This window comes from Triticum urartu, chromosome 5A (genome assembly GCF_056163025.1).
Source record: "Triticum urartu cultivar PI428250 chromosome 5A, HENAU_Tu73, whole genome shotgun sequence".
NCBI lineage: Eukaryota > Viridiplantae > Streptophyta > Magnoliopsida > Poales > Poaceae > Triticum > Triticum urartu.
This window is the reverse complement of record NC_141877.1, coordinates 216,313,313-216,385,401: the sequence shown is the minus strand read 5'-3', so window position 1 is coordinate 216,385,401 and position 72,089 is coordinate 216,313,313.

Here is a 72,089-nt window from a genome sequence, read left to right as displayed (position 1 = left end):
TAACCATGCAATGTTTGAGGGTTGAAACTAATGCATAAAAACTGGGTGATAAAGGGATATGATCAAAGTGTTACTTGCCTTGGTGATGATCCGCAAAACCTAGAGACTCGTAGTAGCATGCTTCGCACTACGGGTGTTCTATCGCAAACAAAAAATAGCATGCATAAGCAATCAAGGAAATATGCATGGGCAAAGAATGAATAGGAAGATCTAACCAGAAAGTTGAACTTAAGAACTCCGGTTTGCAAAAAGAATCAAATCGAACAGAGCAACGAAACTCAAACTGCGAAAGAAACAAGATCCGATTACTAATCTAGACTAAAGTCAAATTTTACTGTATCAAAGTATTTTTCAAGTTGGTTAAACGGAAATAAGGCTTCGAGGCGAAGATCTAGGCGCTTGAATCGCTTGATTCTGATAAACGAGCGAAAAGATAAACTAAAACGAAAATCAGATCAGAAATCGCGATCGAAAATAATCGCGGAAAATCCGAAAAAAGAGAAAAACTGACAAACAGGCTAACGAATGAACGTTCGTTGTCTGTAGCTAACAAGTGAACACCGTTCGTTAAAACGAACATACGGATGAACGTCCGCTAGGTAACTAAACCGATAAAATCGACGAACCGATCTAAAAAAACTGAAACTAGGGTTTTAAAAAAACAACGGTTTTACCTAAATCGAAAAAAAAACCAAGCGGCTCCGGATTGGATCGGATCGGCGGTGGCGACTCTGGCGGCGCGAGGTGGGGCTGCGGGGTGGCGGCAATGGCGGTGCGGTGCGGCATGGCGGCGGCGCAAGGCGAGGCGAGGCGCAGCAGGCGGTGGCGGCTCCTGCGGCTGCTGCTTGGCGGCGGCGGTGGTGGCGGTTTGGGGCGGCAGTGGCGGCGGGGTATTTAAGAGGGGGACGGGCGGGGTCGACTTGGGGAAGGGGCGGGAAGAGTCCCTGGCGGCGACGGCGGCGGCTGCCGTGTCCTGGCCGGACTCGGGCACGGGGAGGCGGTGGCGCGGGGGTTGGGCCGGCCTGGCTCGACTGCGCTTCGGCCCAGTCGGGCGCTGAAGTTTTTTAAACAGATTCCACCAAAAATAAATCCTAGAGAAAAAATAAAAAATCTAAAAATGCCAAAACAAGTTTTCACCTTCTAAATAAAATATTTAGAACAAGATGAACATTTTCTTGGCCATAAAATGCAATTTTGAAAACGTGCAATTTTTCTAATGCAAATAAAATTGCAATATTATCCAAATAAAAGCAATTATTTGATTTTAATATTTTTCCTCCAATATTTCATTTCTTTTGGAGAAGTCATATTATCTCCTCTCATATATTTTAACATTAAATATTTTCAGAGAGAAAAATAATTAAAACCAAAAATCCTCGTTTCAATATTTGATCAAATTCAAATATGAAAACAGTGAAATCCCCAACTCTCTCTCCGAGGGTCCTTGAGTTGCTTAGGATTTCGATGATCAAGCCAAAATGCAATAAAATATGATATGCAATGATGACCTAATGTATAACATTCCAAATTGAAAATTTGGGATGTTACAAACCTACCCCCCTTAAGATGAATCTCGCCCTCGAGATTTGGGTTGGCCAGAAAATAGGTGTGGGTGGTCTTTGCGAAGATCATCCTCTCGTTCCCAGGTGGATTCGTCCTCAGTATGGTGGCTCCACTGAACTTTGCAAAACTTAATAACCTTGCTGCGGGTAACCTGACTGGAAAACTCAAGAATCTTGACTGGTTTCTCCTCATAAGTCAAATCATTGTCCAACTGAATCACTTCCTACGGTACTGTATCTCTCAGAAGAATGTGAGCCATCTTTGCGTGGCACTTCTTCAACTGAGAAACATGGAACACATCGTGAACTCCTGACAATCCTTCGGGTAATTCCAACTTATAAGCAACTTCTCCCATACGTTCCAAAACTCTGTATGGTCCCACAAAGCGTGGTGCTAACTTTCCCTTAACTCCAAAGCGCTTAACTCCTGGGAGTGGTGATACTCGAAGATACACTCTGTCTCCATTTTCATAGACTACCTCCTTGCATTTTGAATCTGCATAACTCTTCTGTCGGGACTGACCTACCTTCAGTCTATCTCTAATCAATTTAACCTACTCTTCTGATTCCTTAATCAAATCTGGTCCAAACAACTGATGGTCTCCAACTTCATCCCACAACAACAGTGTCCTGCACCTCCTTCCGTACAAGGCTTCAAAAGGTGCCATCTTCAAACTGTCCTGGTAACTATTGTTGTATGAGAACTCTGCTTAGGGCAAGTTGTCATCCCAACTAGATCCATAATCTAGTGCACAAGCTCTCAACATATCCTCCTGAATCTGGTTGACTCTCTCGGTCTGTCCATCTGTTTGCGGGTGAAAACCTGTACTGAACTCTAGTAGGGTTCCAAAAGTTTCATGCAACTGATTCCAAAACTTTGAGGTAAACTGGGTTCCTCTATCTGATTCAATGGTCCTCGGAACTCCATGCAAACATACGATCCTGGTCATGTATATTGGCCAACTTCACACTTGTATAGGTGGTTTTCACTGGGATAAAGCGAGCTACTTTGGTCAAGCGATCAACTACTACCCATATAGAATCATATCCTGATTTGGTCCTAGGCAATCCGGTGATGAAATCCATGCCAAGCATATCCCACTTCCATTCGGGTATCTGCATAGGCTGTAACAATCCTGCTGTCTTTTGATGTTCTGACTTCACTCTCTCACATACATCACATACGGCTACATACTCGGCAATATCCTTCTTCATACCAGTCCACCAGAAACTCTCCTTTAAATCCAAATATATCTTGGAGTTTCTGGGTTGCATAGAGTATGGTGAGTCATGAGCCTCCTGAAGTATTAACTTCCTGATCTCTGTGTTATTGGGCACATAAACACGGTCCTCAAACCACAAGGTGTCGTGTTCATCCTCACAAAAACCTTTGGCCTTTCCTTTGCTCATTCTCTCTTTTATCTCGGCAATCTCTTTGTCATCCTTCTGAGCTTCTCAAATCTTTCCTAACAATGTAGACTGAACTTCCATTGTTGCAACAAAACCTCTAGGGACAGTCTCCAATCGAAGTTCCCTGAGATCCTCTGCTAACTCCTTTGGCAATCCTGTGCTTACGAGGGTGTTAGCATAACTCTTCCGGCTCAAAGCGTCTACTACGACATTAGCCTTGCCTGGATGATAGTGAAGCTTCATGTCATAATCCTTTATAAGCTCCAACCATCTCCTCTGCCTAAGGTTCAGCTCCTTCTGTGTGAAAATGTACTTCAAACTCTTATAGTCAGTGTACACATCACAATGGTTTCCAATAAGGTAATGTCTCCAAGTCTTCAATGCATGCACTACGTCAGCCAACTCCAAATCATGTGTGGCATAATTTAACTCATGCGGTTTCAGTTGTCGTGAGGCATACGAAACAACTCTTCCGTCCTGCATCAGTACTCCTCCAAGTCCTAAGCGAGAGGTGTCGCAATACACTTGGATCCTTGCGTATATTCGGCAGAATCAGCACTGGGGCTGTAGTCAGACGCTTCTTTAATTCCTGAAAACTCGCCTCACACTCTTCCGTCCATTTAAATTTGGTATCCTTCTTCAATAACTCCATTATTGGCTTCGCAATCTTGGAAAAATTCTCAATGAATCTCCGGTAGTATTCCGTGAGTCCAAGAAAACTGCGGATCTCGCTAATTGAAGTGGGTGCCAACCATTCAGTGACTGACTGAACCTTGGTGGGGTCTACTGCTAGAGCTTCTCATGATATAACATGTCCAAGGAATCCAACTTCCTTCAACCAAAACTCACATTTGCAGAACTTGGCATACAACTGATGTTCCCTGAGTTTCTCGAGAACTAAACGCAAATGCTCCTTGTGCTCCTCTTCATTCTTTGAGTATACCATTATATCATCAATGAACACCACAACAAACTTATCCAAATATTCCATGAACACCTTGTTCATCATGCTCATGAAATAGGCAGGGGCGTTAGTCAGTCCAAATGACATGACTGTATAGTCATATAACCCGTACCTTGTGGTAAATGCGGTTTTAGGTATATCCTTCTCCCGAATCTTCAGCTGGTGATATCCTGATCGCAGATCGATCTTTGAAAACACCTTAGCTCCTTGCAACAGGTCAAACAAATCATTGATCATCGGCAGTGGGTATTTGTTCTTGATCATCACCTCATTCAATGCACGATAATCAACAACCATCCTTAGAGACTTATCCTTCTTATCAACCAAAAGCACTGGGGCTCCCCATGTTGATGAACTCCGTTGGATGTAAATCTCCAATAAATCCTTGATCCACTTCTTAATCTCCTCCAGATCATTTGCGGGTATCTGGTAGGGTCTCTTTGATATTGGCCCTGTACCTGGCAATAGCTCTATCAACAACTCGATGTCTCGATCCAGTGGCATTCCTAGTAACTCCTCTGGAAAAACATCTGTGTAATCCTTCACTAAAGGCACTTCCTCCTGAACAACTCCCGTGAGGGTATTTACTTGGCTCCTCCTAGGCGCATGCCTAGATACATATTTGATCCTTTTTTCCTCCTAGGTGGTGAGATAAATCGACTTACTAGCACAGTCAATGCTTGCTCCATACTTTGACATCCAGTCCATGCCTAATATCACATCCAATCCTTGTGACTCCAAAATTATCAGGTCTGACGGGAAAACATGGCTACCAATGGTTAAGGGTATCCGGTCGCACCATCGGCTAGCCATATACTCCGCTCTAGGTGAACTTACTAACAGAGGGGTCCTAAGGGCTTGGGTTGGTAGTTTAAACTTATCCACAAATCCCCTTGATATGTATGAATGTGATGCACCAGTATCAAAAAGAACAAGGGCGGTAAAAGACTTAACCAAAAACATACCGATAACTGCGTCTGGCTGCCCTTCAACCTCCTCCACTTTAACGTGGTTCACTTGTCCTTTGTTGAATGGATTGGGCTTCTTTCCAGCGCTCACATTACCATTTCCATTCTTCGCTTCAGGGCACTCCATGGCATAGTGTCTAGTCTTCCCGCACTTGAAGCAAGTAATGTGACTTAGGTCTCTCTTGGCGGGTGTGGTTGGATTGGAGCGGTTCTGATTGTTGCTTACTCCGTTCCCAGTCCCATTCTTGGAACCATTGTGGTTATGCGAACTTCCTCCGTTTTAGTTATGGCTTCCATGGTTATGAACATGTCCTCCCGAGTTCGGGGTTAGACGAGGCTTCTGCTGGGCTCCTGAGTTGTACCTTCCTTGTCCATACTTCCTTTTGTGGCTCTCAATTTGCTGCTTCTTCCCTTCAATCATAAGAGCCTTGTCTACCAACTCCTGGTAGTTGTTAAATGTTGCCACCATCAATTGCATGCTCATCTCATTGTTCAACCCTTCCATAAACTTCTCCTGCTTCGCGGCATCTGTGGCCACATCATCAGGGGCATAACTAGACAGCTTACTAAATTCATCCACGTACTGCCCCATGGTACGGTTCCCTTGGCGCAAGTTGCGAAACTCACGCTTCTTCATGCTCATAGATCCCGTTGACACATGGGCGGTGCGGAATGCTTGCTAAAATTGATCCCATGTAACAGTGGCTATAGGATAGGTGACAGTGTAATTCTCCCACCATGAGGCTGCTGGTCCATCCAACTGATGTGCGTCAAAATGCACTTTCTCAGCATTTGTACATCCTGTAGTGGTTAACTCCCTTCCAATCCTGCGGAGCCAATCATCTGCTACTATTGGCTCGGTGCTACTGGAAAACACCGGCGGTTGCAACCTCAGAAAACGGGCTAAGTTGTCAACTGGTGGTGGTGGTGGGTTGTTGTTGTTGCCTTGGTTCTGAACTAACAACTGCATCAGTGTATTCTACTGTTGGATCAACTGAGTGAGCTCCGGTGGGAAGGTAAATCCGGGATCACGTCTCGGAGGCATCTGAGGGTTTAGAGGGAAGGGAATAGAATAGAATAAGGTCTAGTGAGAGAAACACTACCCATATGCACGTGAGACAAACACAATCATATCACTCAATCAATCAAGCAAGGGCATACAATCGATCTATCTATCATTGCGAAAGTGCTCGGACTATACTATATACATGGTGGAATACTACTACTGATGTGGTGGTCTACTAGAAATATTGATCGGTCGAAGACTCCATGATGTCCGCTCCAGCTTCATCAACGTAGTCATCATCGCTATTGTCGGGGTTCGAGTCGGTGTCGTCGATGATGATGTAGTCCTCAGAACGAATCTCTTTGGGTTCATCGTCTTCTCCTCCTGGCGCGGGGTCCCGCATGAATACTCCTAGCTTCCTTTCCAGATCGTCATTCTTCTCCACTAGTACGACGATTTCCTCCTCATAATCTTCGCGAGTAGCCTTGAGTTCTTCCTCCAGTTCTGTGATCCTTGTCATCGCCTTCTTCAGATCTATCATGCCTGGATGCTGATCATCCTGGATGAAAGTTGTGATTGATCTATTCTTCCTGGTGCTGATCATCTCCCATTTCTCATCTCGGCGCCCACATATCTGGTAGATAGTGTCCTTAAGCTCCTTATGGTAAACTTCTCCAATGCGTCCCATGGTGATGTGAGCCGCCATACTCTTTCCTAGACTCCAGGTTGGTGCATAAAAGGAAAACTCTATGGGTTTAGTGACTGGCGCGAATGTCCTTCCTGGAACTTGAACTTGAATCATCCATCGCTCCTCTTCTGGTAAAGTTTTGTTGTAAGTCATGGTGAAGGTTGGTATTCCAATGTTCAGGTACTTAGTGACTTCCTTCAAGTGTCGTCCAAAAGGTGCTTCCTCATCCGGTTGTGCAAACTTGTTCCTTGCGTCCGCCATCCTAAAGAGTAGAAAATGGAGAGGAGTCAGAAATAAGAAGAGAGTAGTGATCTAGGGCTTTAGCTTAGTGGTTGTGTCCTACACTGAGTGTTTGCTCTGATACCATCTTTTAGCGACCCGACCTCAAACGGTCAAGTCTCTGTGCTTTAGTGTCATCCCTGGATCGGTAATGCTGACACAGACAGTACTCGAAGGATTTATAACAGAGTAGCAATCACACACTTACTACATGGAATGTCTCAAAAGAGAACTTATTACAATAAATATGGCTTAAGGCCATCTAATACGATAACAGCGGAAGGCTTGGAAGATAAAGTGAGTCCATCAACTCCAACAGCATAGCTGAGCTGCACGGCAACGACCTAACGAACCTTACTCCTCGTCTGAAAACTCTGCAACATAATACGTTGCAGCCCGAAAACGGGTCAGCACATGGAATATGCTGGCTAAATGTAGGGGGTTGTGTGCGACATATGCCAAAGGATGGCTTATCATGGTGGGAGCGAGTAGAACGTCGCCGGTGCCTGGAAACAGGATAAGGCGAAGGCATGCACGCCGGCGAATCTTACCCAGCTTCGGGGCTCTCCGTGGAGATAATACCCATACTGCTGCTCTGCGGGGTCTCCGCATGATCACTATGGCAAAGTGTGTACACGGTTGCTCCCTGAGCTGTTTCCTGGAGGTAGGAGAAGGCAAGGCTAGCTCTCTCCTTCCTATATGATCTGGTCTAGTGCTAATGGATTCCAACCCTTTGCATGGGTGCCCTGGGGGGTTTATATAGGCCTACCCCCAGGGGTACAATGGTAATCCGGCTGGACGTGGGCCCAGCCGTCAGTCTCTCTGGCTGCCGTCTTATCCGCCGACTGGCTCGGTACAGAGCCGACAGGCCGCGTCCGCCGTGGGCGGGTCTTGCCGGCTGTAGATTACTATAGTCGTGCCTCTAATGACCCGGGCTCGGTCATGGGGTCGTGGCGGCAGCTCCGCCGTCTGGCGGGCGATCACTGTGGCCCCTCCCTGTCGTGTCTGGTTAATGGCGCATGTGGCCCGTGGGAGGGGCCGGCCGACTCCTGGGGGCCGACTCCCAACTGGGCCGACTGGTGGCGCTCTCGCCGTCTTCTGTAGGCCCGCCAATTGGTGGGACCCGTCGTCCCTAGGTCGTACCGGCAGGCCGTCGTGGGCACAGGACTCCGCCCACTAGGGCTAACGTCAGGGCCGGCATAGCAATAGTGTCGCGTCGGGCGGAGATCTCCGCGGGTACGACATACTGTGGCCACGCCTGCCCTTGGAAAAGGGTGGGAGTGGACCTTACTGTGGCCACTCCCCGTCCCGTCCCTCTTTATGAGGGCATGGGGGTTGTTGCCGTCGCGGGCCAACTCCCCATGGCCGGCTTCTCTCGAAGTTTCCAGTCAGGAGTCGGCTCATCCTGAAGTCGTCCTCGGGACTCGGCTGCGAGTGGGCAGTCGGCTGCCTTGCAGCCGACTCTCAGAAGGCGGCTTTTCGTCCTGGGGTCTTGAGGGGTGCAGCCTGCTCCAATGTCTTGAAAGGTTCTGGGCCTGGGTTAGCCTACCCGTGGCCCATTACTCCGACAGTAGTCCCCGAAGCTGGTGAGGCACCGAGGGCGATATGTCGAGGAGCCTCAATAGTTTCTTCTTTCCTGCGGTTGGATCTGGGCCTCGCTAGCCGTCTTATGTCAAGCCGACTAGTTGGAGCCGGACTTGCTTAAGGCCGACTTGCCCCTAAAAAAGTTTGAACGTCGCGGCGGAGTCCAGGCGGCGTGCCTGATAAGCCTCTGGGTTGCCGTCCGTTGTGGACCCATCGCGAGGCGCCACGTGGCTGAGCTAGTCTGCCCACCCACGCGCGCGACGGGACAGGCCTACAGGCGGGGCCCGCCACTACCGCACCACGGCATGTGAATGGATCCGTTGTGGTCGTGCAGACGATTGAGGTTCCCACGCAGTTATTGCACGCAGTAACTTCGTGTGGTAAATCGTGGGGGTCATGGGGTCCTGGGCGCAGTTAATCCCACGACTGCCCCCTCGGCTTCTCAGCCCACGAGCCTACAAGTAGGCGGGGGGAGGGGGGCGGCGAAGCACGCGCGCCCATCCTCCCTACTCCCTTTCGCTCTTTCTTGCTTCTTCTTCCTCTCGCCGCTGCTTCTCCGAACCACGCCGCGCCCGCAGCGTTGAGCTCTTCCTCCGCCGCCGCGCCTCCTACTGTGCGCTCCGGAGTGTGGGACAGCTCCGAGGTCGATGACAACGACGTCGAGATCCTCCACAAGACATGGCGGCTGCCCGGTCAGGGCTTAGTGCGGGTCCGCCTCGCGCCGGAGGGGGAAATGTCGCCGGCGCCGGAGTAGGGCGAGCGGGTCATATTCCGCTCACACCTTATGCGCGGCCTGGGGCTGCCAGCGAGCGGCTTCTTCCACTCCTTCTTGGAGTTCCACGGGCTGTAGCCGCACCACCTTACTCCGAACACAGTGGTGCTGCTGGCTGCCTTTGCCACCTTGTGCGAAGGTTTCCTCGGCGTTCTTCCCACCATCGAGCTCTGGGGTGAGTTCTTCTAGTCCAAGCTCGGCACGCACGTTGCCGGCGTGCCGGCCCAATGCGGTGCATTTATCGCGATGCGGAGATCAGTGGCCGACAATCTGTTTCCCACCATCGTGCTGATTAAGTCGGTGAAGATGTGGCAGCGGTCCTACTTTTATGTGAAGAATGTCGCCCCAGAAGGCGACTGGGTCAACCTACCGGCTTATGAAGCCGGCGCACCGGCTGGAAGGCTCCCCAGCTGGTCACACCGAGCCAGGTCGTTGTCTCCTGCTGGCGCTGCCGCCGTCGCGCGACTCCAAGTGCTGACGCAGTCGGAGGGCTTGACCGGGGCCGACTTGCTGGCCGCCTTTGTGGTGCGCCGAGTCCTCCCACACCAAGGCTGACCTCACCTGGTCTGCCAGATGAGCGGTCATGGGGACCCAAGTCGGATGTGCTCCAAGGACATGCCTCACGCGGAGGTGGCAGACACGGTGAACTACATCGCGAACTGCGGTCTCTCGGTGGATTGGCGGTTCGGCAAGGAGCCATACTCACGCGCCAACCCCCCGCCTATTGTAAGTCGTCTTCCTTCTTCTTCTGTTTCTTTTGTTACCGAGTCCGACTTGTCCAGTCTGACCGTTTTTGTTTTGAATCAGAACACTCTCGTCCCTCCTTTAGCTGGCACCACGGGGCCGGCTCGTCAGTTTGTCCCCGATCGGGCGGAGAGCGACGTCGACGATCCTGACATGGGGGCGGCTGCCATGGAGGCCGACGCCGAGGGAGGAGGAGGAGAAGCAGGCGGCTCCAGGCCTACGGCCACTTTCGCCGACCGGCCTGATGACAATGCTGAGGGGAAGTCGCCCCGCGTCACCAGCCAAAGGCTGGCCAGCCAAGCGCTAGTTCCTCCGCCGTCTTGGACGGTCAAGGCGGCGCGAAGAAGCGCCGAGCCGGGCCGAGTACACTTGGTGGCCGGTCGAAGAAGTTTAAGGGAGTGGCCGCCGCGACCAAGCGGGAAGAGGCGGCCGCGAAAGCCAACCGCTTCCGCAAAGAAGTGAAGAAGCCTCCGCTAGTCTCTGCGTAAGCGCCTCCGTCCCTTATCTTTATTTTCTCTTTGTTGATCTTGTCTGAGTCTTTCGTATGCTTCCCTCGCTTCAGGGCTCCCCTCACTCTTGAGAGGGTTGCCGCCGCCTACGTTATGGGGTCGGCGGAGACGTCTGCCACTACTCGGCGGATTGACCCCGCCGCCGACCTCCGGGAGGCGACGGAGCGGAACGCGCAGGAGAAGCGCGAGGAGGAAGAGGCCGCCCGCCTAAAGAAAGCGGAGGCCAAGAAGGCGGAGGCCTCCGCCCTGAAAAAGCTGGAGGAGGCCATGGCCGCCGTCGCGGCAAGGCGGCAGGCTAAGGAAGTTGTGCACCGGCGGTCGGCGGTGTTCGTCACCCCTCTGAACTCTGCACCGCCGGCCCCGGAGTTCACGGGGCAGTCAGGGGAAGACGACGGTGAGTTCCCGATCGTGGAGAGGGGCGGCGGCGACGCTTCCATGCCGGATGCGGTCGTGCCGCCACCGCCACCGTCTAGGAGTGCGCAAGGCAAACAGCCGGCAGACCCGCCCTTGCCGCCGACTCAAGACGAGGCCGTGGCAAGGCTACTCCTTCAAGTCGGCTCGCCAATGCGCCGCCGTCTTGAGAAGGCGACTTCGGCACCACGCCCCTTGGAGACCGGCGTCGCTAGCCCGACGATCCCAGACGCCGAAGCGACGAGCGCCGCACCCATTGGGTGGGTGCAAGGAGGCGGCACGGGCCTGCTGAACCAGGCGCTTCTGGATGTCCATACAAAGCTGCGAGCTGAGAGCGACGCTATCCAAAACTGCGCCAAGGCACACCTGGCGTCGCGGGCAGCCATCCGGGTATGCTTTCTCCTTTGTCTTTGTTTTCTTGTTCCTCTCTGTGGGGGCGCGCCAGCGCACCCACTGGGTGTAGTCCCCGAGTTTCGGGCCGGCTGCTGAGCAAGCGGCCCGGAACTCCAATTGGTGAGTTCCGGGTACTAACTTTTGTCTGAAATACTTGTCGCAGGACTATCACAACCTCCGTGTCACCGCCTTCAACCGCAACGTTAAAGAGCTGGGGAAGCGGCCGCCGACTTGTCGGAGAACCGGAGTGAGTCCTTTTTCTTCTTTGCGGGGGCGCGCTGGCGCACCCGCGGGTTGTAGTCCCCGAGATTCGGGCCGACTACTGAGCAGTCGGGCCGGATCACCCCGGCGACCTTCTTTGTTGATGACTTAACGCCTTCTTTCTTCTTTCTCTTCAAAGGCCAACGCCACTCTTCAATAGCTCGCTGCAGAGCACGATCTGCTGGCCGCACAATTGGCAGAGCAGAAGGAGCTGCTTAAGAAGACGTAGAAGGAGGCGGAAGAAGAGGAGGCCACCCTCCTGTCTGAGTTCGCGAGCGAGCGCTCCTCCTGGACTGACAAGGAGGCAATGCTGGCCTCCGTCTTCACGAGATCGAGGACCTCGTCGACGGTGAGCTTCTTTGCTTTTCTTCTTCGAGCCGCCGACTATAGGTCGAGCCGGATCCTGGTTTTTTGACTTGTTCTTCATTCTTTTCGTCTTGGCAGACTTCTTCCCCGGCCACTCGCAGGCCGCCAATCAAGCTATCGAGGCTGATCGCGAGGAGCGGAGGGCGGATGGCGCGGAGATCGCCGCCGATGCCCCCCAGACCCTTGACAAGCATATTCTGAGCATTGGGGCTCCTCTACGGCCGGCCCACCGGATGCTGCGCCAGCTTCAACGTGTCGGCACCCAAACGATCGCTGCCCTGTGGCCAGACATGCAGGCTCCGTGCACCCCCAGTCGGACTTCCGGCTGGCTGGAGGTCGCGGCTGGCCGTCTTGAGGCCTGGAAGTGTTCCTCGGCCCGGGCTGGAGCGCGCCGAGCCTTGGAATTCGTCAAGGCGTGGTATCCGGGGCTTGACCTAGACCGGCTGGCCACACTCCGGTCAGAGGCCCAGCCGGAGCTAGCAGCCACGGAAGACGCCCTTGTCAAGCGTGCGGCGGCGATCGCCGAGTACACCGACACCGGCATCTTTGTCCCCGAGCGGGCTGAAGATGGCGGGGAGGTACCGCCGGAGTGGTTTTGGATGAACCCAGACTACGGCGAGGACTCGGCGGAGGTGATCGGCTCTAGCATCGAGGAAGAAGATGAGGCGGTGGATGGAAACGAGACGGAGGCACCGGAAGACGGAGCGGACGGCCAGCCTCAGCTCGACCGCGCCTCCAGCAACGAGCCGTGCCCGCCCGAGCCAACTGCCACAGGAGGTGATCAAGCCGAGACCGCCCAGCCGGCCGCCCCAACATCCGACACCGCCGTCACCTCCGATCCTCCGAACCCGTCTGCTGCCTCCTAGGCTGCCACCTTATCTTTGTTTTATCTGCTTTAATAATCTTTGAAGAACTCGTTAATTCGCACAATTCCACCCGCGGGGTGTATTTTGAACGTCTGCCCGAAGGTTCAGCCAAGGGCCTTTGTTATGTAAATATTCATCCGACTTCTATCTTTTCTTGCTCATTGCTCTTTTGGCTTTTTCCTTTGCCGCCTTCCCTCAGTTGCCGTCTTTGTCAGTCGGATAGCCGCTCTGCGGACTGCTGCTGGATCAAATTCTTGGTCACTTTGGGAAGGCAGGTACTTAGCCATTTTAGAGTTGTTTAGCAAGTCGGATAGAAGGCGGCAAGCCGACTGTTCAATAGTCGGTTTGCGAAAAAAGGCTGGAAGCCAGCTTTAAGATATGTTTATGCTTTGTGTCCTTAGCCATTTTTCATGTGGACGCCCATTCTTCCTTACTCCTTCCCACCAGACAGTTGCTCTGCGAGCTGCGGCTTCTGACAGGAGACGGCTTAGGCGCCACACACTACTTGTTCGGCTGCAGGAAGCATTTCATAGCACAGGGCGGCAAGTCCCCGGGCCGACTAGTCGAACCCGGTGCCAAGCGGCATAACAAAGAGTAATATACTCGAAGGCATAATTCTTATCATATAGATAAAAGAGGATAGTCCCCGAGCTCTTCTCGGGGGGGGGGGGCGAAGTCTTGGTACTTTTAATACAAAAGGTAGCGTGGTACATATTGCGTTTAACTGTAAAATTTTCAGAGGAGATTTGCATTCCATGGCCGCTCTGTCTCTTTGCCAGAGTCGTCCCTCTTGCGTGCTCGGGGCTTCTGAGCGTCGATCAGGTAGTAGAGTCGTTGCCCAGCACTTTGCTGATGATGAAGGGGCCTTCCCAATGCGCCGGCAACTTGTGCTGGCCGGCTGTTCGCTGGATCAGTCGGAGCACAAGGTCGCCCTCTTGGAAAGATCTCGGCCTGGCCTTCTTGTTGTAGTATCTGGGCAGGCTCTGCTAGTAGATGCTGGACCGGATGAGTGCTAACAGCCGGCCCTCTTCTAGCAGATCGACGCCGTCTTGACGTGCTTCTTCTGCTTCTTCCTCGGTGTACATGGTGACTCGCGGGGAATCGAACTCTATGTCCGTTGGGATGACGGCTTCAGCACCGTAGACGAGGAAGAAAGGCGTGAAGCCGGTTGACTTGTTTGTAGTCATGCGCAGACTCCAGAGGATGGCTGGCAACTCATCGAGCCAGCAGCCAGCCGAGCGCTCCAGAGGCTCGACCAGTCGGGGCTTGATGCCGGACAGGATGAGGCCATTTGCTCACTCCACCTGGCCGTTTGACTATGGATGGGCGACAGATGCTAGGTCCAGTCGGATGCCCTGTGTCGCGCAGAAACAGGCCAAGGCTCCTTTGGCAAAATTCGTGCCGTTGTCGGTGATGATGTTGTGTGGTACGCCGTACCGAAATGTGATGTCGGAGATGAAAATCACGGCAGTCGGACCATTCAGCTTCTTGATTGGCTTCGCTTCTATCCACTTGGTGAACTTGTCCGCCGCGACAAGTAAGTGAGTTAGGCCACCTCGTGCCGTCTTGAATGGTCCCACCATGTCTAGGCCCCAAACTGCGAAGGGCCAGGCAATGGGGATGGTCTTGAGTGCAAAAGCCGGCTGATGCGGCTTGGAGAAGAACTTCTGGCACACATTGCATTTTTGGACCAATTCCTTGGCCTCTTCTAAGGCCGTTGGGCAAAAGAAACCAGGTCGGAAGGCTTTGGCGACGAGTGCTCTTGAAGCCGCATGGTGGCCGCACTCGCCTTGATGGATGTCTTTGAGAATTGCTTGGCCTTGCTCTGGCTCTACGCAGCGCTGGTAGACACCAGTGACATTGCGCCTGACCAGCTCTCTGTTGACTATGGTGTAGGCTGCAGCTCGGCGTTGTACTTGCCGAGCTAAGATCTCATCAGTCGGCAGCTCTTTGCTCACCAGGTATTTGAGGGTGGGCTAGGCCCATGAGGGTGCTGCTATTTCTTCGACTGCCAGAACTGAGACTTGGACGAGGGCGGCTGGGCTGGGAGGCGGCAGGCTGGAGTCAGCAACCGCTTGCTGGATTAATGAAGTCCCCGGGCCGACTGGTGCAGCCCTCGGGCCGAGTTCTGGAGTCTTTGGGCTGGCCGCCGCAGTCCCCGGGCCGGGTTCTGCAGTCCCTGGGCCGGCTTTGACTGTGGCGGCTTTGGAGCCATCTGCCAAAATCCTCGTACCGTCTGCTGGGGCTCTGGAATCGGATCCGACTTCTTCGGGGGGAGCCGGCACAAAGATGGAGTCTGATTCTGGTGAAGGCTTGACAGACGGCTTGAGGAGGCGCTGAAGGGCAACGCCGGATGGTATTTCTTGGCGGGTGGAGCCGATTCGTGCCAGGGTATCTGCTTGGTCGTTGTCGCTTCTTGGCACATGGAGGAACTCGCACCCCTCGAAATATCCACTGAGTTGCTGCACGAGGAAATGGTAACTCGCTATATTTGCATCTTTTGCATCCCAGTCGCCAGACGACGGCTGAACCACTAAGTCGGAGTCGCCATAACACAGGATCCGGTGAATGCCAAGTTCTTTGGCAAGCCAGAGCCCGTGAATAAGCGCCTCGTATTCGGCGATGTTGTTGGAGGTGGCAAAGTGGATTTGCAGTGCCTATTTGAGCTTGTCGCCCTTAGGAGAAGTGAGGACAACGCCGGTTCCCAAGCCGGTGCGCATCTTGGAGCCGTCGAAATGCATCTGCCAATGGGTGGAGTCGGGCGCTGGTGGTAGGTACTGGGTCTCGGCCCAGTCGATGAGGAAGTCGGCCAGTGCTTGTGACTTGATGGCGGTGCGGGGCTGGTAGTAGATGGTGTAGGGAGCCAGCTCTATGGCCCATTTGGCCACTCGGCCAGAAGCATCTCGGCTTTCGATGATCTCGGCAAGTGGGGCCGTGCAGACCAGAGTGATTGGATGCTCTTGAAAGTAAGGCTTCAACTTCTTGGCGGCAAAGTGCACGCCATAGCACATCTTCTAGTAGTGGGGGTAGTTCTGGTTGGAGGTCGACAGCACTTCGCTCAGGTAATATACCGGTCTCTGGACAGGTAGTGCCTTGCCTTCCTCCTTGCGTTCCACTACAATGACTGTGCTGACTACCCGGCTGGTTGCGGCGATGTACAGGAGCATGGGCTCCTTAGGAGTCGGAGCTGCCAGAACGGGTGGAGTAGTCAACATCTTCTTCAACTGGAGAAAGGCTTCGTCCGCCTTGTGGTTCCACTCGAAAAAAGTGGTCGTCTTCATGAGCTGGTATAAAGGGAGTGCTTTCTCGCCCAGCCGACTCATGAATCGGCTGATGGACGCCAAGCAGCCAGTGAACTTTTGCACGTCGAGCAGTCGGCTGGGTACCTTCATCCTCTCAATGGCCTTGATCTTTACAGGGTTGCACTCTATTCCACGTTCAGAGACCAGGAAACCAAGGAGTTGGCCGGCTGGTACTCCGAAGACGCACTTCTAAGGGTTGAGCTTGATCTGGAATCGGCACAGGTTCTCAAAGGTCTCCTTGAGGTCTTCCAGCAGTGTTCCATGCTTCTCCGTCTTCACCACCACATCGTCCACGTAGACGTGGGCGTTTCTGCGGAGTTGCTTGAGGAGGCACTTCTGCATGCAACTCTGAAAGGTGGCGCCGGCATTCCTCAAGCCGAATGTCATGGTTAGGTAGCAGAAGGCTCCAAATGGTGTGATGAAGGTAGTCTTCAGTCTGTCAGCCGGGTTCAGCTTGATCTGGTGATATCCTGAATATGCATCCAAGAATCTCAACAGCTCGCATCCGGATGTGGAGTCTATCACCTGATCAATTCTCGGCAAAGCAAATGGGTCCTTGGGGCAAGCCTTGTTGAGGCTTGTGTAGTCAATACACAGTCGCCACTGCTTGTTCTTCTTCAGTACCAGGACCGGGTTGGCTAGCCACTCTGGAAAGAATACTTCCATAATGAAGCCGGCTGCTAGGAGTCGGGCTATCTCTTCTCCGACAACTCTTCTCTTTTCTTCTGATAGGCGGCGCAAGGGCTGCCTAACTGGCTTTGCATCAAATCGGACATGTAACTTGTGCTCGCCGAATTCCATCGGTACACCTGGCATGTCTTTGGGGGACCATGCGAAGATGTCCCGATTCTCACGGAGGAAATCGACGAGCTCGCCTTCCTATTTGCTGTCGAGGTTTGCGCCTATGACAACGTACCTCTCTGGGTGATCCGGGTCCAAGGGTATCTTCTTCATCTCTTTGGCCGGCTTGAACGAACCCTCAGCCTCCGACTCCTTGGGGTTAGGCGACACCTCTAGCTGCTCGCCGGCCATCGCCACAACCCGGTCAAGGAGCCGCTTCTCGGCCGCGATCACCAGGGACTCGGCCAACCGACTACTTCCAGCCGCATTGGCAGACGACTTCCGGTAGTCGCCGGCTACGGTCAGAATCCCCTTGGAACTAGGCATCTTCATCTTGAGGTAGGCGTAGTGGGGGACCGCCATGAACTTGGCCAGGGCGGGTCGGCCAAGTAATGCATGGTATGGGCTCTCGAGATCCACCACCTCAAACCAAACTGACTCTCGGTGGAAGTGATCTTTGTCTCCAAAGAGGACGTCCATCGGGATCTTGCCGATTGGTGAGCAGGAAAGGCCAGGAACAATGCCGTGGAATACAGTCCGGCTGTTCTGAAGCTATCTTTGCTTGATTCATAACTTCTCCATGGTGTCCTTGTACAAGATGTTGATGATGATGCCTCCGTCTATCAGAACTCGCGAGAAACGAGCAGCTCGTCTATCTGTGGCAAATGTGGCATCCAAGACCAAGGCATAGGAGCCAGGACTCGGCATCACCTCTGGGTGATCAGCTCTGCTCCAGCTGATAGGCTTCTCGGACCAGTGCATGAATTCTGGTGTCTCTGATGCTACTGCATTCACCTTTTGCTGCTGCAGCTGCCTGCTACGTCGATCATCAGCCACGCTGGTAAATACCACGTAGGCTCCGTGCTCTTCGGGGTACTCGTCTTGTACTACACCGACTGGCCTGACAGCCGGCTACTGGGGCGGAGGCTGCTGCCCAGCAGGCGGGGTTGGCAGGAGGCCGTCTCCTTTGGCGATCCTGGTGAGCCAGTGGCACTTCTGTGTGATGTGGTTCGACGGCTTCGCGCCGCTGTGGAACTTGCAAGGACCATCCAGAGTCTGCTCGTATGAGAAAGCCGGCAACTAGTTGGGCTTGCCACCTTTCTATCGCTTGGGTGGAGGCTGCCCTTCCGGCTACTGGTCTTCAACTGTCGAGGGTTTCTGGCTCGTCGCAAAGGAGCTTGTGCTTGAGGAGGGTGCCTTCTCTGCACCTGGCGGTGAAGTACTCGATAGCCTGCACCTCGTGCACGCCCTCACAAGAGTTCCGGAGCTCGGCCCAACGCGTGAGGTAGTCGCGAGTCGACTCGTTGGGGCCTTGCACGCACAAGGAAAGCTGACGAGGCTTGGAAGGACGCTTGTACGTGCTTGTGAAGTTGCGGACGAATGCATCGGTAAAATCAACCCATCTGTTGATGCTGCGGGGCTTCAGGCTGTTCAGCCATGTCCGGGCCGTGCCCTGGAGCATGAGCGGAACGTATTTTACGGCAACACGTTTGTTGCTGTTCGCTATGTTGACGGCCGTGGAGTAGTCAACCAGCCAGTCCTCTGGCTTCATGGAGCCAGTGTACTTGGGCGTGTCTCTTGGGAGCGTGAACCCTTTGGGAAAGGGCTCGTCTCGAATGCAGGGTCCGAAACAAGGCGGACCCAACTCGTCTTCTTCTTCCAGCGCCAGGGATCAGTGAAGTCGGTCGATCCGGTGGCGGGCGTCGTTTTCTCCGACTCCCTCTCGGTGGCCAAGGCGGTCGCCGAGGGTCAGATGGTCAACAGGCGGCGGGGAGACTCACCTTTCCTTGCGAGGAGGAGGAGGCGGACAGTCTTCCCGTCGTTCCACTCCTCTCGAGCGGCCGTCTTGGTCGCGCTCTATGGTAACGCGAATCCGACTGCAGCTGATAGCCGGATCCTTGTCTTTCCTTCCGCGGGCGACGCCAGTCGGCGTCCGAGACGTTGCGACTTGGTCTCGTTGTGGAGGCGGGTCGTCGTTTTGTCGCCGCGGCGCCTCTGTGCGGCAGCCGGCCTCGTTCTGCGCGGCAGCCGCGTCGAGGAGCCGCTAGACTCACTCCACCATCAGGTGGCGCTCTTCACCCTTCAAGTTGTCCAGCTCGTCTGCCGCCGCCTGGGCGGCATGAATGTTCTCCGTAGGCGTGGCTACACAGGGCAATTTGTCCCGAATAGGTTGGTGATGGCCATGCCGCGCTGCTGGACCGCGCCTAGGCGGTTGGGCCCAGTTGGGGCTGGCGAGGCACCTACATCACGATCCATCTCACGCTGGTAGGCTTCTGACAAGCGTCTCATGCTAGCCAGCTTCTTCGCGCCTTCGACGAGCTGAAGGTGACGCGCCTCTAACGTCTCCGCGTCAGCGTCTTCCGGAATGGGCGCGGTCAGGTCTTGCAGTGCCGCGCCAATTGGGTCATGCGCTCCTCCGCCGGGATGCTCGTCATGACTGATGACGAGCACCTCTATGATGGTGCTTCCGTCGCTCTCCGCGCGAGGGAGCGGCTCGTCGTAGACCACCACATTGGTGGGGAACGCGTCGAGTGACGCGGTGTCGGAGTCGACTAGCATCGGGTCGGTGGAGCCTACAGACTCCAAGTCCACGGCAGGCTCGCTGGCGACGTGGAGTTGGTCAAGGAGGCCCGCGAGGAGGCTCTCGGGGCCGCCCGTGTCTGCATCGGATGCAGGCTCGTCGGAGAGGCGAACCTCGCCGATAAGATCGGCGAGGCAGCTGGCTGTGCAGGCGATCTCAGCGCCCTGTAGTGCGTCGGCATAAACTCCGTCTGGCGTGCTGGGCTGGCTGCGCTCGCTAGGGAGAAAAAGGGTTCCCGTCCAGAGCAGGTCTTCGGACGACGGTGCACCAGGCCCCACGGTGGGCGCTAAATGTCGGGGGTTGGGTGCGACATATGCCAAAGGATGGCTTATCATGGTGGGAGCGAGTAGAACGTCGCCGGTGACTGGAAACGGGATAAGGCGAAGGCATGCACGCCGGCGAATCTTACCCAGCTTCGGGGCTCTCCGTGGAGATAATACCCCTACTGCTGCTCTGCGGGGTCTCCACATGATCACTATGGCAAAGTGTGTACACGGTTGCTCCTTGAGCTGTTTCCTGGAGGTAGGAGAAGGCAAGGCTAGCTCTCTCGTTCCTATATGATCTGGTCTAGTGCTAATGGATTCCAACCCTTTGCATGGGTGCCCTGGGGGTTTATATAGGCCTACCCCCTAGGGGTACAATGGTAATCCAGCTGGACGCGGGCCAAGTCTCAGTCTCTCTGGCCGCCGTCTTATCCGCCGACTCTTGGGGCCTGCCGACTGGTGGGCCCCGCCGACTGGTGGGCCCCGCCGACTGGTGGGCCCCGCCGACTGGCTCGGTACGGAGCCGACAGGCCGCGTCCACCGCGGGCGGGTCTTGCCGTCTATAGATTACTGTAGCCGTGCCTCTAATGATGCGGGCTCGGTCATGGCGTCGTGGCGACATCTCCGCCATCTGGCGGGCGATCACTTTGGCCACTCCCTGTCGCGTCTGGTTAATGGCGCGTGGGGCCCGTGGGAGGGGCCGGACGACTCCTAGGGGCCGACTCCCAACTGGGCCGACTGGTGGCGCTCTCGCCGTCTTCCGTACGCCCGCCGACTGGTGGGACCCATCGTCCCTGGGTCCTACCGGCAGGCCGTCATGGGCACAACACTCCGCCCACTGGGGCTGACGTCAGGGCCGGCATGGCAACAGTGTCACGCCGGGCAGAGATCTCCGCGGGTACGGCGTACTATGGCCACGCCTGCCCTTGGAAAAGGGTGGGAGTGGACCTTACTATGGCCACTCCCTGTCCCGTCCCTCTTTATGAGGGCATGGGGGTTGTTGGCGTCGCGGGCTGACTCCCCATGACCGGCTTCTCTGGAAGTCGCCAGTCAGGAGTCGGCTCATCCTGAAGTCGTCCTCGGGACTCGGCCGTGAGTGGCAGCCGGCTGCCTCGCAGCCGACTCTCAGAAGGCGGCTCTGCGTCCTGGGGTCTTGAGGGGTGCAACCTGCCCCGATGTCTTGAAAGGTTCTGGGCCTGGGTTAGCCTACCCGTGGCCCATTACTCTGACACTAAATAACACAGTAGAGCAAGAACTGACTAATGATATCACTACATGCATATTTGGCTGGTGGAAAGCTCTATGGATAAAGTTTTGCGAAAAGCCAATTTTTTTCCTACAAGAAAGGAATAGATTTTATTTAACTATCATGGTAGTTGAAACATCATTGAGAAGGTTCCTCCAACTCAATCCGAATTGAAAATAATTATCAACCCAACAATATTAATTGAGAGTGATGAGATACATATGATAATCCAAGTACTAGATACTCAAGGTGTCCATAACCAGGGACACGGCTAACCATGATTAGTTTATACACTCTGCAGAGGTTTGCGCACTTTTCCCCACAAGACTCGGTCTCCTCTGTTGGATTTCTCGCACTACCGGGTGTTTGAGAAGCGGATGACCGAGACACAGTCTTTCAGAAGCATTAGCTCTAACCCCAGGTAGACAGTAGCAACATACATCCCTCTACATCTGCTAGCCTACCACTGGAAGAGTTCATGCAACTTACTCAACTATGCTAGAGCCCATAATAGCTTGTGGCTGCACACGTAAGTTTCTAACATGAAATATCTCAGTTCCCTTTGAGCCTGGGTGGCGGACCTTAGGATTATCACACGGGTACTCTGGGATATCCTAGGACAGCACTGGATTCTCCAGGTGCCCGACAAGCAATCCACCCAGATGTGTATTAAAGTTGCCACCTTAAGTTGAACCCTTAATTAACAATCTCACATCTGTCATGGATTCACTCACCCAAACCACGTTTACGAGCATAGCAATATAAGAAATACGTAGAAGTAACTCCCAAGGGTTTGATAATAAAAGGGCAATAGGTTCTACCTCATCAACTACTTCCCAATCCCACATGTTATCAACTCCTAACCATGCAATGTTTCAGGGTTGAAACTAATGCATAAAAACTGGGTGATAAAGGGATATGATCAAAGTGTTACTTGCCTTGCTGATGATCCGCAAAACCTAGAGACTTGTACTAGCACGCTTCACACTCCGGGTGTTCTATTGCAAACAAACAATAGCATACATAAGCAATCAAGCAAAGACGCACAGGTAAAGCACAAATAGGAATATCTAACCAAAAAGTTCAACTTAAGAACTCCGGTTTGCAAACAGAACTAAATCGAACGAAGCAACGAAACTGAAGCTGCGAAAGAAACAAGATCCGATTACTAATCTGGACTAAAGTCAAATTTTACTGTACCAAAATCTTGTTCAAGTTGGTTAAATGGAAAGAAGCCTGATTCCGATAAACGAGCGAAAAGATAAACTAAAACGACAATCAGATCAGAAATCGCGATAGAAAATAATTGCGGAAAATCTGAAAAAGAGAAAAACTGACGAACAGGCTAACGAACGAATGTTCGCTGTTTGTGGCTAAGGAGTGAATACCGTTCGTTAAAACGAACGTATGGGCGAATGTCTGCTAAGTAACTAAACCGAGAAAACCGACGAACCGATCTAAAAAAACCGAAACTAGGGTTTTAAAAAACCGACGGTTTTATCTAAACCGAAAAAAACCGAGCGGCTCCGGATCGGATCGGATCAGATCGGTGGTGGCAGCTCCGGCGGTGCGAGGTGGGGCTGCAGGGTGGTGGCGATGGCGGGGCGGTGCGGCGCGGCGGCGGCAGCGCAAGGCGAGGCGACGCGCGGCAGGCGGTGGCGGCTGCTGCTGCTGCGGCTTGGCGGTGGTGGTGGTGGTGGTTTGGGGCGGCGGAGGCGGGGTATTTAAGAGGGGGAGGGGCGGGGTCGGCTTGGGGAAGGGGCGGGAGGAGTCCCAGGCGGCGATGGCGGCGACTGCCGTGTCCTGGCCGGACTCGGGCATGGGGAGGCGGTGGCGCGGGGGTTGGGCCGGCCTGGCTCGGCCGGGCTTCGGCCCAGTCGGGCACTGAAGTTTTTTTTAAACAGATTCCGCCAAAAATAAATCCTAGAAAAAAATAAAAAAATATATAAAAATGCCAAAACAAATTTTCACCGTCTAAATAAAATATTTAGAACAAGATGACATTTTATTGGCCCTAAAATGCATTTTTGAAAACGTGCAATTTTTCTAATGCAAATAAAATTGCAATAAAATCCGAATAAAAGCAAATATTTGATTTTAATATTTTTCCTCCAATATTTCATTTCTTTTGGAGAAGTCATATTATCTCCTCTCATATATTTTAACATTAAATATTTTCGAAGAGAAAAATAATTAAAACCAAAAATCCTTGTTTCAATATTTGATAAAATTCAAATATGAAAACAGTGAAATCCCCAACTCTCTCTCCGAGGGTTCTTGAGTTGCTTAGGATTTCGAGGATCAAGCCAAAATGCAATAAAATATGATATGCCATTATGACCTAATGTATAACATTCTAGATTGAAAATTTGGGATGTTACAATATTACTTAAGAACTCCCACTTAGATAGACATCCCTCTAGTCATCTAAATGATCACGTGATCCAAATCAGCTAAACCATGTACGATCATCATGTGAGATGGAGTAGTTTTCAATGGTGAACATCACTATGTTGATCATATCTACTATATGATTCACGCTCGACCTTTCGTTCTCCAGTGTTCCGAGGCCATATCTGCATATGCTAGGCTCGTCAAGTTTAACCCGAGTATTCTGCGTGTGCAAAACTGGCTTGCACGAAGAACTGTCGCAACTGTGCATACTCAAGAAGAACACTTATACCTTGAAATTTTAGTAAGGGATCATCTTATAAAGCTACCGCTGAACTAAGAAAAATAAGATGTATAAAAGATAAACATCACATGCAATCAATATGTGACATGGTATGGCCATCATCATCTTGTGCTTTTGATCTCCATCTCCAAAGTACTGTCATGATCACCATTGTTACCGGCGTGACACCATGATCTCCATCATCTTGATCTTTTATCAATGTGTCGTCACATGGTCGTCTCACCAGCTATTGCTTTTGCAACTATTGCTATCGCATAGCGATAAAGTAAAGCAATTGCATGGCACTTGCATCTTATGCAATAAAGAGACAACCATAAGGCTCCTGCCAGTTGCCGATAACTTTAACGAAACATGATCAACTCATACAACAATTTATATCTCATCATGTCTTGACCATATCACATCACAACATGCCCTCCAAAAACATGTTAGACATCCTCTACTTTGTTGTTGCGAGTTTTACATGGCTGCTATAGGCTGAGCAAGAACCGTTCTTACCTACACATCAAAAACCACAACGCGGTATAGTGATTGCTTTTTGATCTTCAGAAAGAACCTTGTTCGTTGAATCTGATTCAACTAAAGCTGGAGAAATAGACACCCACTAGTCACCTATGTGCAAAGCACGTCGGTACAAACAGTCTCGCGTAAGCGTACGCGTAATGTCGGTCTGGGCCGCTTCATCCAATAGTGCCGCTGAATCAAGAATCAACTAGTGATGGCAAGCAATATGTATATACCCACGCCCACAACTCCTTTGTGTTCTACTCGTGCATATAACATCTATGCATAAATCTGGCTCGGATGCCACTGTTGGGTAACGCAGTAATTTCAAAGAAAATTCCTACGCACACGCAAGATCTATCATGGTGATGCATAGCAACGAGAGGGGAAGAGTGCTGCCCATGTACCCTCGTAGAACGTAAGCGGAAGCGTTATGACAACGCGGTTGATGTAGTCGTACGTCTTCACCATACTACTGATCCTAATACCGAAAGTACGGCACCTCCGTGATCTGCACACGTTCGGCTTGGTGACGTCCCACGAACTCTCGATCCAGCTGAGTGTTGAGGAGAGCTCCGTCAGCACGACAGCATGATGACGGTGATGATGAAGCTACCGGCACAGGGCTTCGCCTAAGCACTATGACAATATGACCGAGGTGGATTATGGTGGAGGGGGGGGGCACCGCACACGGCTAAGAGATCAATGATCAACTTATGTGTCTATGGGGTGCCCCCTGGCCACGTATATAAAGGATGGAGGGAGGAGGAGGCCAGCCCTCATAGGGCGCGCCCAAAGTGTGGAGTCCTACTAGGACTCCCTAGTCCTAGTAGGATTCCACCTCCCACATGGAATAGGAAAAAGGGAAGGGAGAAGGAGAAGGAAGGAAGGGGGCGCCCCTTTCCCTAGTCCAATTTGGACCAGTCCATGGGGAAGGGGCGCGGCCACCCTTGAGGCCTTTCTCTCCTTTCCCGTATGGCCCATTAAGGCCCAATACGAATTCCCGTAATTCTCCGGTACTTCGAAAAATACCTGAATCACTCGAAACCTTTCCGATGTATGAATATAGCCTTCCAATATATCGATCCTTATGTCTCGACCATTTCGAGACTCCTCGTCATGTCCCTGATCTCATCCGGGTCTCCGAACAAACTTCGGTCATCAAATCACATAACTCATAATACAAATCGTCACAAAACGTTAAGCGTGCGGACCCTACGGGTTCGAGAACTATGTAGACATGACCGAGACTCATCTCCGGTCAATAACCAATAGTGGAACCTGGATGATCATATTGGTTCCTACATATTCTACGAAGATCTTTATCGGTCAAACCGGATAACAACATACGTTGTTCCCTTTGTCATCGGTATGTTACTTGCCCGAGATTCGATCGTAGGTATCTCAATACCTAGTTCAATCTCATTACCGGCAAGTCTCTTTACTCGTTCCATAATGCATCGTCCCGCAACTAACTCATTAGTCACATTTCTTGCAAGGCTTATAGCGATGTGCATTACCGAGAGGGCCCAGAGATACCTCTCCGACAATCGGAGTGACAAATCCTAATCTTGATCTATGCCAACTCAACAAACACCATTGGAGACACCTGTAAAGCACCTTTATAATCACCCAGTTACGTTGTGACGTTTGGTAGCACACAAAGTGTTCCTCCGGTATTCGGGAGTTGCATGATCTCATAGTCATAGGAACATGTATAAGTTATGGAGAAAGCAATAGCAACAAACTAAACGATTATTGTGCTAAGCTAATGGATGGGTCAAGTCAATCACATCATTCTCTAATGATGTGATCCTGTTAATCAAATGACAACTCATGTCTATAGTTAGGAAACATAACCATCATTGATTCAACGAGCTAGTCAAGTAGAGGCAAACTAGTGACACTCCGTTTGTCTATGTATTCACACATGTACTAAGTTTATGGTTAATACAATTCTAGCATGAATAATAAAAATTTATCACGATATAAGGAAATATAGATAACAACTTTATTATTGCCTCTAGGGCATATTTCCTTCACTAGCCTCGATGGCGAGTTCCATTGGCCGTGGATGAGGCCTTATCACGGTATCGGAGCTCGTCTGGCGCTTCTTGATCTCCAGGAGAGTTCTAGGACAACGTATAAGTCCATCCCCAGTGGCTACCGAGCGATGGTACCTCCCGCCACAAGATAGCTTCACGATCTCTGGATCAAAAGGACTCTGGCTCTGGTTGAAGTCCTCCCCTTTCTTCGTCTTCCCAACGTCTCTGTACCTCACGAGCTTGTTGGGGAGAATATGTTGGTGAAGCTCTCTGGATGATCGAGGTCATCCTCAGAGAATGCCTTGGCCTTCTTGTATGGGGCAGTATGGGCCATGGCATAGAGGTCGAATAGTGGTGGCACGTCCTTCTTGTTGTCTCGCGCCTAAAAGAGAGGAACAAAATATTAGTTAAGGGCTCAAGCTAGCATGAAGAATGAAATTGCATGAATCGTGAAGCAAACCACATACCCAGTGATCCCTGTACTCAAACAGGTTGGAGCTCCCTTGATGGTGTGGCACACCTTGCGTTTGGGCACGCTTATCCCTGGCCTTGTTGTGGACGGCTAGCCATTGGGGAGAGCACCACTCATCCACCAATGCTTCTCAACAGTCCATCCTATCTGCGCACCATCTCGGGGCACCTAAGTTAGACCAGAGAAATTTCAGCGCTACGCCTACGAATCAAATCAAGGAAACCAAGTACAAGGCCTTAAGAATAGGTAATTACCCTCATGTACTTCTCCTTACTCAGAAACTTGGTGCAGCACTTCGTCTTGGACCTCTTAATGTTAGTTGAGGCATAGTAGTCTCGAACAACCTGCACCTGAGCTTCATGCCGTATGTTCTGAAGTAGTCGCTTGCACTCGGTTATGAGACCCATAGCCACATCCGCCTCGTGTTCCTTAAGACACCTGTAGAAGGTCTGCAATCAAACAAGATAACACTGATTAGTACAATCACTAGGTATTGTTGATTTTTAATTCTGTAAAAGAGAAATTACCCAAAACCGCCGGATCACAATGTCGGCCACTGTCTCGCACAAGACACCATCGACCCTCTCCTTCGGCGGGGCCGGGGCAGCCACGTACAGCTCCCAGCTCAGTGCTAGCTGTGCAACCTCACCCTCACCAGGCAACGTGACCCACCCCGGGAGTGGTGCCGGCAGAGCACACCAAGGACCTAATTGGGCCTGCGGACACTAGGGGTGTGTTTCCTACCCCTGCAGTATGACAAGGCCAACACATTAGATATTAACTTGAAGAAACATGAAGGAAAAAGGTTAAAAAGAGTACATGCACCTACTTCTTCCCATTAGGCTCAATCAACAACCTCTGATCGTAGGTCGCCGGCACGGACGGGAGCTTTGTACCACCACGCCGGTACACCTTCTTACCCCCTCAACCAGCTCGCCCTCGCTATAGCTATCCTCAAAAATGCTGTCCTCGCCACCATCACCATGACCACTAGCCTCTGGAGTCATGTGGGACGAGGACTTTGGGACCCGAGTCTCATGGGACGAAGGCTCGGCGACCCAAGGCTCATGTATCGGAGTCCGAGACGGGTCCACCTCAGACGAAGCAGTCCTGTGGTCGGGAGAATTAGAAGGGGGTGGCGGCGAGGAAGGCGTAGCAGCCTTCCTAGCTCTCCCGCTGCCACGTCCACATCTAGGACCCCTGTTTGTCTTCCGTGACCTCTCCCGGCCGAAGAAGAAGCGCCCTCAAGTGGTGTCTTCATACTGTCTAGAAGTGCTCTCCGGATGTGCTGGGGTGGAATGGAAACACCCCTCCCAGCACGCGCCGAGGAAGGAGGCTTGGAGCGCTCTCGACCCGCACCAACCATCTGTCAACACCTGCAATGACAAAGAGTAAACGAAATTAGTACAGCATAAACATAATAAAAAAATTAAGTGTATCATCATCATGAACATAATAAAAAATTGAATACCTAATAACATGAACTAATTAATAATATATAATGTACATAATAATAATTAAATACCAGACATTACTAATATTACTCTTCATCGTCTATATATGCTCCGGGATCAATAAACGCATCATCATCACTATGAGTAATGGCGTGCTCATCATCATCATCAATAAATGTATCAACATGTGGAAGGCCTCCTTTACTTAATTAGTCAAGCATTGATAGGTCATCCGCAGCAGTAACCTCTTCTAGTCCCGGCTCTTCTTGTTCCGGCTCTTCATTATCGTTGTCTACTTCAATGTTCTAGGGTGAAGTAGAGCGGTTCTTGAAACGTTTTTTGGAAAGATGTGTTTCTTGGAAGAATTCTCCTTCATATGTGTCTGGGTTAATGTGAGGTTCATAATCCTCTTCATTGGGGGGAGGTGGTCTAACATGTGGCGGCATTTCATAAACGACATCCCAACCATTGAGATTTGGATCACTTTGACATGCGTATGGTAGATAGAAAACTTGGCTTGCCTGTTGAGCCGTAATATAGACATCGAGAACATCCAAATGGGTGCTTTGTTTGATTTCCACTAGCCCTATATTTTCATGAGTCGTTCTAGTCTCCTTCAGCTGGAAATTTGAAGACTACGACGTTTGGTGGGTTTGCACCATAGAATTGAAGTTCATAAATTACTTCAACTCTTCCATAATACTCGGTATCTCCTTCGTTGATAGCAGAGACACAACAATCGTAGACTTTCGGTCGGCCATAGATAGCTCTTTTCCATAGGTATGAAAGCGATACCCGTTGATGTCGTATTTGTCAAATGAACAGACCTCGAAGTCAAAACGATTAGCGACTTGTCTCAAATTGGTGCCCATAAACTCTGAATTCGCCTACAAGTTTAATACGAAAGGATTGTTGCATTAGCTGCAAATTAGAAGAAGCAACGAAATGGTCTAATGGAAATTATCGTTTGTTTGAACCAAGAGATGAAACCGGGATAGCCGCCTTAATGCTTTGCTAGAAGCTCATACTCTTCGACGGAAGCCTTTTGGATCACCGCTCCATACGGGAATTTGGCGATGTATCGACTGTATCAAATTTATCTAGGAATAAGAGCAATTCAAAGGAATTAGAAGTTGTGAAACACAATGTATCGAGAAATTACTCGATGTATGGCCGCACTTCTATCATTAGGTTGTTGAAGATATACAACGAAATGGTCCGCCATTCTTTGACATCCAATGTTAAGGAGGCTAGTGCCAGATCCCCTTTGAATAGGCTAAGGTTGGATCCACCCTTTTTAGGGTCTCCAGCATTGTACCGAGGCTTTGGATTATGCAAATGACGATTTTTGGCTTCGTAGTGTGTTGTCATGAAGTTTGCTGCCTCCTCAGTAATGAATGCCTCGACCATCGATGCTTCAATTCTACGTTTATTTTTTACATTTTGCTCGAAGCGTCTTCTGCATCCTCTTAGTTGTGTAGAACCAGCGATTTTGCACGCCCCCCCCCCCTATTTTGCCTCGGTTGGGAGATGCAAAATCAACAGCTACATTGGATTAAAGAAGCCCAACGAAAAGATCTTGTCTAACTTGCAGATCAACTCTGGTGCAAACTCTTCGGTTTCTTCTAGCACACTAGGCGATAGTTCTTTCGCACAAAGAACACGGAAGAAATAGCTCAGCTCTGCTAGTACTAGCCATTCATCCTCAGGGATGAAGCCATGCAACATGACCGACATTACCCACTCAATCCATATGTGCCAATCATGACTCTTCATACCAAATATCTTCAATTTTTCAAGACTCGCTCCCCTCTTTAGATTCGCTGCATACCCACCGGGGAACATCAACTACATTTTCACCCACAAGATAATTTCCCTCATAGATGGCCTTCCTAGATTGAACCATGCCTTTGGCTTTGTCCAGTTCTACTTTCCTTTCGGTGGTTGCATGTTTTGTAACGGTCTATCACATAGCGCCACCAGACCGACTCTAGCCTTAGTATTATCCTTTAACTTCCTGTCTATGCGAAACAATGTACCAAAAAGTGCCTCGACGATATTCTTTTCAGTGTGCATCATGTCGATGTTGTGTGGGCAAAGGAGGTCTTTGGAGTAAGGCAGATCCCACAACATGTCTTGTGAGTCCAGGGGTGTTTCGAATTATACCCCTTTAAATACTCTAGACGCTCTAGATGTGGCTCGAGAGCGTTTAATTGATCCAGGATCTCTTGGCTTGTCAACGCAGGTGGTGCAGAGTTTTTGACAACTCTACCTTTGATGAAGTTCTTCTTGTCTTTCCTGAACTTATGGCGAGGATCCAGGAACTGTCTATGCAAGTCGAAGCAAGAAAACTTCTAACCGGCCTGAAGCCAATGAAACTCAAGAGCTCCCTTGCATGTGGAGCATGAGAACCTTCCATGAACACACCAGCCAAATAATAGCGTATACGCCGGCAAGTCATGCATCGAGTACATGTACCAGACATGCATTATGAAGTTCTGTTTGCTAAAGGCATCATATGTCTTGAACCCATTATCCCAGGCTTCCTGCAATTCGTCCTTCAGTGGTTGCATGTACACATTCATATTCTTCCCTGGATAGTTGGGCCATGGAATTATCAAAGTCAGGAAAATGTTCTTTGTTTGCATAATCTATCCAAGGGGGGGAGATTGAGTGGAATGAAAAATACGGGCCAACAACTTTATTGGGATGCCATCAGACCAAACACACTGAACTCATCCATGCTGATGGCGACTCGAGGATGCCTTGGATTTGCCGCTTTTTATGATGTAATGCATCGAAGCGCTTCCACGCTTCACCGTCCGATGTGTGCACCATCATCAGCTTCCCATCTGCATCTATTTGGGTTCTTTTGCCCGTTTTGTGCCATGTCATCTGTCTGGCCGTCTCTTTGACCATGAAAAGACATTGAAATCTTGGTATGATTGGCATATACCAAAGAACATTCACTGGGATTTTGGTCTACATATTCTCACCCATACCGTGTCTACCACAACATACCTGGATGACTTGCAAATGGGACAATAGTTCAAGTCCGCATACTAAAGCCTAAATAAGGCACGTCCTTTCTCACAAGCATGTATTTTCTCATAGGGTATCTTAATAGCACGGAGGATTTTCTCTAAATGGCACATGTTTGTAGTTAGTACATGGCCTTTGGGTAGAAAACATCCAAATATTGTCATCATCGCCTCGTAGCATTCTCTGCCCAAGTTGAATTGAGCCTTGAGAGCCATTATTTGTGAGATGGCCTCCAGCTGACAAAGCTCGGTGTGCTCGCGGAGAGGACGTTTTGAAGACTCCAACATTTTATTGAAGGCCTTTGCAGATTCCTCCATCTCATCGTCTAAGTCCCGAGTATCATCAAAGTCTTGCACCATGTCTTCCATCCCTGTACCATGCTCGTCGGTGCGATGATGAAGCCCCTCACCTCTGGCATGTCGGGCGGACTCGCCAAGAAATGTCCATATCGTACCACCTGGCGTAAAACCCCTCTTCTGTAGGTGTCTGCCCATTTCATCCTCGGTCCTCTTGTGCCAACTGTCGCACCCGGCACAGCGGCACCAGGTTGTCCTCTGTCCATTTGCAGATGCGACTCTCACAAACAACTTGGTTCTTGTTAACCATTCATTGGTCATGTTTTTCTGACTAGTGTGACCGATGTACATCCATGCACGATCACTCATCTTGTCTAGCTACTGGACACATAAGAAATATATATATATATATCAGCATGTATATATTCATCCATTAATGGAGTTTGTCACTTTTATTACGTCCATGCAACCTAGACGCTAATAGGTAAATATAGGTCCTAATCCCACCCGAGTATGTGTAGATTGGGTTCGTTTTCCCATGCGCTGCTCCAGATCTGACGCAAAATTTTGGCAGCACCTCCCCGCTGTTCTCCTGACACACGTCTCAGTAATAAGGAGAGAGGATGTGTACCTAGAGAACAACAGGGAGGCACTGACGAAATTCTGCATCAGATCCGGAGCAGAGCATATGGGAAAACGAACCCAACCTACACATACTCGGGCTGTCCATGGATAACGTTGGACAATCAAAAGAATCACAGTTATAAATATGCAAATGCATGAATATTTATAGATGTAACCCTTTCGAACAGGAGACGCATAGTGGTCACGCATACTGATGATTGAAGACACATATAGCTAGCAAGTTTCATTGGCACGAAGACCGGAACGGAGGAAATGAAGGGGGGAGGAGGAGATGTCATTTGTGCTCACCCACAAATGTAGGGGCGGAGCTCGTCAAATGCACGGAGAGGTTGTCGAACACCAGACCCTCACAGCGATGAAACAATTGCACATTTAAAACCACCTGATCAACACAAATATGATGTTTTTATAACAAAATCGAAAAAATATGACCTAACACATAATTCACAAATATATGACCTCGTCGGCCTCTGGAAGGCTGAAGAGCACCTTTTTCAGGATGTGTCGGGGGTGTCTTGTCGGGGTCAGGGTTGCCGTGTCGGGGTGTCGTGTCGGGGTGTCGGTGGTGTCGTGTCGGGGTCGGGGTGCTGTGTTGGGGTCGGTGGTGCCATGTCGGGGTCAGGGTGCTGTGTCGGGTTCGTGGTGTCGGGGTCGTGGTGTCGGGGTGTCGTGTCGGGGTCGGGGTGTTGGGGGTGTCGTGTCGGGTCAGGGTGTCGGGGTGCCGGTCATGCCTTCTTCTTCTTCTTCTATTCTTCTTCTTCTCCTCCTCCTCCTCCTCCCCTCATCTTCTTCTTCTTCTCCTTTATTTTCGTTTTTCCTCTCCTTTTTTATTATTCTTCCTTCTTTTCCTTCTTCCTCTTGTCTTCGTTTTCTTCTTCTTTTTCCTTATTTTCCTTTTTCCTCTCCACTTCTACTTTTTCTTCTTTTCTTATTTTTTTCATCTCACAAAATGTACTAATAACCTAAAATATGACTAACCTAAAATCTACTAACCTAAAATATGACTAAATATAAACAAAACTAACCTACAATCTACTAACCAAAAATCTACTAACCTAAAAAAGCAACTAAATCAACTAACCTAAATTACTAATAGTACAACCTAAATCAAAAAATAGCAAGAAAAAATAAAGAAAGAAAAGTGAAGAACCTCACCAAGGGACGGCTGGACGGAACGGCGCCGGGCGACGGGGGGTGGCTAAACGGAGAGGCGCCGGGCGGCGGGGGGCGGAGCGGCGACGGGCAGCGGGGCGCAGGGGTGCCGGGGCGGCCGCAAGGCCTGGGTGGGGCGGCGGGCAGACTTGGGGGTCGGGGCGGTGGGGGTGAGGTGAGGGGGGAGAGAGAGGGGTAGGGCGCGGGCGCTGACCATTTTTTAGTTAGGTCAAAGCTCTTTGTCGTCTGCTAGCAGACGGTAAAGAGCCTAGCTAGTGGGATGGGGCCGGGGGAAACGCCCGTTAGGTTGGCCACTTTCTTTATCGTCTGCTAGCAGAGACAAAGAAGCTTAGCTATCTGCTAGCAGACGACAAAGAAAGTGGCCATTAGGTCATTCTCATTAGTGGGCCACCCTCCCTCTTTGCCGTTTGCTAGCAGACTCCAGAAATTTTATGCCGTCAGCTAGAAGATGGCAAACATGATCTTTGCCGTCAGCTCATTCTTTGCCATTAGTTTTTTGTAAGATGATGGCAAAGATCTTCTTTGCCGTCAGCTAGCAGACAACAAAGAGCTGGCTGACGGCAAAGATCCTGATTCTAGTAATGATTGCCATGCAACGGATGCACTAGAGCTATAAGTTTATGAAAGCTCAAAAATAAAACTAAGTGGGTGTGCATCCAACTTGCTTTCTCATGAAGACCTAGGGCAATTTGAGAAAGCCCATCATTGGAATATACAAGCCAAGTTCTATAACGGAAAATTCCCACCGGTATATGAAAGTGACAACATAGGAGACTCTCTATCCTGAAGATCATGGTGCTACTTTGAAGAACAAGTGTGGTAAAACGATAGTAACATTGTGCCTTCTTTCTTTTCTCTTATTTTTTGCGGGCCTTCTCTCATTTTAGTGGCCTCTTTTTTTCATCTGGAGTCTCATCCCGACTTGTGGGCGAATCATAGTCTCCATCATCCTTTCCTCACATGGCACAATGCTCTAATAATGAAGATCATCACACCTCTATTTACTTACAACTCAAGAATTACAACTCGATACTTAGAACAAAATATGACTCTGTATGAATGCCTCTGGCGGTGTACCGAGATGTGCAATGACTCAAGAGAGACATGTATAAAAAATGATGAAAGGTGGCTTTGCCACAGATACGATGTCAACTACATGATCATGCAAAGCAATATGACAATGATGAAGTGTGTCATAATAAACGGAATGGGGGAAAGTTGCATGGAAATATATCTCAGAATGGCTATGGAAATGCCATAATAGGTAGGTATGGTGGCTATTTTGAGGAAGGTATATGGTGGGTTTATGGCACTGGCAAAAGTTGCGCGGCACTAGAGAGGCTAGCAATGGTGGAAGGGTGAGAGTGCGTATAATCGATGGACTCAACATTAGTCATAAAGAGCTAACATACTTATTGCAAAAATCTCTTATTTATCGAAACAAAGTACTACGCGCATACTCCTAGGGGGTAGATTGGTAGGAAAAGACCATCGCTCGTCCCCGACTGCCACTCATAAGGAATACAATCAATAAATAAATCATGCTCCGACTTCATCACATAACGGTTCACCATACATGCATGCTATGGGAATCATGAACTTTAACACAAGTATTTCTCAAATTCACAATTAGTCACTAGCATGACTCTAATATCACCATCTTTATATCTCAAAACAATCATAAGGAATCAAATTTCTCATAGTATTCAATGCACTTTATATGAAAGTTTTTATTATATCCCTCTTGGATGCCTATAATATTAGGACTAAATTTATAACCAAAGCAAATTACCATGATGTTTAAAGACTGTCAAAATAATATAAGTGAAGCATGAGAGTTCAACAATTTCTATAAAATAAAACCACCGCCGTGCTCTAAAAAGATATAAGTGAAGCACTAGAGCAAAATTGCCTAGCTCAAAAGATATAATTGAAGAACATAGAGTATTCTAATAAATCACGATTCATGCGTGTCCCTCTAAAAAGGTGTGTATAGCAAGGATGATTGTGGCAAACTAAAAAGCAAATACTCATATCATACAAGAGGCTCCAAGCAAAACACATATCATGTGGTGAATAAACATATAGCCTCAAGTAAAGTTATCGATAGACGAAGAGGAAAGAGGCATCCCCAAGCTTAGGCTCTTGGTTTTCCTTGAATATTACCTTGGGGTGCCTTTGGCATCCCCAAGCTTAGGCTCTTGCCACTGCTTATTCTATAGTCCATCAAATCCTTACCCAAAACTTGGAACACAAAAGTCAACAGAAAATCTCATAAGCTCCATTAGTATAAGAAAATAAATCACCACTTTTGGTACTGTTGTGAACTCATTCTTTATTTATATTGGTGTAATATCTACTCTATTCCAACTTTTCCATGGTTCATACCCGGTGATACTACTCATAGAATAATCAAAATAAGCAAACAACACATAGAAAATAGAATGTGTCAAAAACAGAACAGTCTGTAGCAATATGTAACTCTCGAATACTTCTGTAATTCCAAAAATTCTGAAAACATAGGACAGCGTGAGAAATTTGTTTATTAATATTCTGCAAAAAGAATAAGTATTTTATCACGCTTCTGTTGAAAATGAGAATTGTTTTCCTGAGCGCAAAAGTTTATGTTTTTCAGCAAGATCAAATTAACTATCACCGTAAGCGATCCCAAAGGTCTTACTTGGCACAAAAACTAATTAAAACATAAAAACCACATCTAATCAGTGGATAGATGAATTATTTATTGCAAAACAGAACCTAAAAAGAAAAAATAAAAAATAAACTTGGGTTGCCTCCCAACAAGCGCTATTGTTTAACGCCCCTAACTAGGCATAAAAACACGAATAGATCTAGGTATAATCGTAATAATGGTAAGGGAAATCTCAGAAACTCATCTCATACTCCCTTCGTTCAGCAGAAAGTTTTCATTGTGGTAAGCAAAAGTTATCAAAAGTGCTAAATTTAATGGGATAAGAGTCCCCAAGATCAAGTTCAGGAGGAATTGGTTCCTCCTTCGGCCCCTCATATTGTATGACCAACTCATCATTATAAGCATTCTTTTCGCAAAAAGTCATGAGCTTGTATCCAAGAGAGAAACCAAATCCGTTGTTCTGTATAGCAAAATTATCATTAAGCTCGGAAATCTTATCAACTAAAACATCGGTAGGGACTCCCTTTCTTAAATTTTCGTTATAAGCAGCATGATCTAAAGAACGTAAACTCATTATGTCCTCTTGGTTAAAAAGAATTCCTTCTATGGGAGGACGACCACCATCTACTCTATAATGCGCAAAAATTTCACTAGCTTCTTTCATAATAAATCTATACTCGTCGGCTAGAAATATAGTGGTGGAGCACTTAACAGAAGAATGCTCAATATTAGAAAACTCTAGAAAAATCCTTTGTATGGTTGGATGCATATGCACAAATTGTCTTTCAAGTTCAACTACGAGCAAGGATATAACATCCGCAAGACTACTAGTTTTATGGAGAATAGATCCACCAGAAGTGGGAAGTGCACCGACACAAGTAAAGAAATCTTGGATAACCCCTTTTCCAATAATATTGCCGCTACCTATGCGAAGCCTTTTAATGTGCAGAATAGTACATTCTTCATGAGGATTAGTATTAGCAAGAGCATCAAAGTTCCCCCCCCATCATTACTACTATCCTTTTCAATGATATCCTCCCCAATTTCATACATGGTGCCAATAAACCAATCTAGCAAACGAGCAACCCGAAAGCAAACAAGGAAGATGAATAGAAGAGGGGCGAAGAAATGGCAAATCTTTTCAAAAATCTTTTTAGAGGTGGGGGAGAGGAAAACGAGAGGTGAATGGCGAATAATGTAATGCAAGAGATGAGAGTTTATGATGAGTACTTGGTATGTCCTGACTTTGCGTAGATCTCCCCGGAAACGGCGCCAAAAATTCTTCCTGCTACTTCTTGAGATTGTATTGGTTTTTCCCTTGAAGAGGGAAGGGTGATGCAGCAAAGTAGAGATAAGTATTTCCCTCAGTTTGAGAACCAAGGTATCAATCTAGTAGGAGACCACGCACAAATCACAGAATAACTGCACAAACAATCAAACAACTTGCACCCAACACGACAAAGGGATTCTCAATCCCTTCACAGTTACTTGCAAAGGTGAGATCTGATAGAGATAGATAAACGATAAAGTAAATATTTTTCATATTTTTGATTTATAGATCAAAAAGTAAAAGATTGCAAAAATAGTATATCGGAAACTAATATTGTAGATCGAAAACTTGTATGATAGAAAGTAGAAACTTATATGACGAAAAATATAAACTTATATGATGGAAAATAGACCCGGGGGCCATAGGTTTCACTAGAGGCTTCTCTCATGATAGAAAATAATATGGTACGTGAACAAATTACTGCCGATCAATTGATAGAAAAGCACAAAGTTATGACGATATCTAAGGCAATGATCATGAATATAGGCATCACGTCCATGTCAAGTAGACCGAAACGATCCTGCATCTACTACTATTACTCCACGCATCGACCGACTTCTGCTTGTATCTAGAGTATTAAGTTCATGAAGAATAGAGTGACGCATTAAGTAAGATGACATGATGTAGAGGAATTAACTCAAGGAATATGCCGAAAACCCCATCTTTTTATCCTCGATGGCAACAATACAATATGTGCCTTGCTGCCCCTACTGTCACTAGGAAAGGACACTAAAAGATTGAACCCAAAGCTAAGCACTTCTCCCATTGCAAGAAAAACCAACCTAGTTGGCCAAATTAAACCGATAGTTCGAAGAGAATTACAATGGTACCAAATCATGCATAAAAGAACTCAGAGAAGATTCAAATATTATTCATAGATAAGATGATCATAAATCCACAATTCATCGAATCTCGGCAAACACACCGCAAAAAAGTGATAAATCAAATAGATCTCGAAGAATATCGAGGAGAACATGGTATTGAGAATCAAAGAGAGAGAAGAAGCCATCTAGCTACTAGCTATTGACACGTAGGTCTGAGTTAAACTACTCACGCTTCATCCAAAAGGTAATAGAGTTGATGTAGAAGCCCTCCTTGATTGAATGCCCCTCCGGCAGGGTGCCGGAAAAGGGCCCTAGATGGGATGTCACGGGTACAGAAGGTTGCGGCGGTGGAAACGTGTTTTTGTGGATGCCTTTGTTGGTTTGCGGATGTTTGGGAATATATAGGCGAAAGAAATAGGCCAGGAGGTGCACGGGGGGCCATAAGGGTGGGGGCATGCCCTCCGTCCTTGTGGACGCCTCGTGGCTCCTCCGACTTCATATCCAAGTCTCCTGGTTGTTTTTTGGTGCAAGAAAAATCATCGCGAAGGTTTTATTCCGTTTGGACTCCATTTGGTATTCCTTTTCTGTGAAACTCAAAAACAGAAAAAAAAAAAGATATTGGCACTGTGCTCTAGCTTAATAGGTTTGTCCCAAATATAATATAAAATTGCATATAAAACATCCTAAACAGATAATATAATAGCATGTGTCAGTGTCAAAACCGGCGGATCTTGGGTAGGGGGTCCCGAACTCTGCGTCTAGGTCGGATGGTAACAGGAGACAAGGGACACGAAGTTTTACCCAGGTTCGGGCCCTCTCTATGGAGGTAAAACCCTATGTCCTGCTTGATTAATATTGATGATATGGGTAGTACAAGAGTAGATCTACCACGAGATCGAAGAGGCTAAACCCTAGAAGCTAGCCAATGGTATGATTGTTGATGTGTATGTCATCCTACGGACTAAAACCCTCCGGTTTATATAGACACCGGATAGGGTTAGGGTTACATAGAGTCGGTTACAATGGTAGGAGATCTAAATATCCGCATCGCCAAGATTGCCTTCCACGCCAAGGAAAGTCCCTCCCAGACACGGGATGAAGTCTTCAATCTTGTATCTTCATAGTCCAGGAGTCCGGCTGAAGGTATAGTCCGGCTATCCGGACACCCCCTAATCCAGGACTCCCTCAGTAGCCCCTGAACCAGGCTTCAATGACGACGAGTCCGACGCGCAGATTGTCTTCGGCATTGCAAGGCGGGTTCCTCCTCCATGTACTTCATAGAAGATTTTGAACACAAAGATAGTGTACGGCTCTGCAAAATAAGTTTCCACATATTGCCATAGAGAGAATAATATTTACACAAATCTAATCTGCTGACATATTCCATAGTGTGACACACCACGGCCCAGCCTTTATCCGAGTCGTTTCATTATCCCACCCCAGCGCGTCATGCGAGGCGGTTTCCTTGGCACGTCTTGTTAAAGCAGAGATCGTGTCCCCTTATTCCAGGATTCTCATCAATACGGGCGTGGGTAACCCAACCACGCCATTGATTACGGCGGTTGGGAGATAAGCGAGTTTTACCAGGCTGGTGGGGACACGTAGTTGCGTCCACCTATATAAGGGGATAAGGATCCACCTTTTTACCTACGCCTTCTTTCTCCCTTGCTTATCAATTCTCGCGCACTCGAGCTCCAGCGCCCAAGTCCGCACTCCCCACCTCAACCTTCTCCAGCCATGTCCGGAGCGGGAGGCAAGTGGATGGTCTCATCCGTCACGGAGGGGCACATCAAAAGACTAAGGAAGGCCGGATACCTGTCTAACGACATTGCGCACCGGCTTCCCGAAAAGGGGCACCTCATCCCCACCCCTAGGCCCCATGAGAGGGTGGTGTTCCTACCCCATTTCCTCCGCGAACTAGGCTTCCCTCTCCATCCATTTGGCCGGGGGCTCATGTTCTACTATGGCCTGGATTTCCACGATCTGGCCCCGAATTTTGTCCTCAACATCTCAGCGTTTATTGTCGTGTGCGAGGCCTTCCTCCGCATCCGCCCCCATTTCGGCCAATGGCTCAAGACTTTCAACGTCAAGCCGAAGGTGGTGCGCGGCGACCAGGCGGAGTGCGGAGGCGCCATGGTGGTCAAGATGGCCAACGTCTTATGGCTTGAGGGCTCCTTTGTGGAGACCCTGAAGGGGTGGCAATCGGGATGGTTTTACATCACCGAGCCACACGACCCCGAATGGGTCGCAGCCCCCGAGTTTCGGTCCGGACCCCCTACGCGGCTCACCTCCTGGAAGGAGACCGGCCTGTCCTGGGGTAAAAAAGGAGAGCTGACCAGACTCCAAACATGCATCCAATCCCTGGTGGACAAGAAGCTCAGACTTGTCAATGTAGTCCAGGTTATGCTCATCCGCCGGATCCTCCCGTGTCAACAACGGGCTTTCAACCTGTGGGAGTTCGACCCGGCGCGACACCAAACTCTGAACAGGCTCTTCAACACGACGTACGAAGATGCCTGGAAGGTGCTTTTCAAGGGCGCCGAGGCTCCCGCATCCGCTACCGAGGATCACGGATTCAGTGCGCAGCATCATGCTCTCGCAGTAAGCGGTTTTTTCCCTTTACAGGGTATCAGTTTTTCATAGTTTGACCTCATGCGGGATCTAAACTCCCTTACCTTTGACAGGATTGGCAAGAGACATCCGGACAGATCAATTGTCCGGCTCCTTTGCCCCAAGGCCCAGTGGACGCTCACCTAGCAAAGCTGCTGGTTCCGGCACCCTATGTGGTGCCGGAGAAGAAGGCCGCAAAAAAGGCAACGGGGACTCGAAAGAGTGCCCGGCACCAGGAGGCGTCGGATCCATCATCCGATGGTTCCGAGGCGCATTCCTCCCGTGAAGACGAGGAGGAAGAAGAAGAGACCTCTCCCCCTCCAGCGGGGGGAGAGAAGAAACGGAAGGCCGCCCTCTCTGGGGAGGTCGGAGGGTCCAAGAAGGGGAAAACCCTTCCTCCGGACTACTCCACAGACGCCGACGACGGCGGAGAGGAGTGGGCACCCAGGGCCAAGCCCCTGGCCAAATCGTAAGTATCCGGATACCAAAGTAATTCATAGTATCCGTTTATTGCACAGCTTTCCCTTATGTCGAATATGTTTATGCAGTCCCCCCAAAGACCGGCTCGACGCGTCATCGAGCGGCTCACTGGACTCGTCGGAGGTGAACTTGCTTCCGACGGCTTCCTCCCCCCGCCCTACGGACGACACTGAAGTGTTGTCCCAACAGGTTCCAATCCAGGAGGGGGTGGTCCTGGAGACGCCGCGAGGCAACCTCCCGGACGCCAGGAGTAAAGGGGATGAGACCCCCCAGGGCTCCAAGTCCGGCCCTAGGCCGGACACCGCTCCGGAACCTTCAAAGGTTCCAGAGTCCGGTGGGGGACCTCCTTACAAGAGGAGCAAGCCCACCGTGCCGGAAACCTCCGTCCAACCGGAGGCGCCGGACAATCTGTTGGAGGCGCTCCAAGGCGCCTCCATCGACGAGGGGCACTGCACCATTATGAGTGCAGTGGTCCAAAAGGTTCAGTCGGCCAAGAGCGGACTGACTGAAGCTTGTACTAGCCTTTTAACAGGCTTTGAGGTAAGTAAAGAATGTGTAAATAATATTACCGCATAGATAGTAGCCCCTGATGCTCTGTTTGGCATTCGGAAAGAAAAGCCGAATAGAGGATCAAATAAAATTCGCAGGAGTCTAACAAAAAGGAGTCAATATTCGTGTGCAGGCTTCCCTGCTGGCGTCCGCCGCACTGACTGCGGAAGTGGACACGCTAAAGCAGAACCTCGAGCGGTCCGAGCAAGAGCTCGGGCGTGCCAAGAAGCAGCTCGAGGACAATGAAGGTAAGAAATACCTTGTTTTAATATATATAAAAAGGTGCAATTGCCAAAAAATGACAGGATTATCGTGGCTATTGTAGGGGCCATGTCTGAGGTGGCGACCCTTAAGCAAGCGCTGCTTGAGGCCGAGAAGACGGCGGCCACGGAGCGCACCGAGCGGGAGATGTATGAGGCCGAGGTTGGCAAGGTACAGCAAGAGCTCCAGGCTCTCATGGAAAAGCATGAGAGTTTGGAGCGTGACTCAAAGACGTGAGCGCCCGAGCTCGCGGTGGCTATTGAAAATGCCAAGTCTGCCAAGGCCGAATCCCAGAAGACCCTCCAGGAGTTGGATGAAGTGAAGAAGATAGCGGCGGGTAAGGCATTCTTTATGCAAAGCAAACACATAAACGTGAGTTACTTGTTACTTACCCGAATCCGGAGCTCTCCAGGAGCGTTCGCAGATCTTCCCCAGAGTGTGTCTGATGCCGCCGCATTCTATCGAGCCGAGGAGGGCAGCTCGACAGAGAAGGTGTTCTGGTCTCACTATGCTGAGGCCAGACAACCTGTGCCCCTGAGCAACCTGCTGAAGCAACCGGTTGAGCTCCACAAGGCGGCCGAACAGGCCATGAGGGGCCTCATAGTTCGGCTGTGGCCTAGAGAGGCTCTGCCTGGGAGCTATTTCGGGCTGGTGCGGCGGCTGGTGGAGGCCTGTCCAAGGCTCGAAGTCATCAAGCGCTCCGTCTGCATTGAAGGTGCCCGTAGGGCCCTTGCCCGTGCTAAGGTGCACTGGGGCAAGCTGGATGCTGAGAAGCTTGTGAAGGACGGGCCACCGCCGGGGAAAGAGAATCGCAAGCCCGAGAATTATTATAAGGATGTTCTGAAGGGTGCCCGCCTTGTGGCGGATGAATGTTCTAGGGATGTAATTTTTTAGTGAACCGGGGTGATGAGGATGGCCACCGAAGAGGGATTCCCCCTCCGGTAGGGTGCTGGAACGGGTCTAGATTGGTTTTCGGTGGCTACTACAGCTTCTGCCGGCGGAAATCCCAATCTATCATGCTCTCCGAAGTTTTTAAGGTATATGGGTATATATGGGAGGAAGAAGTACGTCAGGGGAGCCACGAGGGGCCCATGAGGGTGGAGGGCGCGCCCCTACCTCGTGCCTTCCTCGTTGCTTCCCTTACATACACCCCAAGTCTTCTGGATTGCTTCCGTTCCAAAAATAAGTTCCATGAAGTTTCAGGTCAATTGGACTCTGTTTGATTTTCCTTTTCTGCGATACTCTAAAACAAGGAAAAAACAAAATCAGGCACTGGGCTCTGGGTTAATAGGTTAGTCCCAAAAATAATATAAAAGTATATAATAAAGCCCATAAACATCCAAAACAAATAATATAATAGCATGGAACAATCAAAAATTATACTCCCTCCATTTTTGTATACAAGGCCACAAACTCGGATTATAGGTACCTATGTAAAATTTAATGCCTGCTTTACAATTCTTGTTTACTGGGATCATTAATACTCCGCATGCATGCAAAGAAACTGAGTGGAGGAAGTAGCTGACTGTCATTATGACTGCATGCATGCAAGTATTAAACAGGTTGTTAGTACGAGAAAATATCATTAATTTTGCCTCGATTACTATTGGTGGTATTGTATAGATGTAAAATGTATATTTCATAGTGGCCTTGTATATAAGAATGGAGGGAGTAGATACGTTGGAGACGTATCAGCATCCCCAAGCATAATTCCTGCTCGTCCTCGAGTAGGTAAATGATAAAAACATAATTTTTGATGTGGAATGCTACCTAACATTTTTCTCTATGTAATTCTTTATTGTGGCAAGAATATTCAGATCCATAAGATTCAAGGCAAAAGTTTAATATTGACATAAAAATAATAATACTTCAAGCATACTAACAAAGCAATTATGTCTTCTCAAAATAACATGGCCAAAGAAAGCTATCCCTACAAAATCATATAGTCTGGCTATGCTCCATCTTCACCACACAAAATATTGAAATCATGCACAACCCTGATGACAAGCCAAGCAATTGTTTCATACTTTTGATGTTCTCAAACTTTTTCAATCTTCGCAATATATGAGCGTGAGCCATGGATATAGCACTATAGGTGGAATAGAATGGTGGTTGTGGAGAAGACAAAAAGGAGAAGATAGTCTCACATCAACTAGCCGTAACGGATGCACTAGAGCTATAAATGTATGAAAGCTATCAATGTGAATGAGTAGGGATTGCCATGCAATGGATGCACTAGAGCTATAAATGTATGAAAGCTCAATAAAAGAAACTAAGTGGGTGTGCATCCAACTTGCTTGCCCACGAAGACCTAGGGCACTTGAGGAGGCCTATTGTTGGAATATACAAGCCAAGTTCTATAATGAAAATTTCCCATTAGTATATTAACGTGAGAAAACAAGAGACTCTCTATCATGAAGATCATGGTGCTACTTTAAAGCACAAGTGTGGTAAAAGGATAGTAGCATTGCCCCCCCCCTTTTTCTTGCCTTTTTTTGGCCTTTCTTTTTTTGGCCTTTTTTTATTTGTCCTTTCTCTTTTTTGGGGGACAATGCTCTATTAATGATGATCATCACACTTCTATTTATTTACAACTCAAAGATTACAACTCGATACTAGAACAAGATATGACTCTATATGAATGCCTCCGGCGGTGTACCGGGATGTGCAATGAATCAACAGTGACATGTATGGAAGAATTATGAACGGTGGCTTTGCCACAAATACAATGTCAACTACATGATCATGCAAAGCAATATGACAATGATGAAGCGTGTCATAATAAACGAAACGGTGAAAAGTTGCATGGCAATATATCTCGGAATGGCTATGGAAATGCCATAATAGGTAGGTATGGTGGCTGTTTTGAGGAAGGTATATGGTGGGTTTATGGAATCGCTGAAAGTTGTGCAGTACTTGAGAGGCTAGCAATGGTGGAAGGGTGAGAGTGTGTATAATCCATGGACTCAACATTAGTCATAAAGAACTCACATACTTATTGCAAAAATCTATCAGTTATCGAAAGAAAGTACTACGCGCATGCTCCTAGGGCAATAGATTGGTATGAAAAGACCATCGCTCGTCCCCGACCGCCACTCGTACGGAGGACAATCAATAAATACATCATGCTCCGACTTCTTAAAAAACGGTTCACCATACATGCATGCTATGGGAATCACAAACTTCAACACAAGCATTTCTGAAATTCAAAACTACTCAACTAGCACGACTCTACTATCACCATCTCCATATCTCAAAACAATTATCAAGTATCAAACTTCTCTTAGTATGCAATGCACTCTAATGAAAGTTTTTATTATATCCCTCTTGGATGCCCATCATATTAGGACTAGTTTCATAACCAAAGCAAACTACCATTCTGTTCTAAAGACTCTCAAAATAATATAAGTGAAGCACAAGAGTTCATCTATTTCTTTAAAATAAAACCACCACCATGCTCTAAAAAGATATAAGTGAAGCACTAGAGAAAATGATAGACTACTCTGAAAGATGTAAGTGAAGACCAATGGGTAGTCGAATAATTATACAACTATGTGAATACTCTCTAACATTAGAGAATTTCAGATCTTGGTACTTAATTCAAACAGAAAGCAAAACTAAACAAAATGATGCTCCAAGCAAAACACATATCATGTGGTGAATAAAAATATAGCATCAAGTAAAGTTACCGATGAACGAGGACGAAAGAGGGGATGCCTTCCGGGGCATCCCCAAGCTTAGGCTATTGATTGTCCTTGAATATTACCTTGGGGTTCCTTGGGCATCCCCAAGCATAGGCTCTTGCCACTCCTTATTCCATAATCCATCGAATCTTTACCCAAAACTTGAAAACTTCACAACACAAAACTTAACAGAAAACTCGTAAGCTCTGTTAGCGAAAGAAAACAAAACACCACTTCAAGGTACTGTAATGAACTCATTATTTATTTCTATTGGTGTTAAACCTACTGTATTACAACTTCTCTATGGTTTATAAACTCTTTTACTAGCCATAGATTCATCAAAATAAGTAAACAACACATGAAAAACAAAATCTGTCAAAAATAGAACAGTCTGTAGTAATATGTAACTAATGCAAACTTACCGGACCCCAAAAATTCAAAAATAAATTTCTGGACGTGAGGAATTTATCTATTAATCATCTGCAAAAATAATTAACTAAATAGCACTCTCCAATAAAAAATGGCAGCAATTCTCGTGAGTGCTAAAGTTTCTATTTTTTACATTAAGAACAACAAGACTTTCCCCAAGTCTTCCCAACGGTTCTACTTGGCACAAACACTAATTAAAACATAAAAAATCAATCATAATAGAGGATAGATGATTAATTTATTACTAAACAGGAACAAAAATCAAGGAACAAAAATAAAGTTGGGTTGCCTCCCAACAAGCGCTATCGTTTAACGCCCTTAGCTAGGCATGATGATTTCAATGATGCTCACATAAAAGATAAGAATTGAAATATAAAGAGAGCATCATGAAGAATATAACTAGCACATTTAAGTTAACCCTCTTCCTATGAATAGGGATTTTGTGAGCAAACAACTTATGGAAACAGCAATCAACTAGCATAGGAAAGTAAAACAAGCATAACTTCAAGATTTTAAGCTCATAGAGAGGAAACTTGATATTATTGCAATACCTACAAGCATATGTTCCTCCCTCATAATAATTTTCAGTAGAATCACGAATGAATTCAATAATATAACCATCACATAAAGCATTCTTTTCATGATCTGCAAGCATAGAATTTTTATTACTCTCCACATAAGTAAATTTCTTCTCATGAATAGTAGTGGGAGCAAGCTCAACAAAATAACTATCATGTGAGGCATAATCCAATTGAAAACTAAAATCATGATGACAAGTTTCATGGATATCATTATTCTTTATAGCATACAATTCATTACAATAATCATCATAGATAGCAACTTTGTTCTCATAATCAATTGGAACCTCTTCCGGAATAGTGGATTCATCACAAAATAAAGTCATGACCTCTCCGAATCCACTTTCATCAATATAATCATCATAAATTGGAGGCATGCTTTCATCATAATAAATTTGCTCATCAAAACTTGGGGGACAAAAACTGTCATCTTCATCAAACATAGCTTCCCCAAGCTTCTGGCTTTGCATATCATTAGAATCATGGATATTCAAGGAATTCATACTAACAACATTGCAATCATGCTCATCATGCAAAGATTTAGTACCAAACATTCTAATGCATTCTTCTTCTAACACTTTGGCACAATTTTCCTTTCCATCATACTCGCAAAAGATGTTAAAAAGATGAAGCGTATGAGGCAAACTCAATTCCATCTTTTTTTGTAGTTTTCTTTTATAAACTAAACTAGTGATAAAACAAGAAACTAAAAGATTCAATTGCTAGATTGAAAGATATACCTTCAAGCACTAACCTCCCCGGCAACGGCGCCAGAAAAGAGCTTGATGTCTACTACACAACCTTCTTCTTGTAGTCGTTGTTGGCCTCCAAGTGCAGAGGTTTGTAGGATAGTAGCAAATGTCCCTCAAGTGGATGACCTAAGGTTTATCAATCTGTAGGAGGCATAGGATGAAGATGGTCTCTCTCAAGCAACCCTGCAACCAAATAACAAAGAGTCTCTTGTGTCCCCAACACACCAAATACAATGGTAAATTGTATAGGTGCACTAGTTCAGCGAAGAGATGGTGATACAAGTGGTATATGGATGGTAGACAAAGGTTTTTGTAATCTGAAAATATAAAAACAGCAAGGTAACTAATGGTAAAAGTGAGCACAAACGGTATTGCAATGTGTTGAAACAAGGCCTAGGGTTCATACTTTCACTTGTGCAAGTCCTCTCAACAATAATAACATAATTGGATCATATAACTAGCCCTGAACATGCAACAAAGAGTCACTCCAAAGCTACTAATAGTGGAGAACAAACGAAGAGATTATTGTAGGGTACGAAACCACCTCAAAGTTATTTTTTAGGATCAATCTATTAAAGAGTTCGTACTAGAATAACACCTTAAGACACATATCAACCAAACCCCTAATGTCACCTAGATACTCAAATGTCACCTCAAGTATCCGTGGGTATGATTATACGATGTGCATCACACAATCTCAGATTCATCTATTCAAACCAACACAAAGTACTTCAAAGAGTGCCCAAAGTTTCTAACGGAGAGTCAAGACGAAAACGTGTGCCAACCCCTATGCATAGATTCCTAAGGTCACGGAACCCGCAAGTTGATCACCAAAACATACATCAAGTGGATCATAGAATACCCCATTGTCACCACAGGTATATCCCACACAAGACATACATCAAGTGTTCTCAAATCCATAAAGACTCAATCCGATAAGATAACTTCAAAGGAAAAACTCAATCCATTACAAGAGAGTAGAGGGGTAGAAACATCATAAGATCCAACTATAATAGCAAAGCTCGTGATACATCAAGATCGTGCCACCTCAAGAACACGAGAGAGAGAGAGAGAGAGCTCAAACACATAGCTACTTGTACATACCCTCAGCCCCAAGGGAGAATGTGACGCCCCAAGACCGGAGCTTCCGATGCCTTCCAGGGTTTCTGGGTTCGTTGTGTGTTTTGTTTGGTTCGTTGCATTCATCATTGCATCATGTGCATTGCGTCATGTCATCATGCCATCATCGCATAAATCTTTTGCAACTCAAACAAATAAAACGTATGGATTTTCAGTCCATTTAAACCGAGGGAATTCACATGGTGATTCTCTTTATAACATATCCTCTCGATATTTAGAGAGCTATAGTAAATATTCCAATTATTTGGATTTACCGCAAACACACTTGCAAAAATCCCAATGCATTTTGTTATTTCAACTCTTGGCCTCTATCTTTGCCGCATGTCCTTTTCGTCATTTTCCGGAGCTCCACCTAATTTCTCAACATTTTTGGGCACTTCGAAAAACCTGTCCTAGTTCAAACCTTTTGATTTAAATTCAAATGAAATTGAATTTAATGTTTCAAACTTGACCTTTTCTATTTTTCTCGGGCCGTGCACATTTCCACTAGTTCGTGAAAATTATCCCCATGCCCAGAGTCCTCCCCTACCTTCTCTTTCTTTTCTTTCTCTTTTTCTGTTTTATTTTAAATGGAAAAAGATGGGAAAGAGTGAGAGAAAGCGGAGAGCCCAACTGGGCCTCCCTAGGCCTAGCTTGGCCCTTGCCTACCTCCTAGGCCATCCACACCTGGGCTGCCCATCTCCCGCACCAGGCCCAGTCGCTCCGGCCCATCCTTAAACCTAGGCCAGCCGAACATCTCCCTCGAAGCCCTCCTCCTCCTCCTCCTCCTTCGTTACTCCCTCCCGCACCGCCAGGAGAGGAGCGCCCGCGCCCGAGTCAATCTCTCCCTCGATCCCCCCTCGTCCTTCACGCCCTATCGCTGCTCCCAGCGCCGGAGACCCGTCCGACCGTGACAACCCCGCCGCCAAGTGCCGCCTCTAGCAGCCTCCTCCCCTCGCGTTCCTGCCTTGCCCGCCATGGACGCCGCAAGACCTCGCCGCTGCCTTCCCGTCTCCGGCCATGGCGTCCGCGCCGGTGACCCGACCTGCCAGTGCCGCCGCCCTCCTTCATCGCGCCCTCGCCTCCCTCTTCCTCAGTTTGGGCCAACGCCGCCGCCACCGGATCAGGCTGCGCTTCGCCCAGGTCCTCCCCTGCCGCTGGACCGGCCCTGCAGGAGCTTCTTGTCCCTCGCCATCCGATGCTGCTCCGCCCTGCCGCCTCTTGCCGAGCTACCTGTCACCTGCGTCGTCTACGTGCTGCTTCCCTGCTGCCTTTTTGTTGTCATTGCCAAGGCCACTGAATCCAGGGATGCAAGACCGCCTCCGTGGAATTTCGCCAAGTACACCACCGACAAGACCAAACGGATGCTCGAACGAGTACCGAACGAAATGCCAAGACCTACCAGAACGACTTCGTGGACCGACGAGTACCACGACGACCGTTGTTCGCCAAGTACACCTTCGGATGGCCAAGTTCCTCTTCAAATGTATAACTACACGGTGTTGCGCCAAGTACCACGATGCCCGGAGCCCTCGGACCATCAAGTTTCACTACCGCCGACTAGCATGACTACCGTCACAAAAACGAGACCGTCAAGACCCGACCGACAAGTACCCCGACGACCCTGAACATCTACGATTGTGTATGACTACCGCCGCCGTGGTTTTCGACAAGACGTGGTGAGCCTCTACTTCCACTACCGCTCCGATGATCGCCGATGAACGATAGGATGACTACTTCGACCACCTTCGCGTGAACCACTACTTCCCTCTACGTCCGGAGAACGTCTACTTCCACTACACCACATCGAACTTGAACCCCTCCGATAAGACACGCTTCGAAGGTATAACCTCGAGACGGCGTCCGTAAATGAATGCTTGCGATGTTTGAGATGCTCGCGTTTGCACCATGCCTGACATGTTTTCTTGCATGTTCCCCGTTGCCATACCGTCGTCTCGTGGGACACTCGGAATCCGGGAGCGCCCCACCATCTTTTGCACGCATCCGCACACTTCTCCTTTGCATCGGTATATCAATCGAGTTACCGGAACCGGAATGCTGCCGTGGCACCGTTTCGTTATCATTGCTGTGGCACCCCTTTACTTTCTACCACAGTGACAAATGCTTCATAATGCTCTTGTCAACTTTTAATAAAAATTGCATAAACTTGTTCATGTCATCCGCATCATGATAACAACTTCAAGAATGTTCAAAGTGTTGTTTGCATTAAATTACTAATGCATATGGGGATTTACGGGGTTTGTTGTTTGTTATATCCGGCCCCATTTAAATTGTTTAGATGGTATAGTTTTGTTTTGTTTCACCTCTTGACATGCTTAACAACATTTAATATTGTTGGGTACATAAACGAGATCGAACTAAATAACTTGAATGTGGTGTTTCGTCAATATGTAACGGAGTTGCATGTTGAGCTCCACTTAATTTGTAGGATTGTTTGTGCATATTTCCATGCCATGTTTCATTAAACTGGACATGCATCATACTTGGTTGTGCATCATGGCATGCTTATGTGGTGGTTGTTTACTATGTTGTTTGCTTCTTTCCGGTGTTGCTTCTTCGGGTTGGTTCCGATAACGTCGCGTTTGTGAGGACCCGTTCGACTACGTCTGTTTGTCTTCTTCATGGACTCGTTCTTCTTCCTTGCGGGATTTCAGGCAAGATGACCATACCCTCGAAATCACTTCTATCTTTGCTTGCTTAGTTGCTCGCTCTTTTGCTATGCCTATGCCGCGATACCTACCACTTGCTTATCATGCCTCCCATATTGTTGAACCAAGCCTCTAACCCACCTTGTCCTATCAAACCGTTGTTTGGCTATGTTACCGCTTTGCTCAGCCCCTCTTATAGTGTTGTGAGTTGCAGGTGAAGATTGAAGTTTGTTCCTTGTTGGAACATGGAGATGTTGTTCCTTGTTGGAACATGTTTACTTGTTGGGATATCACAATATATCTTATTTAATTAATGCATATATATACTTGGTAAAGGGTGGAAGGCTCGGCCTTATGCCTGGCATTTTGTTCCACTCTTGCCGCCCTAGTTTCCGTCATATCGGTGTTATGTTCCCGGATTTTGCGTTCCTTAATCGGTTGGGTTATAATGGGAACCCCTTGACAGTTCACTTTGAATAAAACTCCTCCAGCAAGGCCCAACCTTGGTTTTACCATTCGCCACCTAGCCTCTTTTTCCCTTTGGTTAGGCCAGCCCAAGGGTCATCTTTATTTTAAACCCCCGGGCCAGTGCTTGTCTAAGTGTTGGTCCAACCCAGAGCACCGTGCGGGGCCGTCCCTTGGCAACTTGGGTTACGTTGGCTCCCGTACGCTTAGCTTATCTGGTGTGCCCTGAGAACGAGATATGTGCAGCTCCTATCGGGATTTGTCGGCACAACGGGTGGTCTTGCTGGACTTGTTTTACCATTGTCGAGGATGTCTTGTAACCGGGATTCCGAGTCTGATCGGGTCTTCCCTCTAGAAGGAATATCCTTCGTTGACCGTGAGAGCTTGTGCTGGGCTAAGTTGGGACACCCCTGCAGGGTTATGAACTTTCGAAAGCCGTGCCCGCGGTTATGGGCAGATGGGAATTTGTTAATGTCCGGTTGTAGAAAACCTGAAGTTGACCTTAATTAAAATACATCAACCGCGTGTGTAACCGTGATGGTCTCTTCTCAGCGGAGTCCGGGAAGTGAACACGGTGTTGGAGTAATGCTTGACGTAGGTTGTTCTAGGATCACTTCTTGATCATAGTTGTTCGACCATGCTTTTGCCTTCTCTTCTCGCTCTCTTTTGCGAATATGTTAGCCACCATATATGCTAGTTGCTTGCTGCAGCTCCACCTCATACCTTTACCTTACCTATAAGCTTAAATAGTCTTGATCGCGAGGGTGTGAGATTGCTGAGTCCCCGTGACTCACAGATACTTCAAAACCAGCTTGCAGGTGCCATTGAACCGTGCAGATGACGCAACCAAGCTCAAGGAGGAGCTCGATGAAGATCTTGTCCTTCGTGTTGTTTCGTTTCCAGTCGATCAGTACTGGAGCCCAGTCGGGACGATCGGGGATCTGTGTAGCATTTGGGGTAGTCTTCTTTTATTTTGGTTCCGTAGTCAGACCCTGAATGTATCTAGTTGATGTAATGCTTTATTCATGTAATTGTGTGAAGTGGCAATTGTAAGCCAACTATGTATCTCTTTCCCTTATGTATTACATGGGTTGTGTGAAGATTACCTCACTTGCGACATTGCTTTCAATGCGGTTATGCCTCTAAGTCGTACTTCGACACGTGGGAGATATAGCCGCATCGAGGGTGTAATAGAGAACTACTCCTCCTCGTCATGGAGAGCGCCAGGATGATGAAGATGGCCACCGGAGAGGGATTCCCCCTCCGGCAGGGTGCCGGAACGGGTCTAGATTGGTTTTCGGTGGCTACGGAGGCTTCTGGCGACGGAACTCCTAGTCTATCATGCTCTCCGAAGTTTTTAGGGTATCTGGGTATATATGGGAGGAAGAAGTACGTCAGGGGAGCCACGAGGGGCCCACAAGGGTGGAAGGCGCGCCCAGGGGGGTGGGCGCGCCCCCTCCCTCGTGCCTTCCTCATTGCTTCCCTTACATACACCCCAAGTCTTCTGGATTGCTTCTGTTCCGAAATTAAGTTCCGTGAAGTTTCAGGTCAATTAGAGTCTGTTCGATTTTCCTTTTCTGTGATACTCTAAAACAAGGAAAAAACATAAACTGGCACTGGGCTCTGGGTTTATAGGTTAGTCCCAAAAATAATATAAAAGTATATAATAAAGCCCATAAACATCCAAAACAGATAATATAATAGCATGGAACAATCAAAAATTATAGATACGTTGGAGATGTATCGTCATTCGACCCCTCGTACAACCACATGGGGCGAGCCGTGGCCTGCAGCAGTTGAATCCGCTGAGTAAGAAAGGTCTCCAGTAGATCCATGTCATTCATGCCAACGTTTATAATTCCCACCAGGGCAGTGGCCAAGATGGCGACCTCCGTATTCTCCTCCTTCGCCACCGAAAGGGACTCGGGGGCCCTCACCCTCTTTGCGGAGTACAGAGGGAAACCTGACTGGTTAGGGCCATTTGGGCCATCCCTGCAATAAAACCATGTCCCCTGCCACCCCTTGATGGAATCGGGGAAACTCATCTTCGGGGAGGCACTCCCCTCGGACTTGGATGCCCAATCCCCTGCATAGCTGGGTTACGTGGGTCTGCGCGTTGGCTAACGAGTCCTTGACGATCATCGACCGACAAGTGAAAATGTTCTTAAAGAGGCCCCAATGGGGGTGGCATTCGAAGAAGTTCTTGCACAGGGAGATGAAAGCCGAAAGATAGATGATGGCATTGGGAGGAAGATGATGGAGTTGCACACTGAAATTGTCAAGAAACACTCGGAAAAAGGGTTGGGTAGCATGGAGAAGCCCCGCGCGACGTGGGTGATGAGCAGGACTCGCTCATCTTCCTGCGACGCCGGCTCGACCTCGCCGCACCCACGAGACACCACCCTCCGATCGGGATGAGTCCCTCCTCTGCGAGCTCCTTCAATCGACGAGCCGTGACGTGCGACGGGATCCAATCCCCCGACACGCCTCCGGACACCGCGCCCCCAGAGGAAGACTGTCGGATCACGGGTTCCGGCAAAACCCTTAAAGTTCAAACACTGGGGTGCGCGTGAAGACCTCCGCCCCTATCGATCTGCGTCCTAACTTAGCCTAGATCTCACGAACTAACTCGACGAACTCGCAGCACAAAGGACATGAGATTTATACTGGTTCGGGCCACCGTTGTGATGTAATACCCTACTCCAGTGTGGTGGTTGATTGCCTCTTGGGTTGAGGATGAACAGTACACGGGGAAGAATAGCCTCCTGAGGTTTAGGTGTTCTTGTGCTTGGTCCACTTGTGTGGCTGGGGATGACCTCGATGATTCTTCCTCGTCTCCCCACCTATGGTGGTGGCTAGTCCTATTTATAGAGGCCCTGGTCCTCTCCCCAAATATTGAGAGGGAAGGGAGCTAACAACGGCCAATTTGAAAGGGGACAGCTAGTACAAGCTATCCTGACAAAAGGTGGTTTTCTCCTGCCAAAGGTTCTGGTGGTGACGCCATCCTGGGCTCCATGGTGACCTCCGTCTTGCTGTCCTTCTGGTCTTGGTCTCGTTGCACCAATATGGAAACCTTTGCTTGATGCCTCGGTACTTCGCGCCTACGCTTGCCCCCTTAACCCCAAAGAGGAAACAAGGACGTTGCGCGCGCTGGTGCCCGCCTGGCGCCCGCCTGGTCTCGATCGTCATGGCTTACGTCAAGAGAACCTCGCGAGGTTTGCCCGACCTTGAACTCTCTGCCCCTCGCGAGCCGGCATGGCGAGGCCGCTCATGAGGAGGTCTTCTATCATCCGCCTCGCAAGGGTCTTGATTCCTTGTTGATGAAGATGGGTCGTACAGGCCTGCCAGCAAAGCCACGCCATGGGCCGCAGATAGGCAAGTCTGGGGACCCCCATTCCCAGAACGCTGACAGTAGCCCCTGAGCCCATGGCGTGCTCGGGCTTGGCTTCGAGGCGAAGCCAAGGGTCAAGTGCAGAGCACCGCAGGCCCCAATAGCCTGCGGCCTCGGTCGACCCGTGGCGGTTGATTGGACGTGGGCGTCTCCGCTTCCCCACGCTGCCTCGGCAACTGCCCGACTGTCAAAAGGCTGGCGTAGACAGCGTTTACCTTTACTGTTTCCTTTCACCTTGCTCAGATCCCCTTTCTTGCTCCCTTCTTCCGAAATCTTCAGATCCGCTCCCATCCTTTCCTGCGTCAGCGACCAATGGCGCCCCGGAGGGTCAAGCATGCCTCGTCGCCGGTGCCGTCTACGGCGAAGGCTTGGTACAAACCTGCCCTCGACTCGCCCAACCTCTCGTAGAAAAACCTCGCCGCCACGCGCCTGCTGACGGCGGGGGAGAGTAATGAAAGGGGGAAGACGGAGCTCCGGGTTTCTTCCGGCGTACCAGAGTCCGAGGGGAGCGCGTTCTTCCCCTTCTTCATGAGCAGTATCGCCGCCAGGTTGGTTCCTCCCTTCTCCGATTTCTTCTATGAGGTCCTCAACCACTACGGGCTGCAGGTGTTGCATCTCCATCCCAACTCTGTCCTCCTATTGTCCATCCTCGCCTACTACTGTGAGGCGTATCTGGGCGTGATGCCGTCCGTGGACCTGCTTCACCACTTTTTCTTCCTCCGTGCCGGCGAGGGCCATATCTCCAGGTGCGCCAATTTCAATGCGGCCGGCAAGGCCAACTCGATCTCAAACACCGGGAAGAAGGCCAACAACCTTAGGGCCAAGTGGGTCATGATGAGCGCCAAGCGTGTCCACCCGCGCTTGGTGCTGCCGACGGAGAAGCCCCAGGCCGACAAGGCGTGGTCCTGCGTGAAGCTCACCGACGAGCGGGCGACATTGGTGCTAGAGCAGATGAAGTCCGACCTGAAGCCCGGCAATGCGAAGGCGGCGAGGATTACAGGGGCCATGCTCCTGAGGGAGTTTCTGGCGCTACGCGTGGCCTCGCTGCAGGCCCGCTCGCGCCCCTTGTGGGAACTCAGGGATGAAGAGGACAAGGTTCGCCTGAGCTCGGAGGCGTTGTCCGGCGAGGAGCTGACCGCAGCTCTCCGCCTCCTAGTCGTGGACGATCAGGAGTATCCTCCGAATGTCTTTAATCCCTTGTTCCGCCACAAGAACAGTGCGCTGATCGTGGCCTCCAAGCCGACCTTTGACGGGCGTGGACTAGTGCTGCCGGTGCTCACTGGGGCCCCAGTGGCGCCGACGCTGGTGGAGCTGTCTTCTGGTGAGTCCCATGAAGAAGAAGAGGAGGAAGAAGACTCGGAGGTGACCCCCGAAGGGACGGGGGAGACCTCCCCCTAAGTAAGGCTGACATCCTCCGTGCCTTCCATGACGATGACGAGGCCAGCGCTTTCTAGGAGAAGGAGCAACTGGCCGTGATCCCGACAAGAGGCAGGTCGGCGCTGATCCTCTGAGCTTCTGCTGCTACTCCGGTGCCGGCTGGAGCCGCCTCTGGTTCAACTGCTGCTCCTGCTTCAGCTTCTGGGGCAGGTGCGCCCGCGCCTCGGGTCACGACGCTCTCCGGCTTCAAGCTCACCAAGCGGAAGGTGGACTATGTCGCTATTGACCAGTAAGTGCCCTGCCTCACCTTGTTGCTACTGCTGATGCTTGTTTCTGACTCTCTTTCCTTGCTGCGTGACCAGGCTGTCGTCTGCGGTGAAGAGGAGAAGGGAGAGCAAGGTGCTGCCTCTTGAATCCATGCCGCCTCCTGCGACCGTGCCCCTCTCCACGGGCGAAGGAGGGGATGGTGCTCATGCTTCTCCAGCGCGACCGTCCTCGCGAGGCCCGGTGGAGCATCCTCGGGAGGAGTCAGCCCCGAAGTGCCGCCGGCTCAGGAGATGCCGGTGTCCGGCACGGCTGGTGAGGTTCAGGAACCCTTGATCTCCCAGGCTCTAGTGACAATGTCGCCCCCTTCTCCTGCTGCGTCACCGGCCCAAGGTTCTTCTGCTTCCTCAGCCGTCTTGGAGTGCGCCCTTTCGGAGATGGCCTAGCTGCGGGAAGATCTCCACGGCACGGACTCGCACCTGGTGGTAGGGCGCTTGGATCTGGTCTCTGGCTGGCTTCACTCCGACTCGGCGGTTCGAGCGTCGCTGAGCCAGGCCACAGCGGCCTCTGAGAAGGAGAAGCAGGCCGTCGCCAAAGCTACGGCCGATCGCGAGGCGGCATTGAAGGACGCCGAGGCCGCCTGCGGCCGCTGCCGAGAGCTGGAGGACAAGTTGAAGGGCCTGCGCGACCATCATGCGGAAGAAGCACGCGGCCGCCAGGCGAAGGAGGAGGAGATGAAGGCCCGGGAGGATGCCATCAAGGGCCGCAACGCTGAGCTCGGGGAGCTGGCGAAGGCGCAGGCAACGGAGAGCAACCGGCTAGAGGAGTTGGAGCGAGGCGAGGGCGAAGGAGGCCGACCTTGACGCTAAGGCGCGGGTCCTTGCCGAAGGCCGCGCGGCCTTCTTGACCTTCGAGGAGAGGTCCCGCGTGGCGCTGAAGACATTGTACGAGAAGGGCTTGGAGAAGCCGCTGGCCAGCGACGAGGATGGCCCTGCTCAGCTGCTTCCCTTCCTGGTTAAGGCGCTTGAGGAGGTCGTGGAAGGCATATGTCCCATGGAGGATGTAGAGGCTCACGTCCTTTCCTCAGCCATGCCGACACGGATCTTCATCCACCTGCACCTTCGCGACCCCAGCGCTCGTCTTGATGAGCTGCTGGTACCTGTAGCTGACGAACACTGCGCGGCTGCCGCTACGACCGTGAAGGGTCAAGTGGAAGCCTTGCTGAAGAAGTTCGATGCCTTCGCCTCCGCGCCCTCGACCGGTGATGCAGGTGAAGGTGACGCTACCCAAGAGGGGGCACCTTTTGCAGGTGCACGCGGTGTCCAGGGGTGACTTGCGGCTACTTTTCTTCTTTGTTCCTGCAACATGTGCCATGCCTCGTGGAGGCGTTAAACTTGCGTCTAATATTGTGAGAACAATATGTATTGTAATATTTGCTTTGAGATTTTGAGATTTTCTTCCTATTTGCATTGTGTTCTGCGTCGGTAGAGCCCGACCCCGCACATACCTCAACCATCGTTGGGCCGACCGGAAACCAGGACGGACCAAGGAGCGAGGGGCTACATGACCAGTTAGGCTCCTGAGTCGCGATGCTCAGGAGTCCCCCTTGACGCACAAACAGCCTATAGGAAGGATACACGAGGATAGGTTAATGTTCTACGTCGGCAGAGCCCGGCCCCGTGCATACCTCAACCGCCGTTGGGCCGACCAGAAACCAGGACGGACCAAGGAGCGAGGGGCTACGTGACCAGTTAGGCTCCTGAGTCGCGATGCTCAGGAGTCCCCCTTGACGTGCAAACATTCTCCGTACCTTTGCCCTTGCTGAGGCTCGGCTCGGGAGGGGCGTGCGACGACCAGGTTCGGGGACCTGGTTGGGTGACATACGCTTGGGCGTGACCCAAGCGCAGCCCCCGTGCCCAGCCACCTCGTGCGGCTCTCCCGAGGGGAGGCGTTGCGGTGATGCCGGACACTGACCTCTGGGGCTCCCTGAGGTTGGTACGACTGTGGGGCTACCCTCAGTTGTTTATCACCAGCGCGGAGCATTGTGCTTCTGCTTGTGCATGGGCATAGCCGCTCCTCGGCAGTGTCGACGGCCAACACGGAGCATGGTGCTTCCACTGGGGCGTGAGAGGGGGACTCCCTACTGTGGAGAGCCCCCGGGGCATGTACAGCCCCGCCCTGACGCGTGGCTTGCACGACAGGGCTAGAAGAGGTGTATCTGGGCACTCACGAGCCAGCGCGGGACTCACGAGGCCCTACCTCAAGGCGGGTTGCGCCTGGTCTTGGTTCTTGTTCGCTGTCTTGGTCCAGCGAGGTGGTTAGACAACCTGCGCCGAGTGAATCTCCTGAGGTCATCGCGTGAAAAAGCCAAGCACCAACGGCCCTAGGAGGTGACGTGAACGGGGCCGACCCACCAGACAGAGCTCAGCCGCTGGATTTATCGATGCTGCAGGGACGGGCTCGAGCATAGACGCCATGCTTTAATTACTCACGCGAAGGGTCCTGAAGAAAGACGGCTGGCGCGCGACTCCCATGGTGGGAGACAATCTAGCAGTCGATAGTCATAGATAGAATAAGCATGGAAAGCAACCTAGCTTAGGTAAATGCAGGGAAGATGCATGCCACCGAGTCCGGCCCGAGTGGCTTGGGGACGATGCAACCCGAGGGGCGCCCGCAACAGGGTAAGCTAAAGACATAAAAGGAAAGATACATGCCACAGGGACGGACCCACGCGGCCTGGGAATGATGGAGCCCTGGGGGCGCTCCCAGCTGAATGAAATTTGGAAAATGTCACCTGGCTCTGTTGACAAAGGAGATTTGGGGTAGCTGAAGGCATGCGGCGAAGGGGGTGCACCTCATGGGCCACCGGGCCCCTGAGCCTCGGAAGGCTCTGGTAGTCCAGGGGGTTCCTTGAGGACCGTCTTCATCTCCGCCAGCACCGCACGGTGCCTGGCCTCCTGAGCCGCCAGGATGCTCGGCAGGTTGCGTTGATAGACAGCCGCTACGCTCAGTAGGCCAAAGGGCATGCGAACGTAGGTGTGAGGTGGGCCCGCGTAGCGTCCCATGCGCGGAGGGCAGAGAAGCTCCTGAGAGGCGGCCCGATTGAGCCCTGGGACGTCGATGCAGACGCACAGCCCGGCATCCTTGCCTGGATGGGGACCTACGCCTGGTGAGCGGCGGCTCCCGCGCATGGCCCTCGCGTCTTGCAGTTCCTGAGTGGTCTTGGTGATGAACTCCTGAGCGGTGGGCACTCCTTTCCCTATGTTTTCCTGAGGGAAACATGCCGCGAAGCACGCCTCCATGTGGTGCCCAAGCGCCTCTCTCGTGATGCTAGCAAAGTTTGACGCCCTCCAGAAGAGAGACCCCGAGCCCTGCCTGAGAGGGGCACTGGGTGCGCCTTCCTATGCGATGGAGGGAGGTGCCCCAGGCGTGGACGCCAATCCTGACAAGGCGCCGCTTGCCTGAGGCCCTGCGTGACGCAGCTGCTTCTTCTTCTTGGGGGTGGCATCAGGAGGGCGCTTGCCCTAACTGTCGGGGCCGTCGATTGCTGCAGCTTGGAAGGCACGCTTGAGGGAGCACACCACGTCTCTTTCTTCGCATGGAACTGTGATGATTCCGCCCCTTCCCGGCATCTTGAGGACATTGTAGCCGTGATGGGTCACCGCCATGAACTTGGCCAGGGCTGGATACCCGAGGATGGTGTTGTATGGCAGGTGGATGTAGGCGACGTCGAAGTCGATGAGTTCAGTGCGGTAGTTGTTGCGTTCTTCGAAGGTAACAGGGAGGCAGTTCTCACAAGGCCGGTCGTGCCACTCCTGGCGCGGGCCACGGTCATCCCAGCGTCCGCCACCATGTCCTCCTCTTTGGCCGTAGCCCCAGTCGCTGCGCTTGGGGCGTCGACCGAAGCGTCCTTCTCGAATGGCTCTGAGCTCTTGACAGTCGTTGGTGTTGTGGGTATGCAGGTTGTGGAAGGCGCAGAACGGTCAGCTGCCCTTGGATGACTTAGGCTGGTCTCTACCGTGCTTGGTGTCTGGCTCCGTCGCGAGCACGGCTGCTCCCTAGCACTTCACGTCCATGGCCTTGGTCTTTTTCTCCTCTGGGTCTGCAGCAGGGAGCTCAAGGAGGGAGAGGCACCCCTCCTCAGCTCTTGCATACTTGGTTGCGATGTTGAACAGCTCCAAGGTCGTGCACAGATCCTCATGTATGGCAAGCTCCTCCTTCATCTTGACGTCGGACGCCGTTGGAGAACGCTAAGATGATGGCCTCATTGGTCACCTTGGGGATCTTGATCCGTGCACTTTTGAAGCACTGAATGTACTTCTGCAGGGTCTCTCCTGGTTGTTGCTTGATGTGGCGCAGGTCGCCCGCGACCGGGGGGGCGGTCGCGAGTGCCCTGGAAGTTGGCGATGAAGCGGTTGCGCATCTTGTCCCGGGAGGAAATTGAGCCTGGCGGCAGGTTCAAGAGCCAGGAGGTGGGGCCATCCTTGAGGGCCATGGGAAACCAGTTTGCCATGACTTTCTCGTCGCCATTAGCCGCCTCGATGCTCAGCTCGTAGAGCCGCAGGAACTCCGCGGGGTCGGGGGTGCCGTCTTAGCGAGGAGGTAGATATGGCTTGAACTTGCCCGGCCAGGCGACACTACGCAGCTCGGGGGTGAAGGCGCTGCAGCTGGCCGTGGTCACTGGGGCCCACCTTGGAGGTGGAGGTTCGCCTTGGCGCCCGCGTGCTGCTACGGCCAGCGGCGCGGGGCCTTGCCGCAGCAAACGATCCTGGCACGGCGGAGCGAGGAGTGGCGGAGTGTTCGCTTGCGGTCGAGGGATTTCTTGGCAGCTTCTTTGTTCGCGCGCGGGCACCGGACGCGGTGGGTCACGCCGTGGAGCCACGTGCCTCGGCTCTAGGGACCCGCCTTGGGGAAGAGGTGGTGGAGGTGCTTCATGAGTTGCATCGCCCATGGCTGGCAGAGGGCGAGGCAGAGAGTGGGACGGCGCAGGGGAGCCCCCTGCGGCGCAGACAATCTTGGCGATGCGGTTAAGCCAGTCCTCGTAGAGGTCATCGACTGGGTGGTAGCGCAGGAGCTCGTGCGCGCGCCATAAGGAGCGCGGCCCGTGCGTCAGTGGGAACGCGACGAGCATGAGACGGCGAGCCAGCGGGAGTCAGCGATGGAGTGGCAGTGCGGCCGTCCTGCCGCACCGAGGGGTGTAGCGAGGATGCTTACTGCTCGTTCCCCACCGGGCTGGTGGCGGCATTGGCGGCAGGCGATGGAGAGCGATGGGGTGGCCCGTCGATGGGGGCCGTCTGAGCAACATGGGTGGCGAGGGCAGCCCGGCGCTCGGCACGGGCGCGACGCGCGTCCGCCATGGAGATGATGAAGCGACGTGATGCAGAGCGACTGAGGGGAAGCTTCGGCGCACCCCTACATGGCGCGCCAAATGTCGGATCATGGGTTCCGGCAAAACCCTTAAGCTTCCAACACTGGGTGCGCGTGAAGATCGCCCCCCTATCGATCCGCGTCCTAACTTAGCCTGGATCTCACGAACGAACTTGACGAACTCGCAACACAAAGGAAACAAGATTTATACTAGTTCGGGCCATCGTTGTGGTGTAATACCCTACTCTAGTGTGGTGGTGGATTGCCTCTTGTGCTAAGGACGAACAGTACAAGGGGAAGAACAGACTCCTGAGGTTGAGGTGTTCCTGTGGTTGGTGCACTTGTGTGGCTGGGGATGACCTCGACGATCCTTCCTCGTCTCCCCGCCTATGGTGGTGGCTAGTCCTATTTATAGAGGCCCTGGTCCTCTCCCCAAATATTGAGCGGGAAGGGAGCCAACAACGGCCAATTTGAAAGGGCACGGCTAGTACAAGCTATCCTGACAAAAGGTTGTCTTCGCCTACCAAAGGTTCTGGTGGTGACGCCGTCCTGGGCTCCATGGTGACCTCCGCCTTGTCGTCCTTCTGGTCTTGGTCTCATTGTACCAATATGGAAACCTTTGCTTGATGCCTTGATACTTCGCGCCTGCGCTTGCCCCCTTAGCACCAACGAGGAAACAAGGACGTTGCACGCGCTGGCGCCCTCCTGGTCTCGATCGTCATGGCTTACGTCATGAGAACCTCGCAAGGTTTTGCTGACCTTGAACTCTCCGCCCCTCGCGAGCCGGCATGGCGAGCCGCTCCTGAGGAGGTCTTGTGTCGTCCGCCTTGCGAGGCTTGGCCCCTCGCGAGGGTCTTGATTCCTTGTTGATGAAGATGGGACATACAGGCCTGCCAGCAAAGCCACGCCGTGGGCTGCAGGCAAGCAAGTCTGGGGACCCCCATTCCCAGAACACCGACTGAGGGAGTCCTGGATTAGGGCTATTCGGGCAGCCGGATTATATCCATTGGCCGGACTGTTGGACTATGAAGATAGAAGATTGAAGACTTCGTCCCATGTCCGGATGGGACTCTCCTTGGCGTGGAAGGCAAGCTTGGCAATACGGATATGCAGATCTCCTTCCTTGTAACTGACTCTGTGTAACCCTAGCCCCCTCCGGTGTCTATATAAACCGGAGGGTTTAGTCCATAGGACGAACAACAACAATCATACCATAGGCTAGCTTCTAGGGTTTAGCCTCTTCGATCTCGTGGTAGATCAACTCTTGTAATACTCATATCATCATGAACAATCAAGCAGGACGTAGGGTTTTACCTCCATCAAGAGGGCCCGAACCTGGGTAAAACATTGTGTCCCTTGCCTCCTGTTACCATCCGCCTAGACGCACAGTTTGGGACCCCCTACCCAAGATCCGCCGGTTTTGACACCGACATTGGTGCTTTCATTGAGAGTTCCTCTATGTTGTCATCATTAGGCTTGATGGCTCCTCCAATCATTGATAGCGATGCAGTCCAAGGTGTGACTTTTGTCCCTGGACAGATCTTTGTATTCAGCGGCTTCGCACTGCGGGCCAACTCGCTTGGCCATCTGGAGCAGATCGAGAGTTACGCCCCTGGCCACCAGGTCAGATTTGGAAGCTTAAACTACACGTTCGATATCTGCGGAGACTCGATCTTCGACGGAATCTAGCCCCTGCCGAGTGCACCACACGATCACGATGAGCATGATTTAGCTCTACCATCGGACAGTGTTCAAGAGATCGCACTGGCAACTGCTCTGACCCTCAATTCGGACCCAATCGCGCCATCCATGGACGGGTGGATAGACCCCACCACGGAGGCCGCATCCTCAGTGGCGATCGAGCTGAGTATCGACCTTACCCTTCACGGGAGCCGTGACGCCGAACTGCCAGATTCTTCCCCAGCCACGGACTCCGAACCGCCTGCGCCCGTGCCTATCGAATCTGACTGGGCGCCGATCATGGATTTCACCTCCATGGATATCTTACAGCACTCGCCCTTCGGCAACATACTGAACTCATTAAGGTCTCTCTCCTTGTTAGGAGAGTCCTGGCCAAACTATGTCCGGCAGGATTGGGATGCGGATGACGAAGATATTCGTCGCCCACCCACCACCCACTTAGTAGGCACTGTCGACGATTTGACCGACACGCTCGACTTCGACTCCGAAGACATTGACGGTATGGACAACGATGCGGGAGATGAACATGAACCACTGCCCACAGGGCACTGGACAACCACCTCATCATATGATATATACATGGTGGACACACCCAAAGAAGGCAATGGCGACGGGACAGGGGAGGATGACCCCTCCAAGAAGCAACACAAGCGCCGACGTCAGCGGCGCTGCTCTAAGTCTCGCCAAAGCAAAAGTGGTGATACCGGCACAGGAGATAATGGCACTCCGGACAGTGCCGAAGATGACAACAATCCCCTCCAGCAAAATTTAGAGCAGGAGGATGGAGAAGCCAGCCCTCCCGAGAGAGCGGCAGATGGAGAGGCGGAGGATGATAATTACATGCCTCCCTCCGAAGACGAGGCAAGCCTCGACGATGACGAATTTTTTGTGCCTGAGGATCCCATCGAGCAAGAGCGCTTCAAGCGCCGGCTTATAGCCACGGCAAATAGCCTTAAGAAAAAGCAACATCAGCTTCAAGCTGATCAAGATTTGCTAGCTGACATATGGACTGAAGTCCTTGCGGCCGAGGAATATGAAATTGAATGCCCCTCAAAGAGTTACCCAAAGCGCAGGTTGCTACCCCGACTGGAGGAGGAAGCATTAAAACCTACATCTCCAGCATATGACGCGGCTGATCAGCCACCTCGTGGCCGCGACAGAGAGGCATTTCAGCCAAAAGCTCAGCCCGCACCCCGACGCCACTCAAATAAAAATGTCAACGCACGGGGAAACACGCTAGACCTGCGAGACGTATTGGAGGACAAAGAAAAACACACAAGATCGATCTACAGATCACGAGGGTGCGCCACTACGTGAGACGATAAATGTCACGCCGGATATAGTAAAAGTAAATCCGGTCGGGCCGAACACAGCGGACAAGACTCATTTGAGTTGCATCGTGACATAGCCCAGTACAGAGGCGCCGCACACCCCCTATGCTTCACAGATGAAGTAATGGATCACCAAATCCTAGAGGGTTTCAAACCCGTAAATATCAAATCATACGACGGCACAACAGATCCTGCGGTATGTATCGAGGACTTCCTCCTGCACATCCACATGGCCCGCGGTGACGATCTACACGCCATCAAATACCTCCCACTTAAACTCAAAGGACCAGCTCGACATTAGCTCAACATCCTGCCAGCAGAATCCATTGCCTGTTGGGAAGATCAGGAAGCCGCATTCCTCGACAACTTCCAGGGCACTTATGTGCGACCACCAGATGCCGATGACTTGAGCCACATAATTCAGCAGCCAGAGGAATCGGCCAGGCAATTCTGGACATGGTTCCTGACAAAGACAAATCAAATCATCGACTGTCCAGATGCAGAGGCCCTAGCAGCTTTTAAGCACAACATCTGCGACGAGTGGCTCACCCGGCACCTTGGCCAAGAAAAGCCGAAATCTATGGCAGCCCTCACGACACTCATGACCCGCTTTTGCACGGGAGAGGAGAGCTGGCTGGCTCAGCAATAACATATCAAAGAACCATGGTACTTCAGATACCAAGGATAGCAATGGCAGGTCACGTCGCAACAAACATAAGTGTCGCTTCAACAACGACAATACCGAGAATACGACAGTCAATGCCGGATTCAGAGGCTCTAAACCCGGTCAGCGGAAAAAGCCATTCAAAGAAGCACTTCGGGCCCGTCCAGTTTGGACCGTATACTCGATCGCCCATGTCAAATACACGGCACCCCCGACAAGCCAGCCAACCACACCAACAGGGAATGTTGGGTGTTCAAACAGGCTGGCAAGTTAAATGATGAAGACAAAGATTAGGTGCCACATAGCGATGACGAGGAAGAGCCCCGGCCGCCGAATACCGGAGGACAGAAGAGGTTCCCCCCACAAGTGCGGACGGTGAACATGATATACGCAACCCACATCCTCAAGAGGGAGCGGAAGCATACGCTAAGGGACGTATATGTGTTGGAGCCAGTCGCCCCAAAGTTCAACCCATGGTCCTCCTGTCTGATCACCTTCGATCGCAGGGACCACCCCACTAGTATCCGTCATGGTGGATTTGCCGCACTGGTCCTAGACCCAATCATCGATGGATTTCACCTCACTCGACTCCTTATGGACGGCGGCAGCAGCCTGAACCTGCTTTATCAGGACACAGTGCACAAAATGGGTATAGACCCCTCAAGGATCAAACCCACAAAAATGACCTTCAAAGGCGTCATACCAGGTGTAGAGGCCCATTGCACAGGCTCAGTCACACTGTAAGTGGTTTTCGGATCCCCGGATAACTTCCGAAGCGAGGAGTTAATCTTCGATAAAGTCCCGTTCCGCAGTGGCTATCATGCACTTCTCGGGTGAACCGCATTTGCGAGATTCAATGCGGTACCACATTATGCATACCTCCAGTCAATGGAAACACAGAGCGCTCTCTCCGCACGGAGGAGCACACTGCGCCCCTCGTAGCAGAAGCACAAAGCAGCCTCTTAAGGCAATCCACCAGTTCGGCGATTGAACACCCGGACACCTTCAAGCACGCCCGGAGTAATCGGCAACAAGACTGCCTGGCACCTTCCGAGCTCACATAGCAATGCGGCCCCCACCCCAGTCCCAGCCAAACGGCAAAATCCGTGCCACGCGTACATAATTACGCATTGAAAATACCATGGGCATAGGTGGGGAGGGGGGCACGACTACGGCACGCCTCAAGATGCAGCTCAACCGCACTAGGGGCTTCCCGCTTTGTTATTTTTCTCTCTTTCAGGACTTTACTCTCTGGAAACCCCGTTCGGCAGTACGATTGCTGGACACACGATGCAACAACCAAGGAGGCAGAAAGCTACGTCTCACCATGGAACTCCCAGGTGGTCTCTGATGACGAGTGAAATACTTGCTTTAAATACCATTCCTCAGCTTTCCCTTGGAGGGGACATGTCAAATAGTCCTACTTTTTGCTTATCAAACTACTTGCATCATTCTGCTTCAACGCACCTTTTTGAATAAACAATGCATAGCACTAGACTATTACTGCGTTCTCTATTCCTTTTATATATATATATATGTTCATTCATGACATTCAGCATCCGCACACTCTAGTAAGGCCAATACGCCAGGGGCTTAAGCGTACCCCATAATACGGCGTGAGAAGTCCGAACACTTTCGACAGTGCGGCACCCCGAACTTATAGTATTATATGCATCAGCTCCGAATCATGTCTTGGGTCAATAGTTGGGTTTGCCCAGCTCCCATGTTTTGGTACCTTACGTTCCGCTATATCGGCTATGGTAGCACTGGGAGAACTACTGCGATTGTGCCTCGGTTCATCTGGGCGAAGCACCTCAGTAGAGAAAGCTAAAACTGATTGTCATGATAAGGCGAGAGCTGGTCGCTATTCGAGAGGTCTCGAGTCCCTAAAACTTATGCCGCTTAGGGCGAGGAGTCGGCTTTGTCCGGCTTAGGCGTGTATAGCGCCCCGAATTCGGCCTTCCGAATACTAGGGGCTTCGCCAAAATTTAAAATTGTAGACTTCTATGGCTAAGTGAGAGTGATAAAGCATTATAGTCCGATTGCCTTGTTCGTTGTGCTGAGCACCTCCCTCGAAGGACCCAATAATGGGAACAAGAGTGCTTAGATTTATCCCGAACACCCCAGCACTCGCGGCATGGGGGCAGAAGCCGACGACTGGCCATCTCTCAGTTTTAAAAACCAGCCGCACAGAAGGTAATATTTTAAATTCAAACAAGCGTTGCATAGAGCATATGAACAAGTTTTCATCTTACAGGATCACACGAGCAAGTTCATTCAAAAATTACATCCTTCGCATACTCGTCCGCCACAAGACGGGCACCCTTCAGGACACCCTCATAATACATTTCGGGGTGGCGATGCTCCTTACCCTACGACGGCCCCTCCTTCACCAGCTTCTCAGCGTCCATCTTGGCCCAGTGCACCTTCGCACGGGCAAAAGCCCGGCGTGCACCTTCGATGCAGATGGACCGCTTGATGACTTCCAGCCGTGGGCAGGCATCCACAAGCCGCCTCACCACGGCGAAGTAGCTGTTGGGAAGGGAGTCGCCAGGCCACATCTGGACTAAAAGGCCCCTCATGGCCTGTTCGGCCGCCTTGTGCAGCTCGACCAGTTGCTTCAGCTGGTCGCTCACAGGCATCGGGTGTTCGGTCCCAGTTTACTGAGACGAGAACAACTTCTCCGTCGAGCTTCCCTCCTCGGCCCGATAGTACTCTGCGGCATCCGACATGCTGCGGGGCAAATCTACGAATGCTCCTGGAGAGCTCCGGACTCGGGTAAGTAATAAGTAATTTACTTTCACATTCTTGCTTTGCATAATGAATGCCTTACCTGCCGCTATCTTCCTCATCGCCTCAATTTCCTGGAGGGCCTTTTGGGCTTCAGCCTTGGCATACTTTGTGCTCTCGAGGGCCACGGCAAGCTCGGACTCTCGCGTCTTCGAGGCAAGCTCCAAAGTCTCGTGCTTCTTCACGAGAGCCTGGAGCTCTTGATGCACCTCGCCCACCCATGCCTCTTGTTTCTCCCGCTCGGTGCGCTCCTTGGCCGCTTTGTTTTCGGCCTCGGACAGCGCATGCTTCAGGGTCGCCCCTTCGGTCGTGGCCCCTGGCACATCCATGATGATCCTGTCATTTTGCAACCACATCTTTTATATATATATATAGACAAGGTTTTACTTACCTTTGTTCTCCTCGAGCTGCCTCTTGGCAAGGCCGAGCTCTTTCTCGGACCGCTCGAGGTTCTGCTTTAGTGCGGCGACGTCCACAGTCAGTGCGGCAGAGGTCAGCAGTGAAGACTGCATAAGCATCCAGACGTACTTATATTAGACTCCTGCAGATATTTTTTGATCCTCTATTCGGCTTTTCTTTGTGAACACCAAAGAGAGCATCAGGGGCTACTGTCTATGCGGTAATATTTTCCTATATTTTAAATACTTACCTCAAAGCCTGTTAGAAGGCTGGCACAGGCTTCAGTCAGTCCGCTCTTGGCGGACTGAACCTTCTTGATCACCGCACTCATAATAGTGCGGTGCTCTTCGTCGATGGAAGCACCGCGAAGCTCTCCCAGCAGGTTGTCCGATGCCTCTGGATGGACAGTGGTCACCGGCACAGACGGCTTGCCCCCCTTGGTAGGGGGCCGCCTACCGAGTCCGGAACCACTGGAGGTTCCGGCGCGGTGTTCGGCTGAGGGTCAAACTTTGAGCCCTTGGGAGTCTTGCTCCCTTTGCACCTGGAGTCTGGAAGGCCGCCTTGAGGCGCCTCCAGGACTACCTCCCCTCGGTTCGGTGCCCCTTGAGACAATACCTCAACATTGTCCGTAGAGCGACGAGAGGAGGCGGATGGAAGTGGATCGCTATCCATATCTGACGAGTCCAAGGAACCGTCCGACGAGGATACGTCGATACGGGCTCGGGGCGGACTGCATGATCATATTCGACGTTAGGAGAAGCAGTGCAATAAAAGTATGCTATGAGTTACTCTGGCATCCGAATACTTACGACCTCGCCAGGGGCTTGGCCCTGAGTAGCCACTTGTCTTCTCCGTCGGCAGCGGTGGTGGAACAGTCCAGAAGGAGAGTCCTTCCCTTCTTGGACCCTTCGGCCTCCCCAGTTGGGGCGCCCTTCCTTTTCTTGTCTCCCCCGACTGGAGGGGGAGAATCTTCATCTTCCTCCTCCTCACTTTCACAGGAGGAGTGCATCTCAGAGTTATCGGACGATACCACCTAGCGCCGGGAACTCTTTCGGGTTCCCATGGCCGTCTTCTTGGTCTTCTCCAGCACCCCATAAGGAGCCGGAGTCCGCATCTCCGTCAGGAGAGCATCTGCAGGGTCTTCAGGCAGAGGGGCCGGATAGTTAATCTGCTCCAATGTCTCCACCCAGTCCTGTCAAAGGCATGGGAGCTTAGACTCCACACATGGTTAAGCTATGGGAAATAAATACCCTACCAGATGTACAAAACTTACCAGATTAGCAGGGCGCTTAGCGCTTTGCCCGCGGTCCTCGGTAAGAGAAGGGGGGACCTCGGCGCCCTTGAACATCACCTTCTAGACGTCCTTATGCGTCGTGTCGAAGAGCTCGCGTAGAGTCTGGTGCTAGGCCGGGTCGAACTCCCATAAGTTGAAAGCTCGTTGTTGACACAGGAGGATCCGACGGAAGAGCATGACCTGGACTATGTTGACAAGCTTAAGTTTCTTTCTTATCCGTCTAACTCCACCGATGAGCCACAGGACAGACCCTTCTCCTTCCAGGAAGTGAGCCGCGCGGAGATTCCGGATCAAAACTCGGGGGCCGCCACCCAGTTGGTGTCGCGCGGCTCGGTGATGTAGAACCACCCGGATTGCCACCCCTTTATGGTCTCCATGAAGGAGCCCTCGATCCATGTAACCTTGGGCATTTTGCCCACCATGGCTCCACCGCATTCCGCTTGTTGGCTGCCTACTATCTTCGGCTTGATATTGAAGGTCTTCAGCCACAGGCCAAAGTGGGGCCGGATTTGGAGGAAAGCCTCGCACACGACGATGAACGCAGAGATGTTGAGGATGAAATTCGGGGCCAGATCATGAAAGTCCAGCCCATAATAGAACTACGGGTTTTTATCAGTTATTCCACCGTTTGTGTCCCACTACTCAGTTCTGCCACTAGAAATTTCAACTGCTCAAAAATGCCATCGCTTCATTAGACACATGCTCAAAAATGCCACTAAACACCATTATTGTGATCTCAAATCTCTTTTGCCATGTTATAATGACATAAATACCTATGAACCAACATGCCAGCTCTCCCTCTATCTCACTACAATGAAGTATGGGGCCCACTTGATCCCAACAGCATTCTTATTTTCCTGTAAAATTATTTGCTTGTCTACTCCTGACAAGTGGGGCCACACATATCATTGTGAGATAGAGAGAACTGACATGTGGGTCGGCTTATTTTTGTCATAGAACATGGTCAACGGGTTTGACGTAAAAATAACAATGTCTAATGGCATTTTTGAGCAAACATCTAACAAAATGATGGCATTTTTGAGATATCTAATGGCATTTTTGAGCGAGCATCTCACGGATTGATGGCATTTTTGAGTAGTTGTAACTTCTAATGGCAAAACTAAGTAGTGGGACACAACTAGTGGCATAAATGATAAAAACCCGAAGAACTTAAGGCCGCGGACGAATGGATGGAGGGGAAACCCCAGTCCACGGACGAAGTGGGGGAGGAAAACCACCCTTTCGTAAGGTTCCGGGGCAGGGACGATCTACCCCGCGGCTGGCAGCCGGTTCGCGATATCCGCGGCTAAGTATTCGGCCCCATGTAGTTTTTTGATGTGTCCCTCCGTGACAGAGGAGACCATCCACTTGCCTCCTGCTTCGGACATGTTTGGAGAGAGTTGAGGAGAAGGATGTGGACTTGGGCGCTGGAGCTCGAGTGCGTGAGAATGGATGAGCAAGGAGGAAGAGGGCATGGGTAGAAAAAGGTGAAACCTTATCCCTTTATAAGGGCAGACTAAACTATGCGCCCCCACTAGCCTGGTAAAACTCGCTTATCCCCCAAGCGCCGTAATTGATGGCGCGGTTGGGTTACCCACATCCGTATTGATGGGATTCCCGTAATAAGGCGACACAATCTCTGCTTCGACAAGACGTGCCAAGGAAACCGCCTCGCGAAACACGCTGAGATAGGTTATGAAAAATGATTCGAATAAAGACCTGGCTGTGGTGCGATGTCCTGCTACGGGGTACGTCAGCAGATTAGATTTGT